At 44.2% G+C, this 72,089-nt stretch overlaps 1 protein-coding gene and 1 long non-coding RNA gene across 3 annotated transcripts; both read right to left on the bottom strand.

Moving 5' to 3' along the window:
• Nucleotides 1-25,836: 25,836 nt before the first annotated feature.
• LOC139999594 (uncharacterized) lies at nt 25,837-47,552 on the bottom strand. Of its 2 annotated transcripts, XR_011805039.1 has the most exons (5): nt 47,204-47,552; nt 46,572-46,683; nt 36,875-45,595; nt 30,735-34,870; nt 25,837-26,001 (listed from the first exon to the last, which is right to left on the bottom strand). It is a non-coding gene; the product is annotated as an uncharacterized lncRNA (long non-coding RNA). The 2 variants fall into 2 exon arrangements; XR_011805038.1 differs by lacking the exon at nt 47,204-47,552 and having other exon boundaries at nt 36,875-45,618; nt 46,572-46,734.
• A 725-nt stretch (nt 47,553-48,277) lies between these two features.
• On the bottom strand, nt 48,278-53,794 carry LOC139999593 (peptidyl-prolyl cis-trans isomerase-like). The gene is made up of 2 exons (XM_072028219.1): nt 53,553-53,794; nt 48,278-48,851 (listed from the first exon to the last, which is right to left on the bottom strand). Exons 1-2 carry the CDS (start codon nt 53,625-53,627, stop codon nt 48,531-48,533), a joined length of 396 nt encoding a protein of 131 aa, XP_071884320.1. The 5' UTR covers nt 53,628-53,794; the 3' UTR covers nt 48,278-48,530.
• Nucleotides 53,795-72,089: the final 18,295 nt, after the last annotated feature.

Below are 72,089 nucleotides of genomic sequence, written 5' to 3'. Positions count from 1 at the left end.
CTCCGCAATAGGACCTCAGCATTGTGACCTCCGCAACAGGACCTCTGCAACAGGACCTCCGCAACAGGACCTCCGCAATAGGACGTAAGCATTGTGACCTCAGCAATAGGACCTCAACAATAGGACCTCAGCATTGTGACCTCAGCATTTTGACCTCAGCATTGTGACCTCAGCAATAGGACCTCAGCAATAGGACCTCAGCAATAGGACCTCAGCTATAGGACCTCAGCATTGTGACGTTAGCATTGTGACCTCAGCAATAGGATATCAGTAATAGGACCTCAGCATTGTGACCTCAGCAATAGGACGTCAGCAATAGGACCTCAGCAATAGGACCACAGCAATAGGACATCAGCACTGTGACCTCAGCAGTAGGACCTCAGCATTGTGTCCTCAGCAATAGGACCTCAGCAATAGGACGTAAATATTGTTACCTCAGCAATAGGACCTTAGCAATAGGACCTCAGCATTGTGACCTCAGAAATAGGACCTCAACAGTAGGACCTCAGCATTGTGACCTCAGCATTGTGACCTCAGCAATAGGACCTCAGCAATAGGACCTCAGCAATAGGACCTCAGCATTCTGACCTCAGCAATAGGACATCAGCAGTAGGACCTCAGCATTGTGACCTCAACAGTGTGACCTCAGCAATAGGACCTCAGCAATAGGACCTCAGCATTGTGACCTCAGCATTGTGACCTCAGCAATAGGACCTAAGCATTGTGACCTCAGAATTGTGTCCTCAGCAATAAGACCTCAGCAATAGGATCTCAGCAATAGGACCTCAGCAATAGGACCTCAGCAATAGGACAAAAGCAATAGGACAAAAGCAATAGGACCTCAGCAATAGCACCTCAGCAATAGCACCTCAGCATTGTGACCTCAGCAATAGGACCTCAGAATTGTGACCTCTGCATTGTGACATCAGCAATAGTACCTCAGCAATAGGACCTCAGCATTGTGACCTCAGCAATAGGACCTCAGCTATAGGACTTCAGCATTGTGACCGCAGCAATAGGACCTCAGCATTGTGACCTCAGCAATAGGACCTCAGCAATAGGACCTCAGCATTGTGACCTCAGCAATAGGACCTCAGCAATAGGACCTCAGCAACACGACCTCAGCAACACGACCTCAGCAATAGGACCTCAGCATTGTGACCTCAGCAATAGGACCTAAGCAATAGGACCTCAGCAACAGGACTTCAGCATTGTGACCTCAGCAATAGGAACTCAGCATTGTGACCTCAGCAATAGGACCTCAGCAATAGGACCTCAGCATTGTGACCTCTGCATTGTGACCTCTGCATTGTGACCTCAGCAATAGGACCTCAGCAATAGGACCTCAGCAATAGGACCTCAGCATTGTGACCTCAGCAACAGGACCTCAGCAATAGGACCTCAACATTGTGACCTCAGCAATAGGACCTCAGCAATAGGACCTCAGCAATAGGACCTCTGCATTGTGACCTCAGCAATAGGACATCAGCAATAGGACCTCAGAATTGTGACCTCAGCATTGTGACCTCAACATTGTGACCTCAGCAATAGGACCTCCGCAAGAGGACCTCCGCAATAGGACCTCAGCAATAGGACCTCAGCAATAGGACCATAGCAACAGGACCTCAGCATTGTGATCTCAGCATTGTGACCTCAGCATTGTGACCTCAGCATTGTGACTTCAGCAATAGGACCTCAGCATTGTCACCTCCGCAATAGGACCTCCGCAAGAGGACCTCCGCAATAGGACCTCCGCAATAGGACCTCAGCATTGTGACCTCAACATTGTGACCTCAGCAATAGGACGTCAGCAATAGGACCTCAGCAATAGGACCTCAGCAATAGGACTTCAGCATTGTGACCTCAGCAATAGGACCTCAGCAATAGGACCTCAGCATTGTCACCTCCGCAATAGGACCTCCGCAAGAGGACCTCCGCAATAGGACCTCAGCATTGTGACCTCAACATTGTGACCTCAGCAATAGGACGTCAGCAATAGGACCTCAGCAGTAGGACCACAGCAATAGGACCTCAGCCCTGTGACCTCAGCAGTAGGACCTCAGCATTTTGACCTCAGCATTGTGACCTCAGCATTGTGACCTCAGCATTGTGACCTCAGCAATAGGACCTCAGCAATAGGACCTCAGCATTGTGACCTCAGCATTGTGACCTCAGCAATAGGACCTAAGCATTGTGACCTCAGAATTGTGTCCTCAGCAATAAGACGTCAGCAATAGGATCTCAGCAATAGGACCTCAGCAATAGGACCTCAGCAATAGGACAAAAGCAATAGGACAAAAGCAATAGGACCTCAGCAATAGCACCTCAGCAATAGCACCTCAGCAATAGCACCTCAGCAATAGCACCTCAGCATTGTGACCTCAGCAATAGGACCTCAGAATTGTGACCTCTGCATTGTGACATCAGCAATAGTACCTCAGCAATAGGACCTCAGCATTGTGACCTCAGCAATAGGTCCTAAGCAATAGGACCTCAGCTATAGGACTTCAGCATTGTGACCGCATCAATAGGACCTCAGCATTGTGACCTCAGCAATAGGACCTCAGCAATAGGACCTCAACAATAGGACCTCAGCATTGTGACCTCAGCATTGTGACCTCAGCAATAGGACCTCAGCAATAGGACCTCAGCATTGTGACCTCAGCATTGTGACCTCATCAATAGGACCTCAGCAATAGGACCTCAGCCTTGTGACCTCAGCAATAGGACCTCAGCATTGTGACCTCAGCAATAGGACCTCAGCATTGTGACCTCAGAATTGTGACCTTAGCAATAGGACCTAAGCAATTAGTCCTCAGCAATAGGACCTCAGCATTGTGACCTCAGCATTGTGACCTCAGCATTGTGACCTCAGCAATAGGACCTCAGCAAGGGGACCTTAGTAATAGGACCTCAGCAATAGGACCATAGCAATAGGACCTCAGCAATAGGACCTCAGCAATAGGACCTCAGCAATAGGACTTCAGCATTGTGACCTCAGCAATAGGACCTCAGCAATAGGATCTCAGTATTGTCACCTCCGCAATAGGACCTCCGCAAGAGGACCTCCGCAATAGGAGCTCCGCAATAGGAGCTCAGCATTGTGACCTCAACATTGTGACCTCAGCAGTAGGACGTCAGCAATAGGACCTCAGCAGTAGGACCACAGCAATAGGACCTCAGCACTGTGACCTCAGCAGTAGGACCTCAGCATTTTGACCTCAGCAATAGGACCTCAGTATTGTGTCCTCAGCAATAGGACCTCAGCAATAGGACGTAAACATTGTGACCTCAGCAATAGGACCTCAGCATTGTGACCTCAGCATTGTGACCTCAGCATTGTGACCTCAGCAATAGGACCTCAGCATTGTGACCTCAGCAATAGGACCTCAGCATTGTGACCTCAGCAATAGGACCTCAGCATTGTGACCTCAGCATTGTGTCCTCAGCAATAGGACCTCAGCAATAGGACCTCAGCAATAGGACCTCAGCAATAGGACCTCAGCAATAGGACCATAGCAACAGGACCTCAGCATTGTGATCTCAGCATTGTGACCTCAGCATTGTGACCTCAGCAATAGCACCTCAGCAATAGCACCTCAGCAATAGCACCTCAGCAATAGCACCTCAGCATTGTGACCTCAGCAATAACACCTCAGCATTGTGACCTCAGCAATAGTACCTCAGCATTGTGACCTCAGCAACAGGACGTCAGCATTGTGACCTCAGCAATAGGACCTAAGCAATAGGACCTCAGCAACAGGACTTCAGCATTGTGACCTCAGCAATAGGACCTCAGCAATAGGACCTCAGCATTGTGACCTCAGCAATAGGACCTCAGCATTGTGACCTCAGCAATAGGACCTCAGCAATAGGACCTCAGCATTGTGACCTCTGCATTGTGACCTCTGCATTGTGACCTCAGCAATAGGACCTCAGCAATAGGACCTCAGCAATAGGACCTCAGAATAGTGACCTCTGCATTGTGACCTCAGCAATAGGACCTCAGCATTGTGACATCAGGAATAGGACCTCAGCATTGTGACTTCAGCAATAGGACCTCAGCAACAGGACCTTAGCAATAGGACCTCAGCAATAGGACCATAGCAATAGGACCTCAGCAATAGGACCTCAGCAATAGGATTTCAGCATTGTGACCTCAGCAATAGGACCTCCGCAATAGGACCTCAGCATTGTGACCTCCGCAACAGGACCTCTGCAACAGGACCTCCGCAACAGGACCTCCGCAATAGGACGTAAGCATTGTGACCTCAGCAATAGGACCTCAACAATAGGACCTCAGCATTGTGACCTCAGCATTTTGACCTCAGCATTGTGACCTCAGCAATAGGACCTCAGCAATAGGACCTCAGCAATAGGACCTCAGCTATAGGACCTCAGCATTGTGACGTTAGCATTGTGACCTCAGCAATAGGATATCAGTAATAGGACCTCAGCATTGTGACCTCAGCAATAGGACGTCAGCAATAGGACCTCAGCAATAGGACCACAGCAATAGGACATCAGCACTGTGACCTCAGCAGTAGGACCTCAGCATTGTGTCCTCAGCAATAGGACCTCAGCAATAGGACGTAAATATTGTTACCTCAGCAATAGGACCTTAGCAATAGGACCTCAGCATTGTGACCTCAGAAATAGGACCTCAACAGTAGGACCTCAGCATTGTGACCTCAGCATTGTGACCTCAGCAATAGGACCTCAGCAATAGGACCTCAGCAATAGGACATCAGCATTCTGACCTCAGCAATAGGACATCAGCAGTAGGACCTCAGCATTGTGACCTCAACAGTGTGACCTCAGCAATAGGACCTCAGCAATAGGACCTCAGCATTGTGACCTCAGCATTGTGACCTCAGCAATAGGACCTAAGCATTGTGACCTCAGAATTGTGTCCTCAGCAATAAGACCTCAGCAATAGGATCTCAGCAATAGGACCTCAGCAATAGGACCTCAGCAATAGGACAAAAGCAATAGGACAAAAGCAATAGGACCTCAGCAATAGCACCTCAGCAATAGCACCTCAGCATTGTGACCTCAGCAATAGGACCTCAGAATTGTGACCTCTGCATTGTGACATCAGCAATAGTACCTCAGCAATAGGACCTCAGCATTGTGACCTCAGCAATAGGACCTCAGCTATAGGACTTCAGCATTGTGACCGCAGCAATAGGACCTCAGCATTGTGACCTCAGCAATAGGACCTCAGCAATAGGACCTCAGCATTGTGACCTCAGCAATAGGACCTCAGCAATAGGACCTCAGCAACACGACCTCAGCAACACGACCTCAGCAATAGGACCTCAGCATTGTGACCTCAGCAATAGGACCTAAGCAATAGGACCTCAGCAACAGGACTTCAGCATTGTGACCTCAGCAATAGGAACTCAGCATTGTGACCTCAGCAATAGGACCTCAGCAATAGGACCTCAGCATTGTGACCTCTGCATTGTGACCTCTGCATTGTGACCTCAGCAATAGGACCTCAGCAATAGGACCTCAGCAATAGGACCTCAGCATTGTGACCTCAGCAACAGGACCTCAGCAATAGGACCTCAACATTGTGACCTCAGCAATAGGACCTCAGCAATAGGACCTCAGCAATAGGACCTCTGCATTGTGACCTCAGCAATAGGACATCAGCAATAGGACCTCAGAATTGTGACCTCAGCATTGTGACCTCAACATTGTGACCTCAGCAATAGGACCTCCGCAAGAGGACCTCCGCAATAGGACCTCAGCAATAGGACCTCAGCAATAGGACCATAGCAACAGGACCTCAGCATTGTGATCTCAGCATTGTGACCTCAGCATTGTGACCTCAGCATTGTGACTTCAGCAATAGGACCTCAGCATTGTCACCTCCGCAATAGGACCTCCGCAAGAGGACCTCCGCAATAGGACCTCCGCAATAGGACCTCAGCATTGTGACCTCAACATTGTGACCTCAGCAATAGGACGTCAGCAATAGGACCTCAGCAATAGGACCTCAGCAATAGGACTTCAGCATTGTGACCTCAGCAATAGGACCTCAGCAATAGGACCTCAGCATTGTCACCTCCGCAATAGGACCTCCGCAAGAGGACCTCCGCAATAGGACCTCCGCAATAGGACCTCCGCAATAGGACCTCAGCATTGTGACCTCAACATTGTGACCTCAGCAATAGGACGTCAGCAATAGGACCTCAGCAGTAGGACCACAGCAATAGGACCTCAGCCCTGTGACCTCAGCAGTAGGACCTCAGCATTTTGACCTCAGCATTGTGACCTCAGCATTGTGACCTCAGCATTGTGACCTCAGCAATAGGACCTCAGCAATAGGACCTCAGCATTGTGACCTCAGCATTGTGACCTCAGCAATAGGACCTAAGCATTGTGACCTCAGAATTGTGTCCTCAGCAATAAGACGTCAGCAATAGGATCTCAGCAATAGGACCTCAGCAATAGGACCTCAGCAATAGGACAAAAGCAATAGGACAAAAGCAATAGGACCTCAGCAATAGCACCTCAGCAATAGCACCTCAGCAATAGCACCTCAGCAATAGCACCTCAGCAATAGCACCTCAGCAATAGCACCTCAGCATTGTGACCTCAGCAATAGGACCTCAGAATTGTGACCTCTGCATTGTGACATCAGCAATAGTACCTCAGCAATAGGACCTCAGCATTGTGACCTCAGCAATAGGTCCTAAGCAATAGGACCTCAGCTATAGGACTTCAGCATTGTGACCGCATCAATAGGACCTCAGCATTGTGACCTCAGCAATAGGACCTCAGCAATAGGACCTCAACAATAGGACCTCAGCATTGTGACCTCAGCATTGTGACCTCAGCAATAGGACCTCAGCAATAGGACCTCAGCATTGTGACCTCAGCATTGTGACCTCATCAATAGGACCTCAGCAATAGGACCTCAGCCTTGTGACCTCAGCAATAGGACCTCAGCATTGTGACCTCAGCAATAGGACCTCAGCATTGTGACCTCAGAATTGTGACCTTAGCAATAGGACCTAAGCAATTAGTCCTCAGCAATAGGACCTCAGCATTGTGATCTCAGCATTGTGACCTCAGCAATAGGACCTCAGCAATAGGACCTCAGCATTATGACCTCAGCAATAGGGCCTCAGCAATAGGGCCTCATCATTGTGACCTCAGCAATACGACTTCAGCAATAAGACCTCAGCAATAGGACATCAGCATTGTGACCTCAGCAATAGGCCCTCAGAAATAGGACCTCAGCATTCTGACCTCCGCAATAGGACCTCCGCAATAGGACCACCGCAATAGGACCTCCGCAATAGGACCTCCGCAATAGGACCACCGCAATAGGACCTCCGCAATAGGACCTCCGCAATAGGACCTCTGCATTGTGACCTCAGCAATAGAACCTCAGCAATAGGACATCAGCAATAGGACCTCAGCAATAGGACCTCAGCATTGTGACCTCAGCAATAGGACCTCAGCACTGTGACCTCAGCAATAGGAGCTCTGCAATAGGAACTCAGCTTTGTGACCTCAGCCTTGTGACTTCAGCAATAGGACCTCAGCAATAGGACCTCAGCATTGTGACCTCAGCAATAGGACCTCAGCATTGTGACCTCAGCAATAGGACCTCAGCATTGTGACCTCAGCATTAGGACCTCAGCATTGTGACCTCAGCAATAGGACCTCAGCATTGTGACCTCAGCATTGTGACCTCAGCAATAGGACCTCAGCAATAGGACCTCAGCAATAGGACCTCAGCAATAGGACCTCAGCAATAGGACCTCAGCATTGTGACATCAGCATTGTGACATCAGCAATAGGACCTCAGCAATAGGACCTCAGCAACAGGACCTCAGCAATTGGACCTCAGCATTGTGACCTCAGCAATAGGACCTCAGCATTGTGACCTCAGCATTTTGACCTCAGCAATAGGACCTCAGCAATAGGACCTCAGCATTGTGACCTGAGAATTGTGACCTCAGAATTGTGACCTCAGCATTGTAACCTCAGCATTGTGACCTCAAAAATAGGACCTCAGCAATTGGACCTCAGCAATAGGACCTCAGCATTGTGATCTCAGCATTGTGACCTCATCAATAGGACCTCATCAAGATGACCTCATCAATAGGACCTCAGCAACAGGACCTCAGCAACAGGACCTCAGCATTGTGACCTCAGCATTTTGACCTCAGCATTGTGACCTCAGCAATAGGACCTCAGCAATAGGACCTCAGCATTGTGACGTCAGCATTGTGACCTCAGCAATAGGACCTCAGCATTGTGACCTCAGCAATAGGACCTCAGCACTGTGACCTCAGCAATAGGAGCTCTGCAATAGGAACTCAGCTTTGTGACCTCAGCCTTGTGACTTCAGCAATAGGACCTCAGCATTGTGACCTCAGCAATAGGACCTCAGCATTGTGATCTCAACATTGTGACCTCAGCATTGTGACATCAGCATTGTGACCTCAGCAATAGGACCTCAGCATTGTGACCTCAGCAATAGGACATCAGCATTAGGACCTCAGCATTGTGACCTCAACAATAGGACCTCAGCATTGTGACCTCAGCAATAGGACCTCAGCAATAGGACCTCAGCAAAAGGACCTCAGCATTGTGACATCAGCATTGTGACCTCAGCAATAGGACCTCAGCAATAGGACCTTAGCAACAGGACCTCAGCAATTGGACCTCAGCATTGTGACCTCAGCAATAGGACCTCAGCATTGTGACCTCAGCATTTTGACCTCAGCAATAGGACCTCAGCAATAGGACCTCAGCAATAGGACCTCAGCAATAGGACCTCAGCAATAGCACCTCAGCATTGTGACATCAGCATTGTGACCTAAGCAATAGGACCTCAGCATTGTGACCTCCGCAATAGGACCTCAGCAATAGGACCTCAGCATTGTGATCTCAGCATTGTGACCTCAGCAATAGGACCTCAGCAATAGGACATCAGCAATTGGACCTCAGCATTGTGACCTCAGCAATAGGACCTCAGCATTGTGACCTCAGCAATAGGACCTCAGCACTGTGACCTCAGCAATAGGAGCTCTGCAATAGGAACTCAGCTTTGTGACCTCAGCCTTGTGACTTCAGCAATAGGACCTCAGCAATAGGACCTCAGCATTGTGACCTCAGCAATAGGACCTCAGCATTGTGATCTCAACATTGTGACCTCAGCATTGTGACATCAGCATTGTGACCTCAGCAATAGGACCTCAGCATTGTGACCTCAGCAATAGGACATCAGCATTAGGACCTCAGCATTGTGACCTCAGCAATAGGACCTCAGCATTGTGACCTCAGCAATAGGACCTCAGCAATAGGACCTCAGCAATAGGACCTCAGCAATAGGACCTCAGCAATAGGACCTCAGCAATAGGACCTCAGCAATAGGACCTCAGCATTGTGACATCAGCATTGTGACATCAGCAATAGGACCTCAGCAATAGGACCTCAGCAACAGGACCTCAGCAATTGGACCTCAGCATTGTGACCTCAGCAATAGGACCTCAGCATTGTGACCTCAGCATTTTGACCTCAGCAATAGGACCTCAGCAATAGGACCTCAGCATTGTGACCTGAGAATTGTGACCTCAGAATTGTGACCTCAGCATTGTAACCTCAGCATTGTGACCTCAGCATTGTGACCTCAAAAATAGGACCTCAGCAATTGGACCTCAGCAATAGGACCTCAGCATTGTGATCTCAGCATTGTGACCTCATCAATAGGACCTCATCAAGATGACCTCATCAATAGGACCTCAGCAACAGGACCTCAGCAACAGGACCTCAGCAATTGGACCTCAGCATTGTGACCTCAGCAATAGGACCTCAGCATTGTGACCTCAGCATTTTGACCTCAGCAATAGGACCTCAGCAATAGGACCTCAGCATTGTGACCTCAGCAATAGGACCTCAGCATTGTGACCTGAGAATTGTGACCTCAGCATTGTAACCTCAGCATTGTGACCTCAGCATTGTGACCTCAAAAACAGGACCTCAGCAATTGGACCTCAGGAATAGGACCTCAGCATTGTGATCTCAGCATTGTGACCTCATCAATAGGACCTCATCAAGATGACCTCATCAATAGGACCTCAGCAACAGGACCTCAGCAACAGGACCTCAGCATTGTGACCTCAGCATTTTGACCTCAGCATTGTGACCTCAGCAATAGGACCTCAGCAATAGGACCTCAGCATTGTGACGTCAGCATTGTGACCTCAGCAATAGGACCTCAGCATTGTGACCTCAGCAATAGGACCTCAGCACTGTGACCTCAGCAATAGGAGCTCTGCAATAGGAACTCAGCTTTGTGACCTCAGCCTTGTGACTTCAGCAATAGGACCTCAGCATTGTGACCTCAGCAATAGGACCTCAGCATTGTGATCTCAACATTGTGACCTCAGCATTGTGACATCAGCATTGTGACCTCAGCAATAGGACCTCAGCATTGTGACCTCAGCAATAGGACATCAGCATTAGGACCTCAGCATTGTGACCTCAACAATAGGACCTCAGCATTGTGACCTCAGCAATAGGACCTCAGCAATAGGACCTCAGCAATAGGACCTCAGCAAAAGGACCTCAGCATTGTGACATCAGCATTGTGACCTCAGCAATAGGACCTCAGCAATAGGACCTTAGCAACAGGACCTCAGCAATTGGACCTCAGCATTGTGACCTCAGCAATAGGACCTCAGCATTGTGACCTCAGCATTTTGACCTCAGCAATAGGACCTCAGCAATAGGACCTCAGCAATAGGACCACAGCATTGTGACCTCAGCATTGTGACCTGAGAATTGTGACCTCAGAATTGTGACCTCAGCATTGTAACCTCAGCATTGTGATCTCAGCATTGTGACCTCATCAATAGGACCTCAGCAACAGGACCTCAGCAACAGGACCTCAGCAACAGGACCTCAGCAACAGGACCTCAGCAACAGGACCTCAGCAACAGGACCTCAGCAACAGGACCTCAGCAACAGGACCTCAGCATTGTGACCTCAGCAATAGGACCTCCGCAACAGGACCTCCGCAACAGGACCTCCGCAACAGGACCTCCGCAATAGGACGTAAGCATTGTGACCTCAGAAATAGGACCTCAACAATAGGACCTCAGCATTGTGACCTTAGCATTTTGACCTCAGCATTGTGACCTCCGCATTGTGACCTCAGCAATAGGACCTCAGCATTGTGACCTCAGCAATAGGACCTCAGCACTGTGACCTCAGCAATAGGAGCTCTGCAATAGGAACTCAGCTTTGTGACCTCAGCCTTGTGACTTCAGCAACAGGACCTCAGCAATAGGACCTCAGCATTGTGACCTCAGCAATAGGACCTCAGCATTGTGATCTCAACATTGTGACCTCAGCATTGTGACATCAGCATTGTGACCTCAGCAATAGGACCTCAGCATTGTGACCTCAGTAATAGGACATCAGCATTAGGACCTCAGCATTGTGACCTCAGCAATAGGACCTCAGCATTGTGACCTCAGCATTGTGAACTCAGCAATAGGACCTCAGCAATAGGACCTCAGCAATAGGACCTCAGCAATAGGACCTCAGCATTGTGACATCAGCATTGTGACCTCAGCAATAGGACCACAGCAATAGGACCTCATCAATAGGACCTCAGCAACAGGACCTCAGCAACAGGACCTCAGCAATTGGACCTCAGCATTGTGACCTCAGCAATAGGACCTCAGCATTGTGACCTCAGCATTTTGACCTCAGCAATAGTACCTCAGCAATAGGACCTCAGCAATAGGACCTCAGCAATAGGACCTCAGCATTGTGACCTCAGCATTGTGACCTGAGAATTGTGACCTCAGAATTGTGACCTCAGCATTGTAACCTCAGCATTGTGACCTCAGCATTGTGACCTCAAAAATAGGACCTCAGCAATTGGACCTCAGCAATAGGACCTCAGCATTGTGATCTCAGCATTGTGACCTCATCAATAGGACCTCATCAATAGGACCTCAGCAACAGGACCTCAGCAACAGGACCTCAGCAACAGGACCTCAGCATTGTGTCATCAGCAATAGGACCTCAGCATTGTGACTTCAGCAATAGGACCTCAGCAACAGGACCTTAGCAATAGGACCTCAGCAATAGGACCATAGCAATAGGACCTCAGCAATAGGACCTCAGCAATAGGACTTCAGCAATAGGACCTCAGCAATAGGACCTCAGCATTGTGACCTCAGCAATAGGACCTCCGCAATAGGACCTCCGCAATAGGACCTCCGCAACAGGACCTCCGCAACAGGACGTAAGCATTGTGACCTCAGCAATAGGACCTTAGCAATAGGACCTCTGCATTGTGACCTCAGAAATAGGACCTCAACAATAGGACCTCAGCATTGTGACCTCAGCATTTTGACCTCAGCATTGTGACCTCAGCATTGTGACCTCAGCAATAGGACCTCAGCATTGTGACCTCAGCAATAGGACCTCAGCACTGTGACCTCAGCAATAGGAGCTCTGCAATAGGAACTCAGCTTTGTGACCTCAGCCTTGTGACTTCAGCAATAGGACCTCAGCAATAGGACCTCAGCATTGTGACCTCAGCAATAGGACCTCAGCATTGTGATCTCAACATTGTGACCTCAGCATTGTGACATCAGCATTGTGACCTCAGCAATAGGACCTCAGCATTGTGACCTCAGCAATAGGACATCAGCATTAGGACCTCAGCATTGTGACCTCAGCAATAGGACCTCAGCATTGTGACCTCAGCATTGTGAACTCAGCAATAGGACCTCAGCAATAGGACCTCAGCAATAGGACCTCAGCATTGTGAACTCAGCAATAGGACCTCAGCAATAGGACCTCAGCAATACGACCTCAGCATTGTGACATCAGCATTGTGACCTCAGCAATAGGACCTCAGAAATAGGACCTCAGCAATAGGACCTCAGCAACAGGACCTCAGCATTGTGACCTCAGCAATAGGACCTCAGCATTGTGACCTCAGCATTGTGACCTGAGAATTGTGACCTCAGAATTGTGACCTCAGCATTGTAACCTCAGCATTGTGACCTCAAAAATAGGACCTCATCAATAGGACCTCATCAATATGACCTCATCAATAGGACCTCAGCAACAGGACCTAAGCAACAGGACCTCAGCAACAGAACCTCAGCAATAGGACCTCAGCATTTTGACCTCAGCAACAGGGACTCAGCAATAGGACCTCATCATTGTGACCTCAGCAATACGACCTCTGAAATAGGACCTCAGCAATAGGACATCAGCATTGTGACCTCAGCAATAGGACCTCAGCAATAGGACCTCAGGAATAGGACCTCAGCAATAAGACCTCAGCCTTGTGACCTCAGCAATAGGACCTCAGCATTAGGACCTCAGCATTAGGACCTCAGCATTAGGACCTCAGCATTAGGACCTCAGCAATATGACCTCAGCAACAGGACCTCAGCAATAGGACCTCAGCATTGTGTCCTCAGAAATAGGACCTCAGCAATAGGACCTCAGCATTGTGACCTCAGCAATAGGACCTCAGCATTGCGACCTCAGCAACAGGACTTCAGTAGTAGGACATCAGCATTGTGACCTCAGCAATAGGACATCAGCAATGTGACCTAAACATTGTGACCTCAGCAATAGCACCTCAGCATTGTGACCTAAACATTGTGACCTCAGCAACAGGACCTCAGCAATAGGACCTCAGCATTGTGACCTCAGCAATAGGACCTCAGCAACACGACCTCAGCAACACGACCTCAGCAATAGGACCTCAGCAATAGGACCTCAGCATTTTGACCTCCGCAATAGTGCCTCAGCAATAGGACCTCAGAATTGTGACCTCAGCAATAGGACATCAGCAATAGGACCTCAACACTGTGACCTCAGCAATAGGACCTCAGCAATAGGACATCAGCAATAGGACCTCAGCATTGTGACCTCAGCATTGTGACCTCAGCAACAGGACCTCAGCAACAGGACCTCAGCAACAGGACCTCAGCAATAGGACCTCAGCATTGTGATCTCAGCATTGTGACCTCATCAATAGGACCTCATCAAGATGACCTCATCAATAGGACCTCAGCAACAGGACCTCAGCAACAGGACCTCAGCATTGTGACCTCAGCATTTTGACCTCAGCATTGTGACCTCAGCAATAGGACCTCAGCAATAGGACCTCAGCATTGTGACGTCAGCATTGTGACCTCAGCAATAGGACCTCAGCATTGTGACCTCAGCAATAGGACCTCAGCACTGTGACCTCAGCAATAGGAGCTCTGCAATAGGAACTCAGCTTTGTGACCTCAGCCTTGTGACTTCAGCAATAGGACCTCAGCATTGTGACCTCAGCAATAGGACCTCAGCATTGTGATCTCAACATTGTGACCTCAGCATTGTGACATCAGCATTGTGACCTCAGCAATAGGACCTCAGCATTGTGACCTCAGCAATAGGACATCAGCATTAGGACCTCAGCATTGTGACCTCAACAATAGGACCTCAGCATTGTGACCTCAGCAATAGGACCTCAGCAATAGGACCTCAGCAAAAGGACCTCAGCATTGTGACATCAGCATTGTGACCTCAGCAATAGGACCTCAGCAATAGGACCTTAGCAACAGGACCTCAGCAATTGGACCTCAGCATTGTGACCTCAGCAATAGGACCTCAGCATTGTGACCTCAGCATTTTGACCTCAGCAATAGGACCTCAGCAATAGCACCTCAGCATTGTGACATCAGCATTGTGACCTAAGCAATAGGACCTCAGCATTGTGACCTCCGCAATAGGACCTCAGCAATAGGACCTCAGCATTGTGATCTCAGCATTGTGACCTCAGCAATAGGACCTCAGCAATAGGACATCAGCAATTGGACCTCAGCATTGTGACCTCAGCATTGTGACCTCAGCATTGTGCCCTCAGCATTGTGACCTCAGCATTGTGACCTCAGCCATAGGACCTCAGAATTGTGACCTCTGCATTGTGACCTCAGCAAAGGGACCTAAGCATTGCGACCTCAGCAATAGGACCTAAGCATTGTGATTTCAGCAATAGCACCTCAGCATTGTGACATCAGCATTGTGACCTAAGCAATATGACCTCAGCATTGTGACCTCAGCAATAGGACCTCAGCATTGTGACCTCAGCAATAGCACATCAGCATTAGGACCTCAGCATTGTGACCTCAGCAATAGGACCTCAGCACTGTGACCTCAGCATTGTGACCTCAGTAATAGGACCTCAGCAATAGGACCTCGGCAATAAGACCTCAGCATTGTGACCTCAGCAATAGGACCTCAGCAATAGGACCTCAGCATTGTGACATCAGCAATAGGACCTCAGCATTGTGACCTCAGCATTGTTATCTCAGCATTGTGACCTCAGCAATAGGACCTCAGCAATAGGACCTCGGCAATAAGACCTCAGCACTGTGACCTCAGCAATAGGACCTCAGCATTGTGACCTCAGAAATAGGACCACAGCAATAGGACCTCAGCACTGTGACCACAGCAATAGGACCTCAGCATTGTGACCTCAGCATTGTGACCTCAGCAATAGGACCTTAGCAATAGGACCTCAGCATTGTGACCTCAGCAATAGGACCTCAGCATTGTGACCTCAGCAATAGGACCTCAGCACTGTGACCTCAGCAATAGGAGCTCTGCAATAGGAACTCAGCTTTGTGACCTCAGCCTTGTGACTTCAGCAATAGGACCTCAGCAATAGGACCTCAGCATTGTGACCTCAGCAATAGGACCTCAGCATTGTGATCTCAACATTGTGACCTCAGCATTGTGACATCAGCATTGTGACCTCAGCAATAGGACCTCAGCATTGTGACCTCAGCAATAGGACATCAGCATTAGGACCTCAGCATTGTGACCTCAGCAATAGGACCTCAGCATTGTGACCTCAGCAATAGGACCTCAGCAATAGGACCTCAGCAATAGGACCTCAGCAATAGGACCTCAGCAATAGGACCTCAGCATTGTGACATCAGCATTGTGACATCAGCAATAGGACCTCAGCAATAGGACCTCAGCAACAGGACCTCAGCAATTGGACCTCAGCAATAGGACCTCAGCATTGTGACCTCAGCATTTTGACCTCAGCAATAGGACCTCAGCAATAGGACCTCAGCATTGTGACCTGAGAATTGTGACCTCAGAATTGTGACCTCAGCATTGTAACCTCAGCATTGTGACCTCAGCATTGTGACCTCAAAAATAGGACCTCAGCAATTGGACCTCAGCAATAGGACCTCAGCATTGTGATCTCAGCATTGTGACCTCATCAATAGGACCTCATCAAGATGACCTCATCAATAGGACCTAAGCAACAGGACCTCAGCAACAGGACCTCAGCAATTGGACCTCAGCATTGTGACCTCAGCAATAGGACCTCAGCATTGTGACCTCAGCATTTTGACCTCAGCAATAGGACCTCAGCAATAGGACCTCAGCATTGTGACCTCAGCATTGTGACCTCAGCATTGTGACCTGAGAATTGTGACCTCAGCATTGTAACCTCAGCATTGTGACCTCAGCATTGTGACCTCAAAAACAGGACCTCAGCAATTGGACCTCAGCAATAGGACCTCAGCATTGTGATCTCAGCATTGTGACCTCATCAATAGGACCTCATCAAGATGACCTCATCAATAGGACCTCAGCAACAGGACCTCAGCAACAGGACCTCAGCATTGTGACCTCAGCATTTTGACCTCAGCATTGTGACCTCAGCAATAGGACCTCAGCAATAGGACCTCAGCAATAGGACCTCAGCAATAGGACCTCAGCATTGTGACGTCAGCATTGTGACCTCAGCAATAGGACCTCAGCATTGTGACCTCAGCAATAGGACCTCAGCACTGTGACCTCAGCAATAGGAGCTCTGCAATAGGAACTCAGCTTTGTGACCTCAGCCTTGTGACTTCAGCAATAGGACCTCAGCATTGTGACCTCAGCAATAGGACCTCAGCATTGTGATCTCAACATTGTGACCTCAGCATTGTGACATCAGCATTGTGACCTCAGCAATAGGACCTCAGCATTGTGACCTCAGCAATAGGACATCAGCATTAGGACCTCAGCATTGTGACCTCAACAATAGGACCTCAGCATTGTGACCTCAGCAATAGGACCTCAGCAATAGGACCTCAGCAAAAGGACCTCAGCATTGTGACATCAGCATTGTGACCTCAGCAATAGGACCTCAGCAATAGGACCTTAGCAACAGGACCTCAGCAATTGGACCTCAGCATTGTGACCTCAGCAATAGGACCTCAGCATTGTGACCTCAGCATTTTGACCTCAGCAATAGGACCTCAGCAATAGGACCTCAGCAATAGGACCTCAGCAATAGGACCACAGCATTGTGACCTCAGCATTGTGACCTGAGAATTGTGACCTCAGAATTGTGACCTCAGCATTGTAACCTCAGCATTGTGATCTCAGCATTGTGACCTCAGCAACAGGACCTCAGCAACAGGACCTCAGCAACAGGACCTCAGCAACAGGACCTCAGCAACAGGACCTCAGCATTGTGACCTCAGCAATAGGACCTCAGCAATAGGACCTCAGCAATAGGACCTCCGCAACAGGACCTCCGCAATAGGACGTAAGCATTGTGACCTCAGCAATAGGACCTTAGCAATAGGACCTCTGCATTGTGACCTCAGAAATAGGACCTCAACAATAGGACCTCAGCATTGTGACCTTAGCATTTTGACCTCAGCATTGTGACCTCCGCATTGTGACCTCAGCAATAGGACCTCAGCATTGTGACCTCAGCAATAGGACCTCAGCACTGTGACCTCAGCAATAGGAGCTCTGCAATAGGAACTCAGCTTTGTGACCTCAGCCTTGTGACTTCAGCAACAGGACCTCAGCAATAGGACCTCAGCATTGTGACCTCAGCAATAGGACCTCAGCATTGTGATCTCAACATTGTGACCTCAGCATTGTGACATCAGCATTGTGACCTCAGCAATAGGACCTCAGCATTGTGACCTCAGTAATAGGACATCAGCATTAGGACCTCAGCATTGTGACCTCAGCAATAGGACCTCAGCATTGTGACCTCAGCATTGTGAACTCAGCAATAGGACCTCAGCAATAGGACCTCAGCAATAGGACCTCAGCAATAGGACCTCAGCAATAGGACCTCAGCATTGTGACATCAGCATTGTGACCTCATCAATAGGACCTCAGCAATAGGACCTCATCAATAGGACCTCAGCAACAGGACCTCAGCAACAGGACCTCAGCAACAGGACCTCAGCAATTGGACCTCAGCATTGTGACCTCAGCAATAGGACCTCAGCATTGTGACCTCAGCATTTTGACCTCAGCAATAGTACCTCAGCAATAGGACCTCAGCAATAGGACCTCAGCATTGTGACCTCAGCATTGTGACCTGAGAATTGTGACCTCAGAATTGTGACCTCAGCATTGTAACCTCAGCATTGTGACCTCAGCATTGTGACCTCAAAAATAGGACCTCAGCAATTGGACCTCAGCAATAGGACCTCAGCATTGTGACCTCATCAATAGGACCTCATCAATAGGACCTCAGCAACAGGACCTCAGCAACAGGACCTCAGCAACAGGACCTCAGCATTGTGTCATCAGCAATAGGACCTCAGCATTGTGACTTCAGCAATAGGACCTCAGCAACAGGACCTTAGCAATAGGACCTCAGCAATAGGACCATAGCAATAGGACCTCAGCAATAGGACCTCAGCGATAGGACTTCAGCAATAGGACCTCAGCAATAGGACCTCAGCATTGTGACCTCAGCAATAGGACCTCCGCAATAGGACCTCCGCAATAGGACCTCCGCAACAGGACCTCCGCAACAGGACGTAAGCATTGTGACCTCAGCAATAGGACCTTAGCAATAGGACCTCTGCATTGTGACCTCAGAAATAGGACCTCAACAATAGGACCTCAGCATTGTGACCTCAGCATTTTGACCTCAGCATTGTGACCTCAGCATTGTGACCTCAGCAATAGGACCTCAGCATTGTGACCTCAGCAATAGGACCTCAGCATTGTGACCTCAGCAATAGGACCTCAGCACTGTGACCTCAGCAATAGGAGCTCTGCAATAGGAACTCAGCTTTGTGACCTCAGCCTTGTGACTTCAGCAATAGGACCTCAGCAATAGGACCTCAGCATTGTGACCTCAGCAATAGGACCTCAGCATTGTGATCTCAACATTGTGACCTCAGCATTGTGACATCAGCATTGTGACCTCAGCAATAGGACCTCAGCATTGTGACCTCAGCAATAGGACATCAGCATTAGGACCTCAGCATTGTGACCTCAGCAATAGGACCTCAGCATTGTGACCTCAGCATTGTGAACTCAGCAATAGGACCTCAGCAATAGGACCTCAGCAATAGGACCTCAGCATTGTGAACTCAGCAATAGGACCTCAGCAATAGGACCTCAGCAATAGGACCTCAGCATTGTGACATCAGCATTGTGACCTCAGCAATAGGACCTCAGAAATAGGACCTCAGCAATAGGACCTCAGCAACAGGACCTCAGCATTGTGACCTCAGCAATAGGACCTCAGCATTGTGACCTCAGCATTGTGACCTGAGAATTGTGACCTCAGAATTGTGACCTCAGCATTGTAACCTCAGCATTGTGACCTCTAAAATAGGACCTCATCAATAGGACCTCATCAATATGACCTCATCAATAGGACCTCAGCAACAGGACCTAAGCAACAGGACCTCAGCAACAGAACCTCAGCAATAGGACCTCAGCATTTTGACCTCAGCAACAGGGACTCAGCAATAGGACCTCATCATTGTGACCTCAGCAATAGGACCTCAGCAATAGGACCTCAGGAATAGGACCTCAGCAATAAGACCTCAGCCTTGTGACCTCAGCAATAGGACCTCAGCATTAGGACCTCAGCATTAGGACCTCAGCATTAGGACCTCAGCAATATGACCTCAGCAACAGGACCTCAGCAATAGGACCTCAGCATTGTGTCCTCAGAAATAGGACCTCAGCAATAGGACCTCAGCATTGTGACCTCAGCAATAGGACCTCAGCATTGCGACCTCAGCAACAGGACCTCAGTAGTAGGACATCAGCATTGTGACCTCAGCAATAGGACATCAGCAATGTGACCTAAACATTGTGACCTCAGCAATAGCACCTCAGCATTGTGACCTAAACATTGTGACCTCAGCAACAGGACCTCAGCAATAGGACCTCAGCATTGTGACCTCAGCAATAGGATCTCAGCAACACGACCTCAGCAACACGACCTCAGCAATAGGACCTCAGCAATAGGACCTCAGCATTTTGACCTCCGCAATAGTGCCTCAGCAATAGGACCTCAGAATTGTGACCTCAGCAATAGGACATCAGCAATAGGACCTCAACACTGTGACCTCAGCAATAGGACCTCAGCAATAGGACATCAGCAATAGGACCTCAGCATTGTGACCTCAGCATTGTGACCTCAGCAACAGGACCTCAGCAACAGGACCTCAGCAACAGGACCTCAGCATTGTGACCGCAGCAATAGGACCTCAGCAACAGGACCTCAGCAACAGGACCTCAGCATTGTGACCTCAGCAATAGGACCTCAGCATTGTTACCTCAGCAATAGGACCTCAGCATTGTGACCTCAGCAATAGGACCTCAGCATTGTGACCTCAGCAATAGGACCTCAGTATTGTGACCTCAGCAGTAGGACCTCAGCATTGCGACCTCAGCATTGTGACCTCAGCATTGTGACCTCAGCAATAGGACCTCAGCAATGTGACCTAAACATTGTGACCTCAGCAATAGGACCTCAGCAATAGGACCTCAGCAATACGACCTCAGCCATAGGACCTCAGCCATAGGACCTCAGCCATAGGACCTCAGCAACACGACCTCAGCAATAGGACCTCAGCCTTGTGACCTCAGCCTTGTGACCTCAGCCTTGTGACCTCAGCAATAGGACCTCAGCATTGTGATCTCAGCATTGTGACCTCAGCATTGTGACCTCAGCAATAGGACCTCAGCAATAGGATCTCAGCAATAGGACCTCAGCAATAGGACCTCAGCATTGTGACCTCAGCAATAGGACATCAGCAATACGACCTCAGCAATAGGACCTCAGCAATACGACCTCAGCAATAGGACCTCAGCAACAGGACCTGAGCATTGTGACCTCAGCAATAAGTCCTCAGCAATAGGACCTCAGCATTGTGACCTCAGAAATAGGACCTCAACAATAGGACCTCAGCAATAGGACCTCAGCAATAGGACCTCAGCAATACGACCTCAGCAATACGACCTCAGCAATAGGACCTCAGCAATAGGACCTCAGCAATAGGACCTGAGCATTGTGACCTCAGCAATAAGTCCTCAGCAATAGGACCTCAGCATTGTGACCTCAGAAATAGGACCTCAGCAATAGGACCTCAGCAATACGACCTCAGCAATAGGACCTCAGCAATAGGACCTCAGCAATAGGACCTCAGCATTGTGACCTCAGCATTGTGACCTCAGCAATAGGCCCTCAGCAATAGGCCCTCAGCAATAGGCCCTCAGCAATAGGCCCTCAGCAATAGGCCCTCAGCAATAGGCCCTCAGCAATAGGCCCTCAGCAATAGGCCCTCAGCAATAGGACGTCAGCAAGAGGACGTCAGCAAGAGGACGTCAGCAAGAGGACGTCAGCAAGAGGACCACAGCATTGTGACCTCAGCAATAGGACCTCAGCAATAGGACCTCAGCAATAGGACCTCAGCATTGTTACCTCAGCAATAGGACCTCAGCAATACGACCTCAGCAATAGGACCTCAGCAATAGGACCTCAGCAATAGGACCTCAGCAATAGGACCTCAGCAATAGGACCTCAGCGATAGGACCTCAGCGATAGGACCTAAGCATTGTGACCTCAGCAATAAGTCCTCAGCATTGTGACCTCAGCATTGTGACCTCAGCATTGTGACCTCAGCATTGTGACCTCAGCAATAGGACCTCAGCAATAGGACCTCAGCAATAGGACCTCAGCAATAGGACCTCAGCAATAGGACCTCAGCAATAGGACCTCAGCATTGTGACCTCAGCAATAAGACCTCAGCAATAGGACCTCAGCAATAGCACCTCAGCATTGTGACCTCAGCAATAGGACCTAAGCATTGTGACCTCAGCAATAAGTCCTCAGCATTGTGACCTCAGCATTGTGACCTCAGCATTGTGACCTCAGCAATAGGACCTCAGCATTGTGACCTCAGGATTTTGACCTCAGCATTGTGACCTCAGCATTGTGACCTCAGCAATAGGACCTCAGCAAGAGGACCTCAGCAAGAGGACCTCAACACTGTGACCTCAGCAATAGGACCTCAGCATTGTGACCTCAGCAATAGGACCTCAGCAATAGGACCTCAGCAATAGGACCTCAGCAATAGGACCTCAGCAATAGGACCTCAGCAATAGGACCTCAGCAATAGGACCTCAGCAATAGGACCTCAGCATTGTGACCCCAGCAATAGGTCCTCAGCAATAGGACTTCAGCAATAGGACCTCAGCATTGTGACCTCAGCAATAGGACCTCAGCAATAGGACCTCAGCATTTTGACCTCAGCATTAGGACCTCAGCATTGTGACCTCAGCATTAGGACCTCAGCATTAGGACCTCAGCATTAGGACCTCAGCAACAGCACCTCAGGAGTAGCACCTCAGCAATAGCACCTCAGCAATAGCACCTCAGCATTAGGACCTCAGCAGTAGGACCTCAGCAGTAGGACCTCAGCAATAGGACCTTAGTGTTTTAAATGTCTCAGGATTCAAATTAGGATTAAATAAAAAAATAGGATTTATTAAAATAATATAAAGGAATAGAGGTAAGCAAACAGCGCTTGGTGCACCGGGAGTCTCTGCTCCACCAGGACGCACACCAGTTACATCAAGCAGCTGATTTTTATGCACCTAGACTAATACATATTCATTACTACTTCTAAAAAAAAATAGATTATTATAATTAGGTTCCAGGGTCCAGTCCCTCCTACTGGAGCATGCGCATCAGTCTCCTCTGGGGGTCTCTAGGGGTCTTTCATGCTGAAGGCTTGTAGTCTTCCTCTCGCCCTTTGTACTTACTCGGCACTATTCCAAGTTTATGGAACACTCTCTGTACACTCTCCACAGGTCTTGTCTCCCAACCGTCCTTCAGCTTCTTTTTTCTTCCTCTTAATCTCTTGGACCCCCTGGCCAGATACCAAGGATCCTCATAGTATCCCATAACAGTCACTAGTTGTTATCAGTTGTTCTGAAACTCCCAGACATCAAACACAAACAGCTTTCTTATTTGACGCTTCACGAGTAATTAAAACTTTCTTCCCCAGCCATTCACAGACACATCTATAGCAGTGTTAAGTTAATCTCAAAGAAGACAGGAAAAAAAGGCTGTAACTGTTAGAACTAGAAGTCAGGAATAACAAAAGCAAACAGGTTCATAAATTTAGGGAGTGTTTTCTGAAGACGTGATAAATTGACTGGAATGAGGGGGAGACTGGGACACACTGCATCTGTGGTTCAAGAATTAAATTGCCAGTGCAGGGCCCAGAGGCAGACAGGATTCAAACAGAATTGTTCTTTATGGACACGAATTTATGGACACGAATTGGAATTGTTAAAACATTCCTCACAATCCCTTATCTTCTTTTTAATATCCCCAATTCGTGTCTCTTCTGTTATTAATAATTGGATTTCATCAGTTTGTTCTTGGAGGGTCCAATCCTTAAGCATCATAATTGACATATTCCCTTCCTTTTTTAATGAAGTTATTACCAATGTACTATTTATCACCCGGTGTATTGATAATGTAAAACAAGGTATCATACAAGGTACAAATAATAACGTCATTACACCACATAACAATAAAAATAACACTCTTTTAACCCATGGTCCACCAGGCAGCCATGAAAATAAATCCCATTCCATATCCTTCCAGGTTTGTGTTTGCTCGCTCACCTCCCCCCCTCTCCTTCTCTGGGATGGGAGAGAGAAATGGGAAAGTGAAGCCTGTGAGTTGAGATAACAAGAAAATAATAATAATAATAACAATAATAATGATGATAATATTACTACTAGTAATAATGTATACGAAACAAGTGTTGCACAATGCAATTGCTCACCACCTGCTGTCCGATGCCCAACCCAACCCCGAGCAGTCCGGCCCTCCTCCCAGCCTGCCTGCTGGCAGGACAGTGAGAAGCTGAATTTGGCTTGGTCCTTGGCTTGGTGGAAGCACTGCTCTGTAACAATTCAAAACAATTAAAACATCAGCATATTATTAACATTCTTCTCATCCTAAACCAGAACATAACATTCTATCAGCTACTAGGAAGAAACACCCTTTTTATCAATCTTTAAACAGCAATTACTAAAGCTAAATTTTCCACAGACTTCTCCTTCTTGTGCTAGTAAATAATCCAAAGCTAGGCAATTTTGATACAAAGCAGTTCTCATCATTTATAACTATTTCTATTACAGCTAATAACCTAATTATTCTATTAAGTATATATTCTGGGGTCCTATAGTCCCAGGATCTGTCTTCTGCCCACGTATCTGGATCATAATAGGCAAACACCTTCAGGGTTGATTCAGGCTTGTGTTACCGTTCGGCCTGTCAGGGTGATCCAGCTCCTGGAAAACGAATCACAAATTTATATAGGTTAAAATAAAGGTTCTTATGTTATTTTCTCAGGACAACCTGACCTTAGTGTGGGAGAAGTCCAGTCGAGGCCCTCTCACTCGGCAGTCAATACCCATAGGGGTTGCCTCCCTCGTGAGACCATACACACCACAGTGGAGGGTCCTGCCCTGGTCTTGCCTTCTCCCTTTCCTCACTTCAAGCTTGTCCCCTTTATTTGGCATCCTTAATTCATGCAGAGCCTCGTTGCCAGAATATTAGTTCTTCCTTAGCTTGAGTTTCAGTTTCCCAGGAGCGGACTCAGCCCTCCAAGTTTCAGTAGTTACTGGTCCTTTTATTCTGGATGCATGGGTCCCTTTCTGCGGTTCTCACAGCTGTTTCAGTAGTCAGTAAAACAAGGTACAGTCCCTCACACCGAGGGTTCAGTGATTCTTCCCTCCCGTGGCTGCTTGTTGAAACACTTTCTTTTTTATCTTCTGACAAGTTAAATAACAGTTATCTAATTTGCTTTGCCGTATGGCCCTTTCCAGGTTCCTGTAGCAGGATTCATCTGATAGCCTTTCAGGTTGATACAGATTTGACTACAGATACCAGGGTTTTGGCATTCATCACTAACTCCACAGTTTCCCAGCTGGACAGTCACATTCATTTATGTTGCATTCCTTCAGGGGCTTATCACTCCAGTCCTTGCAGTCTCTCTGCTGGTTACACACTTTATTGATATCTATGCATTCTCCACTTCTGCACTTGAATTTGCCAGGTCCAGAGCACTGAATAACATTGTTAGTTTGCTTCATCAGTGCCATCCAGACAGTCTCTCACACCATTGCACTGCCTACTCCCATGGACACAGTTCCCATCTTCACATCTGAACTGGTCTGGTCCACAGGTCCAAGAAGGGCAGTTAATTTCATCACTTCCATCCTTGCAATCAGGATCTCTGTCACATCACCACTTCTTGTGGATACATTCACCTGAGCCGCACTGCACCTCACTCACAGAACACTTCACCGGAGGTGCAGGCTGGCAGCCACACTGCTCCAAAGATTCATCCGAGGGGTCGGAGCAGTCACCTTGACCATTGCAGACAAAATTTTTTTGTCTGCATTGCTTTTGGAAATACATTGTCCACTACTGCATGTGAATTCTGCTGCACTACAAGTCACATTGCCACAATTCTCTTCATCCTCTCCACTGTCACAGTCTCTTTCACCATCACATTTCCATGACACTGTTCTCATATGACACAGCTCAGCACTTTTGTCAGACCCATCTTCACAATCCGGATCCCCATCACACTGCCATCTGTTTAGCACACACTGACCACTGTTGCACACAAAATCAGATTCAGCACACATCTTTTTCACATATCTTCTTCACACAAGCACTCTCATCACTGCCATCTGAGCAGTCTTCACATTTTACTCTAGCACCGTTGGCAGCAGTGCACAGTCAGGCGAAGGCGAGCAGCAGGCAGAGCACCCAGCACCCCGCACCGTCACCTGTGTCACTTATACTACTCCTATTACCCATGCTGTTAGTGTCAGTGGCATCCTCCTTTTCTTTTTGCCACTGACCATTCACCACAAATGGATGAGACACATGATTACTAGTTAGGAAAGAGAGTGTAACGTCTGCTATACGGCTGCAGGCAGTGCCAGCTGCAACCTTAGGTTTGTGAAAGAGCCTGCCGGTGGTCATTTGGCAGTGTGATCTGCGTCTCTGCACTCCTGCCCTGCAATAGAGCTAAGTCGTCATTAGCAATAGTTATAACACCGATCTGGGGACGAATAGTCTTTTTTGCATTGCAAGATAAACCTTTTATAAAAAGAATGCCAGAGTGAAGCAGCACAGCCGCTGCTGCCGCTGCCTCCATGGTTATGTCAGACAGGCTGCAGGGTCCTGATGTCCGCCCCTCTGCTCTGTGCCGACTCGCCACACGGTGAGGGTCAGCTACCGGTGTCCACTGACGCCTCTGGTCTCCCGTAGCAACTCGATCTCGGATGTTCCGCAATTACTTCAATTTCCCCGCGTTTTGCAGCTTCTGTCAGGTCTATTCTGTGTCTCTCAGAGCCGTCCGTGGCTCCGCAGCGTCTCTCAGGGCTCTCTCCGTCCAGCGGTAGTCCCTCCGTAGTGTCTCGGGTCTCCCAGCACTGCTCTGGTCTCGGCCTGTTCAGGTCTCAGCGAGTCCAGGTCTCGCCCTGTGTGGGCCTCATATGTTGCAGGAAGCATGTCATGTCATGCTCCTGCCTTTTTCTTGTCACAGTCAAAACATTTAAGAGCAAAAATAGGATACACAAGATACACCGGGCCCATATATTAGGCACCACCACTCAAAACTTGGATAAAACAGCACTTCTTTTCAGTCTGTCAAGCACTTCGTTCGTCTCTGCCCACTCCCCTTGCGGAGAGTACGGAACAACGGATCGGAACTCTGCACTCGCTTTGCAGCAACGCTGCGTCTCACTCACACAGCACCATCGCACACGGAGGCCTCCAGCACATCTCATTCATACCACAGGAATATAATTTAGAATGATAACCAACCAAACAAGTATTGTCTCTGACTGTGTTCTTCGTGAAGTGACTTGTAACACTTTGTTTCAAACCCTTACATTTACACAAATACTTTCAACACAAAATACATACATAAAAACACATACAATTATTAACACTCCAGTTAGTATCCCTCCAGCAGCCGAAAACATACCGTTTGTCTGCAGTTTCAGGAGTTTCTTTGCTCCTGCGGTGAGCAGCCGAGAGTGGAGTCCCCTCCGAGCAAAAACACTCAGGGTGCACCTAGGGGCGTCCACGCTGCAGCCGATCCCGCAGCCGAGCAGAGTGTCTCCTGCCTGGCTCACCAAAATGACTCACAGAAAGCTGACTCCACAATCAGTAGGATTGTAAAGTAGGTATGTTTACTCAGTGCCGTGCAGCACGGGGCGGGTAGTCCCCCCCAAAGTCGTGCAGGCCTAACGTTGCTTTAGTAAAAAGTTACATATACATAAACATTCCTATACACACACATAACCTGTCCCTTTGTGAACACTCCTCCTTATCTTAGACCCCTTGGTTAAAGTCTGAACCATGAGGTTGTTTTTGATCTGGTTCTCGGGGTCCGAGAGGCTCCTGTTATCTGGTGGTATAAGCGCAGCACAGGCACAAATGGAGCACATATTCATTCCTAATCAATTGCTCTCTAATTTCTAATTCCAATGTTTCAGCTTGCTCTTTTCTGGATCCACGGGTATTCTACTATTAGTGTTCAAAGCCTGACAGACCCCGTCCTCCATGGATCAAAATACAGGGGGTCTTAAGGGTTCTTTTGGTCATTCTGTCATAAAATACTGGATCATTTTTAATTTACTCTTTAATTTTCTGGGGCCCCTATTGTTCCAATTTCTAATCATTATTCATATTGGACTTTTTGGTCATATATCTGGTAATTTGCTCCCTTTCTGGTCCTTGGTCTTCGATTTTATCTGACCCATCCGGGAATTTTACTAGTGGCACAGCCCTTGGTTGCCCAGTGAGAGTGTCTTGCAGGGGGTTGAGGACCTATCACCCACCCACGTATCCCTCTTCTCACCAGTCCAGCCCCCCCGACAGGAGATTAGAACCAGTGAGAAAACAAAAAGACCTCCACGCTGACTTTAGAAGTCTCAGTTACACTCTCACACACAAAAACTGGCAACCGTACCCTTACCCAACCGGACGGTATCTTACGAATCAGTCGTCTTCGTCCAGACTCCAATCGGACGGTATCCACCAGCGTCTCTGCTGTCTTCGTCTGGGATCGAACCAGACGGTATCCAAACGACTGTCGTCTTCATCCGGTTCGATTCCGGGCACCGGAATCCAACCGAACGGTATCCAAACGACTCTGTCGTCTTCGTCCGGATCTTCGCGCGCAGAATTACGGGCAAAAAATAGCCGGCAACAAGGGAGCTCAAAAAAAATCAAATTCTTTGCTTACCTTTATTCAGGTTCAGGATGGCATTAGTCCCGATCTGACTCAAACAGGAGCCACCAAATGGTGGGGCACCTCTCCTAGATTAAATCAGAATTCAGGAACTATAACCATCCCGGACGAGCCCCCAAATTGTTATAAATGGCTCAGGATTCAAATTAGGATTAAATAAAAAAAATAGGATTTATTAAAAGAATATAAAGGAATAGAGGTAAGCAAACAGCGCTGGCTGCACCGGGAGTCTCTGCTCCACCAGGATGCACACCAGTTACATCAAGCAGCTGATTTTTATGCGCCTAGACTAATACATATTCATTACTACTTCTAAAAAAATAATTATTATAATTAGCTTCCGGGGTCCAGTTCCTCCTACTGGAGCATGCGCATCAGTCTCCTCTGGGGGTCTCTAGGGGTCTTTCATGCTGAAGGCTCGTAGTCTTCCTCTCACCCTTTGTACTTACTCGGCACTATTCCAAGTTTATGGAACACTCTCTGTACACTCTCCACAGGTCTTGTCTCCCAACCGTCCTTCAGCTTCTTTTTTCTTCCTCTTAATCTCTTGGCCCCCCCTGGCCAGATACCAAGGATCTCATAACAGTCACCAGCAGTCACCAGTTATTATCAGTTGTTCTGAAACTCCCAAACAGGTTGACGACTCACGAGCAATTAAAACATTCTTTCCCAGCTATTTACAGTCATCTACATAACATCTATAGCAGTGTTAAATCAATCTCGAAGAAGACAGAAAAAAAAACGTAACTGTTAGAACTAGAAGTCAGGAATAACAAAAGCAAACAGGTTCATAAATTTAAGGAGTGTTTCCTGAAGACGTGATAAATTGACTGGAATGAGGGGGAGACTGGGACACACTGCATCTGTGGTTCAAGAACTAAATTGCCAGTGCAGGGCCCAGAGGCAGACAGGATTCAAACAGAATTATTCTTTATGGACACGAATTTATGGACACGAATTGGAATTGTTAAAACATTCCTCACATCAAGAACTATGCTTTCTCTTGACTAAATGGTATTTACATGTAGTACAGTGGAAGATCAAGGAAAACCTGTAAAAAGATTTCCCCAGTGAGAAGCAAGATTTCAGAAACAGGATGTGTACAGAAAATCCACAATAACATCGAGGCAAATACAGTAATGAACTACTACAAAACCAAGGATAAAAAAATTAAAGAATATTTCAAGGTTCATTTCTTAAGATTTATGGCACCACCTGTGAGGTTGTCTTTTAATTAAACAAATTAAAAAATCTGGATTTCTGAGTACACCTTTAGTTTATTTCCGATGAAAAATATGATTTAAATTAGAGTATTTTACAGGAAGTTTTTTGTTGTTTTTTTTTTTTTTTTTCCCCCAGAGTTCAATTTTGTTCCTAAGAAAAATCAAACAAAACCCTCAGTTTTGTAAATAACTAACTCTAATGTAAGCAACAGTTTAGTGTAAATACCTGCTTTTATAAATGAAACAATCCCATTAAATAATGTACATCAACGGAACTCAGCAGCATTCTACCACTGACATGCTGAAGGTCTTTGTTATAATAAATTAGTAACCAGTAAGCAACAGAAACCTATTCTGTAAAGGTTAACATTCCCCCAAAGTCTTAAATGGCTCAAGACTTTAAACCGTGTGTTGTTTTTTTGTTTGTTTTGTTTGTTTGTTTTGATAGAGATGAAAATTGACAAAACTGAAATTTAAGTCACATACAAAACAATTTTCAGAGGACATTTTTACCAAGTAACTCAGTAAAACCGAAGGTCGGGGGAAGAAAAGAAGGGTTTTCTTCTAAGCATTCTCGTCATCTAAATAAATGAGGAATATATGTTCTTTAGGCTAGTTATTTTTTAGTTCATATTCTGAACTACACAGATATATAGGCAAATTGAGAGATTCATCTTACATATCTGTGACAAACATTTTAAACATAATTGCTAACAATGAAAGTCCAGCATTATTTGTATTGGAGCAAATGAACGTCAAAACAGAGATGCGCTTTTAAAAAAAGAGAAAGGTCCCCAAGTTCAGTGATCTAATGGCAATTAACAGAAAAACGGTACTAAAGGATTACTTTATTTCGGAGAGTTTCTGTAATATAAAACAAATCCTTTCCAAAATCGAAATGTCTAGCTCGCGATTCTGAAGCAATGCAGCCAAAGTATGGAAAAAGCGTTCATTACTGCAGTCTTCCAGGAAAATCTTTAAGTAAACTGTAAAAGAAAATAGTTAAAAAGTTTAATCACAGCACTTGGCTCATGGAAAACTAAATCATTGATTTATAGCTTTTGAGGGTTTTATATGCGCCTCATGCTGTGCAACCATGAGAACAATGTACTAACTGGGTATATTCTAGGCATGTGATGCAAAAATCAGGTAAAACCGCGAACAAAACTCACCCAAGTTCCTAAGAATTCTGATATTACCAGCACTTGTGGTATTAAAACAAGGCCTATTCCCTTGAGAACAAAGGAAAACAGGACACTGAGCAATTTTAAACTCAGATAAAAAAATCTCATCTTCAACATGTTTATTCAACGCTCCTTTTCTTATGATGACATGAGGAGAACACTAAGCTATGCTAAAAAAACTGACAAGGAAATATTTTAAGCTGCTGCAAAATGACGTACAGAAATAGTACATGTAGACACTGATGACTAGACAGCTTTTCATTATCAAAACTGTCACCGTACCGTTTCAAGACAGGCAGAATCGTAATTGAGAGGTCAGAGTTGGATAAGAACACCTGAATATCAAAACAATTCCTGTAAAATGCTGGATAATTTTTAAACATGGCCATATAGTATAATCTTTTCTATTTATCCTGCTCCCCAAAACTTAGTCAATTCAGAATAAAGTAAAATCTGTTCCCTTGTGTTATTTCACTCTTGATTCTAATAGTACAGACTGATTTAGAGCAACACCATAAAGAACATAAGTACCGATTTAATAGGTCACAGAACTGAACACATTTGTTAGGAATCCAACAAAACAAGTCACTATTCACTGCACTCTGCCCTTAGCGTATAAACACACTTGGTATGCCCCAGGATATAGTTACTTAGAATATGCCATTAAATTAATAGTTATTGTAATATTATTCTACTTTTACTGTAGAAGAAGGAGGTCCTACAATTTATTCCTATAAATATCCTTAAATATCTAAAAATGCCTTAAATTCCTTTTTGTAGGTGTAAACAAATACCATATTCTGCTTACTTGGGCATTTCTTTGCTGGCTTGTTCTTACTGGTCTCAATAATACTGTATTATTTTATTATTAAAAATACCGGTCTTAAGGTATCTGAAGAAAACTTTATTAATATATATACACACACATATACATACAGATACACTGTAAAATGTTTTAACTGTGAGGTTTATAAAACAATATAAAAAATACGCTGAGGGAATTTTACCATAAAGCAGAAGAGCCAAAGTGGAAATAATACCTCAAGTTTCACAAAGTTCAATCACATGAAAGCAAACTGATAAAGACATGCATTTAAAGAGATTTTTCCTACATTGTTTATCTATTCATTTTATATATTCATTTCAAATAAGCTTTTGCAGAATAGATTTTAAATCATCACAAATGTACAAAATAAGCATATAATTTAAATGCCTGTCTATCTGATGAACTAGAAGAATAAAAACTGTGTATTTTTACATATTTTTCTGCATCATCTCTGCACAGATTTTGTTTTTATTAACTACTGTAGAAAAACTAACTTGGAATCTATCCGGTCAGGATTTGACACAATTTTAAATAATCTGCAAAAGCCTCCCATAGGAGCCATAAAAAATTGCAGCATTTGGTAGTTACATTAACTTAACTTCATTGGTAGACTGTAATGAACAATGAGCAATTTATCACTGTTGACAGAACTCATCTGAAATTTACCCTCAAAGTGATCAGTCACTCACAGCATCAAGTCTCACCAGCTATTGTCATTCAGAAATTTCTGTTTTATAGCTAAAGCTCTGTCACCTCAGAAAATGAAGACTGTCAGGAACACCAGCTTGAAGTTCATGTTTTAACAAATTAACCATTACGGTTTTGCCTCGTTTCTAATTGCATGTGGATCTGCCAGGAGAGCGGACCAACCCAACAGAGTGATGGAGAGTTAGCTCGTGGAAAAGTTACATAAGGACCACAGAAAAAGAACCAGTAACTACACTGAACAGCTTGCTGATGAGCTGCTGTCTCTTACACAGTCACTGGCAAGATTGGAACCATTTGCTGAGTTTAACTGATTCTCGTCGTCAACAGCTGGGCCTGGTAAGAGCCAGTGGTTATAGCACAACGGAGGGCAGGCGAGGTAACAGTCAGTGCAAGGCCCCTCGAGTGTGGATGCCTTCGTGGGTGACCCCGAGTTAAGAGAGCCCAAGGACAGGTCCAGCCCATCACCCAGTACATGTTGACCTCAGGATGGTATCAATTGTTCTTCAGCTTCCTAGATGTGCAAGACCTTCACGCAGCTATGACACAGGATGTACGGGAGGCCACCCTCATTCTTAAATGACCATCACAAACACACACACACACAAAAAAGCAATAAAAAAGGTTAAAAATAGAACAGGATTCCTTATGTCACAGAAGTAAGTTGGACTGAACAGAAGTTTACAAAGATCAGAAAAGACCAGAACAAAAACCTACACCTTGGAGGCCAGGAACTACCTTTATAACAAGACAGACTGACAGGATTCTGGATGTGAAACACCTGAACCAAACAGGGATGGGGTACATGAAAAGCTGCGTGCCAGTAAAGATGAACAGCAATAAGACTATTAATTCTAATTTGTCATTAAGATACTACGTATAGATAGGAAACAGATGGTACCAATACCTGAACGGTTACATTTGACATGCAACAAGGTTACAAGCAACATGGCAAAATGTGAACTTGTCACAATTTATCTCCATTATTCTTCCAAATCTAGGCATCCAGCAGATCGAAATGACTACTACTAGATAACAGAACATGTACTGTTAGTGGAATTTTTCTTCAAAGTAATGTCAGATACCATCAACCCTGCTTAGGTTTTTCTTTCCCAGTTACTATACCGATCAAAATTATGATGATTAGAAATACTTTAGTGTAAAAAAAACAAATAGATAAACTAACCACACGGTCTGAAAGGATGAAAACAACATCAGGTAAATCTTTCTGCCACTTATCTCACTACAAAATGCCTTCTAACTCAACGTTGTTCCATCCCAAGTCAAACACGCTTTCTGTTTTTGCCCCTATAGTACATGGTAACAAAATACCCCAAGCCAACAATATACATTTCACAAATAGCAGCAGTCCCTTCTCCTTCCCTTTTCTGTTCCAAAAAACAATGAATACTTTTTATTTTAAGAAAATTAACAAGGATTGTTCCACATGACACTGGAATGGCTCACTACTTGTGTGTTCATCCAGATTGTTATCAACTGATTCTTTGCCTGTGTCACCTGGAAAACCACTGTGAAGGAGACTATTAACCCTTTTATAGGACCACACCACAGTACAACTCATTGAAACATAACCATCCCTTACAGATGTGCCATTTCCAATTACTTTAAAGTGAAAAATGGCTACGGGTGAGCTGTTCACATTAGGGGGGTAAAAAAAGATAAAAGTTTATTTATTTATTTATTTATTTTATCTCCACCTGCTAACAGGATTTCATGAAATGGCTGCCCTGGCACAGCCTTACTTCAAAAGAAAATTACTCATTGGCAAAACATCAGCAAGGTAAACCAGTGGAATAAACAGAAAAGCTAAACTAAACATCAAAAAAAATCACACCACTAAGAAAGCAACCAGGACAAGATGTAAAGCTTGGATGCTGACAGTGAGAAGAGACGGACAATTCAGAAACATACTTTATATCTCTAATGAATTTAAATGACACAAATGAATGCTAATGCTAGATCAGGTTATTTATAGAGAAGCAGCACGTTCTTTTTGATTTGGTATTTATGCTTACCTCACCTACTTTCATCATAACTTTGTATGTATTTTTTTCAATTACTCACTTTTATCGTTGTTCATGGCCATCTCAACTAATGCATTAAGTGCAATAAAAAGGAGACATTTTTTGGATATAGTTAAGTGGCTTAGTATGATAGGCACACATCGGTATTGCAAAAATAAGATCTTTCCTTCATCTGTCTTCAAGTCCACGCAAAGGGAACGAAATGCCTGAGTCAGGTAATTCACTGAAAGATAACAGAAAACAGGGAATAAAAATTATGTAATCACAGTTCCATTAGATGATCACAAATACATGAATATTTATCCTAAGAGTTACTGTTGCAGATATATACTAATTAAAAAAAAAAAAATTAAATGGCTGAAAATATTAATTTACTTATTTGTTTAAATGCATCTTCTGCCTATTTTTATTCCTTACAAAAATTGTTGTGAGTGGAAAAAAAGACAAGTTACAACTCACAAATTGAGCAAAATATATTTGCAAATATAACACCTTTCTAATCTCTTCCTTAAGAGAGAAAAGAAATCACAAGCTGCATAGTTTGGGACTATATTGGTTTCAACATCTGGGAAGCCTCTAATAAAGGAGTAAAAGGCTCATTCATCTGAATAACTGCAATTACTGTCATGACAGCAACTATTCACATTCCTTTCCATAAAAAGCTGTAGTTTAAGTTATATATGCATCCACGTTATATATGCATCCACGTTATATATGCATCCATTTTGGAGAACACTAAATTATTCAGAGAATTTAGATTAAGTGAATCAATTCAGTTTTCTTAATTTCATGATGTCAAATCTTCCTCAATATCTTGGAATAGCATTGATCATCTGGAGCACAGAAAATTAAGAGTAAGGGAAAAATTTATCACATAGCAAAAGTTTAATTACAGTGCCATCTGCTGGATATTAGCATCTTGAAGGGAACAGGATATATATGTTTAAACTGAATGTGCTGCTTTGTCATCGCTAGATCATTAGACATGTGGTCAGTGATGAAAATTCATACACGGTAAGTTTCAACATAAATTTAACAGGTAATTTTTTTCCATGTTCTATAGGCTCGCAGTAAAAACCAACCATGAGAAGCTAAACTGATTCATTCTGATCAACAGCTTTCATCTGCTTATAGTTAATCTCTGCAATAAGTACTTTTTTTGTATTGTAATTCATTTGCATCATTTTCAAACATTTCTAGAAATGTGAGTTTCAATTTCAGGGTAATCATGCTTCACCAAAATATTCTGACTGAAACTATATGATACTGAAATTGAAAATACACTGATTCTTCCCTCCAACAGCTGAAATACTGTATTTGTTTATTAATGGTGACAGGGTGGTCTTCCAGAATGTTTAAATCCTACTTATTCTAAGTACTACCAGTATAAATACTGCACAGGTCAGTATTTTTGTCATCACTTCAAAGAAAACGTTTTTTGTCTTTTCAGGCCCTGTTTGTTTTTAAAGAAACTGCTGCTGAGAAGAGATACTACGGCATCCTGGAAATTGCACAAGTGGAGTAACTCTCATGAACTGAAGCAAAAGTCACTAAGAACTGCGATATCTCCAGACAAGTACGACCTCGTTTGCTTTTGCCTGTTAACAAAATACATTACTATACTGCATCAGCATATGGTAGCATTCTTCAATGCTGATAATGTTTATGGGTAGCCACTTGCAGTGACAGACTTGGTAGGAGAAAAGGGGAGACAGCAGAGAGGTAAGAGCTAGATAGAGTATGAGCTTTACATTAAACTTTGACAAAGCAATGAAATTCTAGAACTGTTCTGAATTTGCTACTGATTTCAGTTTACTGAGGAGCAATTAGCTGTACCATTATATGCAGTGCAGATCTTGACAAACAAATCACTGCTACGGTGATTGCTTGAGAGAATTACCAACATCTCTTTTCCCCTTTGTCACAAAATACGTTGATCTCACTGACATAAATAAAGCATATTAAAATGACCACACAAATTATGACATGAATAATAGCAAGGTTCATACTTGCTTCCCTATATTATGCTTCATCAGGTGGTAAAATTCAAATAAAACATCCTTTACTACTAAAGCATTACAGATGCTACAGTATCATTGAACTGCTGCATTTTGTACATTTGTTTTTTTGTCTGGGCACATACCTGAAAATAAGATTTAAAAAAAAAAAAAAAAAAAGAAAAAGAAAAAGATAATTTAAAAAAGACATAATAAAAACCAGAACTTACTTCGTTTTGCTGTTCTAAGCACAACTAAAGTTGACAGAAACCTCAAAGGCATAGAGGAGCTTTTAAAGAAATGTGCAGCTTTTGGTTTACTCCGTGTAGACTTTTTAGTCCATTTTTGCATGCTTCCCTTTTGTACTGCGCCTTTGAGAATAACTTCTGCAAGTCTCTCCATTGTTGCTGTCATGCTTGCATCCTGTTTCAAACAACGTGCACATTTAGCGTAAACATTAAAATACATGAAAATCCTGTCTGCTAAGTACGTATGTTCCCCTAAGGATTAAATATTAAATAGCAGATGTCGTGACCGTGTATTGCAATATAGTCTGTACATGGGATACTACTTTGCGTTCCACAAGCAGTTGAACAACATTAGCACAGGGCCTAGTCAACACACACTTCACAAAGAAACAAGGTAGTCAGGGCCCCTGATATGCTGACATTATTTAATTTGCCTCTGGTTCCAGAATAAAGTCAGTTCAGACTCAGCTTTAATCAGTGCTGCCTACTACACTACCCTCTTTTGTGAAGATGCCTGAAGCTAGGTCCTACAAAAGCATTTACAGAACTAAGGTCTAAACATGACCCTTAAGAATACTGTACAGGTAAGATGTATTGGACTTTTCAAAAACCGGTGCAGAAATATTACTTCAGAATCAAACTTAATAACATGCTCATTTAAAATACGTTCTCATTAGCACTGGAACCACCAGCTTAGTTCTATTCAGTTAGACACTGAGTAGAGAACAAAGAAATCAAAATACCTTTGCTACTTTGCCACACGTTGCCATCAATTTCAACAAATCTCATGCATAAAGCGAACAAAAATATATTTCTTTTCCTAGTTCACACGTTTTGTAAGCACATATGGAAAATACCATTTCTGAGATGCTACACACTACTGCAACAAAGATCACATATGTGTGCAAAAATATGTTTACAGACACGGTGCAAAATATTACAACGAATGTGAGAAAGTTAATTTGGTGAGAATTAGTTTTTCATTTGCTATGTATCTGTGGTAGGCATGTATGCTTTGCAAAGACAGCAAAGTTTCTTTTATATATACTCCCTGAAAATATCTACTTTTCATACTCATTTATAATACAAAATATCTCTTGGGAATTTACCTGACTACCAGTGTCTATCTGCCTTAGAGACCAGTAGATAAATTGAATCACAGACATATGTAGTTTAGGATCCACAAATGGCATCCACTGGAGCTGTCCAGTGACCATAGGCAAAAGCTGTAAAAATACAGAATGGCAAAGTTACGTGCAGTATACGAACTTACAGTACAAGCTAACCACAAGTAAAAAGCAAACTAAGCAAAACTAAACCAAACTAAAATCAACGTATTCCCGGAGTTTAACAGACTACATGTACAAATACTCACTGGGCAGATCTGGTACAGGTAACAGAATTATATACTGAATTTACATTTTACACAGGTTTACACAAAAAGTGGAAAGACATTGTGTGAGCTCAAGCTCTGAAGTCTAATACCAAGGGCTACAAATTTTAGATAGAATAATAATTAAACAAACAAACAAACAAACAGAAAAAGCAGATTTCCTGAACGCTTCACTGATTTCCAAGCCTCGGTATCCCAAAAAAGCATTACAAGTATAGCACGGCATCATCTTTTATAAGACATAACTTGAACTTTTAATACCTAGTATCAGCACTAAAATACTTTAAATTAGACGTGTGTATCTCCTTAGGAAAAAGGAATTACATACAGTATTACAGATAAAACACGAGATAAATTATCAGCTGAGAAAAGTGACTTAAAATAGAAAGACAGGTGGAATCTCAAGGTCAGACTGCACACTACACATTTCCTTAAAAATGATCTGTATAAATATCTGTATGAAAAATTATCTATTACATCTCACTGTTGGAATTAATACTGAAGGATTAACTGCTGTTTTCTTTTAATTCATGTATTCAAAGCGTGTGTAAAACAGGCAGACCTGTTACACTCAGAAATAATACAAAGAATCTTAACATTTCAACCTAAACAAATTCAAATGCCTTTACCTTCATACAATTTTCTAGAGTGTAGTTTTCTTTAGCACACTGAGGTTTCTCACTGCCCTCTCTCTCTTCTTGTATTTCTATTTTGCTAAGGTGTTGGTCTGAGATCCAGTCCATAAGAATAGTTAAGGGGTCGTAAACTTTTGAAATCCGTAGTAACTGTAACACATCCACAACATCAGTTATTTCAGTTTTCAAGTCTATGATTTTCTAAACCACAATACCAATAGACTAAAATATACGAGTACATTAGTAATACGCACATGCTTTATTTTGTGCTTAAACAAATGTTTATGAAAGCCTTGGGAAGAGATTTTCACATACAAAATCACTCTATTTTATAATTCTAACTAAATGGATCATAGGAGAAAGAAAATATTTAATGATCTGTGCATGATCCTCATTTTAATACATTTAATACACTCCTTTGCTTTATTTCATACAATCTACTTAGGCTAAATTTTAACTGTGTAACTAGCATTGTTGGAAGAATAAAGATTTCGTGAAATTGTCATGCTGTCCCTCTGCTACAACTGTACAGAAAAGCTCTGTGAAAGGTATCCAGACGTTCCTGAAGACAAACTACACAAACATCTCTCTAAAACCTTCACAAGTTTTCTTGTATCTACCTTCAGACAACTGTTCTTCTCTTCACTCAGAATTCTAACTACTGATACTGCTCATATATCACTTGCGACTGTGAGAAAAGAATATGGGGCAAACTATAACCACCATTTAAATATAAGTAGCATACTCTATGGATACAACAAGCATCCTGATCATCATGTAAGTCCTCTATGAATACTTCAGTTTGCACAAAAGAGAAAGAGAAAGAAAGATTTTACTGAGACTAGGAAGCAGATGATTTTAATCATACTCAAGAGCATCAGAACTGCAATTCACTGAAGGAGCAACGGTCAAAAGAGTTTAGGCAGCAATTTGCTTGTCAGCATTTAGGTCAGATTTAAGTCAAGTGAGAAGAAAACTTTAACTTTGTATTCTTGTGAACCACTGTCTCAGCGTGCCTTTAAGAACAGAGAAAATACTCCTTTAATTAACACTTTCAAAAATAACTAACTCGAAAGTCTTTAATACTGCAAAAGCTCTGAGAGACTAAATTTCATGTACTAGAAAACGAAGCAGAAAGTATTTACAACCATTCACACAATTCTTGTCTTAAAGAAACAAAATCAGCAATTTTGCAAACAACTTGTTCAAACATTTAAAATTGTTGACTGTAACTTGCAAAGCTACTTACAAACTTGACTGTACTGCTTGACTACTTGACTGTAACTCGTAAAGCTAGTAACAGGAAATAATTAATCTTGCCTGGGTTTTTAGCAATTCGTTATTTTCCCTCAGAGAGTTAAGCGATGACCTCAGTTCGTTATTTTCATCAGTCATTTTTCTCAAGGTTTCTCTCAGTTGGCTCATTTTTGTCTCATGCTGCTAGAGAAATATCAAATTTTAAAACGTGATTAACAAGAGAGTCTTTTTAGAAATAATTCTCAACTAAGTTCCATTTCAGTGTTAAAAAATAGGACAAACTTTCAAAGATCAAATTTGTAATTCTTCATGGTCCAATCTGCACATACCACCAGTAGTGAAGAAAGCAACATCCACACCACATATTAAGAAGAAATATAAAGAAAATGGGAGCCATGGTGTACAGCCTATGGATCTTGTTTTTTTTTTCCAGAAAATACCTAGATCTTCTCATTGATCCTCTTGTACATTCCTCAGTTAAGTCAGGTGTGGGGAAGAATTGTGAATGAAAACAAATGTCAAAGCTTTTGTTTACACTTAGCTCTTTTTTCTTTTAGCATCCATTTTAACCACAAATATGCCCAATTCTCCCTTTTTTGAATCTTTCAAATATTCTAACTATTCACTGCTGATAGTTAAGACGCTTTAGTTCACCTGTACTTAAACACCTGTCCTGCAATGTCCAGGAATGTATCCAATACGTGCTACATTTCATCGAATTGGAAAAAAATAATTGTGAAACTCAAGATAGTAATCTTTTAATATTTGTTATTATTATTAGTCCACAATATAATTTAATACCAGTACATACCATTAAAATATAAGCAAAAACAGACAAAAGAAACTGCAACAAAGGAAAATTGAAGCGACAATTACTTGTAACAGTCAAAAACCTGCGTGCCTTGAAAAAGAAACCAAGGAATATGTCTTTTTTCCCCTTCACTGGAAATTTGAAATATAATTAAATATTTTCCAGCAGATTCTGGAAAAAAAAAAACCAACACTGAGGCTTTGAAGCCGAGTATAAAACAAATGTTTTCAGAAAATAACATTCCATTTCTCAGAAACCGTGAAAATCTTCTATGTGAAAATAGCTTTTTGTTCAGAAGTGTTGTCTTCTGTACTAGGAATTCAACCATCCACTACATTTTCTTAAGCCTCACTCTCAGACTGTTATCATGCTGCAAAAAGGACTTAAGCGGTAAATATAGAAATGATCTCATCAACAAAGAAAATGCTACAGATAGGCTCCAAACGGAGTGCTCAATTACTTCCATTGAAAAGGCCAAACCTTTAGAGTTAACCAAGCCTAGGAAAAGCTTGCCCAGCTTGGGATGGAACAGGAGCAAGGTGGCTTGAAATTGACCATAAACTTTCAAAACAGTCAGGGACAGCAGAATTATAAGTGAAAGGTTTTGAGAGGAAATAAAAAAGAATTAATATTCTCAATTTCTCCAAACCACATTACACAATGCTTTATAAGGCTTGCATATTTGGGGTTTTGACAATAATTTCACAGTTCTTCAGGGATTTGGCAATAATTTCACAGACCACAGGGCTGTTGTAGGTGGTGCCAGGATGTCTAAACCATCCAATTCCATTATCAAATCGGGTACCATCTGTATCATAATAAAGTGCATCACTTCATTCCTGCCAAATGTTTGTCTAGTCTGTTCCGAAGACCTGCAAATACTGGAAGCACCAGTCTTACTGACCTCTCTAACCCAGTGGTTAACTGCTTCATTTTAATCTAGTTTTCCCAAATTTCAACAGTAATCTGTACCTACACATCCCACAATTCATTGCACCATTCTGAACTGGAAACCACACCAAACTCACTAACAACAGTTTGGCACTTTTGATGCTAAATCTTTCATTTGGGGGTTTCAAACACTTTAAAGAAATAAGCATTATATCCAGCAAACATATGATGGCTTAAGAAAACTACAAGCAAGTTAAAATGTATGGGGAGCAATAAGAATCACTAAGTAAGTTATTGTACTTTTTTCATAGTTCCAAGTACTGCCTAAACGTCTTCATCAGCATCTTTTATTGCAGCGAAAGCTGCTTCACATCTGTGAAGCAATTCTTCTCGCTCAACTAGAGCACGTTCTCGTCTCTCAAGTTCCAGTGCATATTTCTCCTGTGCTGAACGCTCCCTCTATACCAAGGAAAAAAAATGTTGAAACGCCTTCGAAACACATGAAATTACCGATTTATAGTGAACTAGAATTCTTTCCTCTGCAGATATGCTTAGGTTTTGTTTTTAATTATAGTGTTACACAATAGCTGACTAATTAGAAGTATCCTAATGGCCATCTACATTCAATTGGATTTGCGGCAGGACTGCTTGGCCTTCCAAAATGCAGAATTCAACTCTGCATGGCTGTTCAAGTAACAGCATAGACAATTAAAAGTAGGATTTTGTTTCCAGAAGTTTTGGATAATGCTATTATCTGTAAGACAAAAGAGTCCAGTGCCCTAAACACTAGATTGCTGTATTGTTTCTTCAGTTAGTGGAAAGCACCTCTAGGAAAGTGGTGAGAAAAAAGATACGCACAATTCTTTTCATCTTGGATGGTGCAAAAGACAGTCCCAGCAGGAAATCTAGCAGAAGCACAGAAGCTGTTACAGAATAAAACCAATGCAGGTTTGGGAGCTCTTTAGTTAGTGGCCCAAGCCTGCTGGTGGATAAACTATTGGGAGTCACCAGCAGCAGAAAAGTAAAGGCAGAAGGGATGGTCTTCACAGAAGATCAAGTCAAGAGGGCAAGTGCTCTTGAATGCCCAGAGTGAAGAGCATAGTTTCAGGTGCTGTCAGGAAAAGCAGTGCTTGCAGGTGTTTCTCTCCATGCCAACACCGCATCACAAGACACAACTCTTGGAATAATAGCACTGTGTTCAAACTCCCTTCAGCAGAGCAAATATCTGATCTAACCACTACCCATGTCATTACCAAGTCAGTGAACTAATTTAGGGGAAGAGGTGGATGATGACAGTGATATAGTTAGTAATTTCTGAATTCTCTGTCAAAAGTGAGAATCTTTGTAACACTACTGATCATTACAAAATGTCTGAGGCCATTACAGTTCCTACCTGGAGATTCTGACGGGCGACTTGCAGTTCGCTATTACTCTGACTTTTACCCAAATGGGATGGTAAGGTGTTATCTGTGGAGAAAAAGAACACACTTTACATTAAAAATATAGTCTTAAATAAATAAAGACTGCTTATCCAAACCAGCGAAAGTGTATTTTAAGCGTTTACAGCGACCAGCATAAAGCAAGACATATTGAAATGAAAAAGTAATCTCCTAAAGAATTACGGAGAAATGCTCAAAGTTTTGTTCCATGACTTGTTTGAATCAATCTATGCACGGACTGAAACATGAGGTAGCCAAAGTTTCCTTTTTGTTATGGCTTCAGGAAAGTGATTAACTGCTGAATAGACCCGGACCTCTCCTATTTCCCGTTGAGTGAAACACTTCAGAACTGCAATTTAACAAATTGCTACTGAGTAAATTAAGAGGAATTTAGTTGTATACAATGAGAGTTGATGTACAATAGTCACAGTTTCTCTGTTAAGAATTTAGTTTAGAATAAAGAGAAGCCAGTCCACCATTTAGGGAACCTGAGCACTTTCATTTTTGATAAAGGCTGCCTCACACTCGACTCTAAAAATACTAATAGATACGCCTCTTGCTCGAATATTTAGTCCTACCTAACCGACTACATTAGCAATGAGCGTGAGCACCCATATAGCCCCAATGCAAATTCCTTTTTGTCATTCCTGGTCCTCCCTTGTTCTGTCTTGAAGACCCAAGTGTACATCTTTGGCACAAATGACGGTAACACAAACATTACTGCCCATTGTTCCAAACCAGTATTAGTCCGACACTGCCATTATTACAGAGCTGAATTCATTCTTAGGTGGTTAGAAACATATTCGGAGCCTATATTCATAGGTCACATAGGAAGACAGACCTGCCTTCCCATTGACGCTTACCGATGTCCAAACACAAAGAGCTAAACAGGCAGCAGCAAATGAAAATGGATCAGAACAGACTAGAGAACACAGAAAGGATAGAAGTAGGGAAGTATGTGACAGATTCTTAAGAACCAAGCATAACAATACTGCTTCTCAGCAACATGTTACAGCATAAATTGAAACTCCTTACATATTCACTCCTCTTTTGGAGTGATTAGGGCCATACTAGCTGTTCAGTGTTGCTATCTGTCTCTTACTGCAATACGAAGTATTTCTAGAAGAACCTCTGGTACAGACAGTCATGTTTATGCTGAGTTTCAGAGAGTAACGCCTCTTACCAACATCATATTTATGAAGTTCCGCTAGCGATGGTGCTTTACAATCCAGCAACTGCTCCTATTGAACATGAAGGCAACGCATTAATATTTCATCTTGCATGTGGGCCTTTTCAACAACTACATTAACAGACAACTCTTGCCTCCACCACACAAACTACATTACTTAAACTATTAAAGCTGAAAAGCTTCCAGTTATTACGAAGCTTAATGAAACACTCAAACATTTAAAATAGGGAAAAAAAATCAGAATTTGTCTCTTATGGATGGCATGTTCAGCTTGTGAAACCATTTGGTTCAAAGGCAGCATACCCTGCCACAGAATAGCCTGTCTAAAACAAACATCTTAAGACTAAGTGTCATTGCTGCTGTGTTACACAAAACTAATACCTGTGCAAAAGTCAGACTGTGCGACTGAAGGCTTTTACGCAGCCATCGAGAGTTAGAGCATTCCTTACTTTCTGCTCTATTTAATCCAAATTTAGAAAACAAACAAGCAGCATAGAGGGCAAGGAAGTCTGAGTTCTCAGGCCTGATACCTTCCTGCCAGTCACACAATAAATAGAGAACTGCCTACCTAGTCTTAACTTCTTGGATGTGACTACTAACATGATTTTCCTGCATTTTTGAAGACTGTCAACCCTGAAACCTTGACAAGTGTACGAAAGCCTGCAGTTGCAGTTTTCTTGAAAGCTAGACCGAAGTGTCAAATGGCAGAGAAATTAACATTTCTTTAAATAGAAGAATAGGAAATCTAGAAAAATAGAATACATTCTAGAAGAATTACATCTAAAGAATATTAATTCCATTAGATTTAATACTCAAGATTCTAAAATAATTTAGCCAGGAAGTTTTACAGAAGATGACACGGGAAAAGTGCTCCTCCAGTCAGACGCTAGAAGCTTCTGAACGTCACAGAACAGAGGTTGGAAATTGGCATTTACCTTCAACTTGTAAACAGCAGGGCTTCCAGGAAACAACTTAGCAGATTTTTCAACCCAGTATTTTGCTCTTTCATCAGTGACGGCATTATTGCACAGTAACTCCGCTATCTTCAGTACTAGATCTTTCTGCATTGGGTTCAACTCCACAGAACGCTAGTTTTCCCCATGCACGCACACTGGAAAAAAAGGCAGGAAAAAAAAGGTAACCTGATCTTGCAATCCACACAGAATGGGAAAGAAAATTATAACAGTCATTGAAAAGACACAGGTATTCAAATTAGACAGATCTATTAGTAAATACTTTTTGAATGAGTTAAGAAAGACCTCAGTTGCTAAATGCATCACTAGTCTACAGCACCCAGATACATCTGCTGCAACTCAAAAGAGCAAAAATTCAGAAAAGAAAGAATTTCAAAGGGAAAAAACGCAGAAGCCAGCTACTCTGCCCCCACCACCAGCTATACGCAGGCAGCTGGACTCTTACGTACCTTTAGTCTAACTCCATATAGACATTTTTGAAGAAATATATAATTAAGTCACACCCTACGACAAGCTGGGATATATTGGCAGCAAAACTTTTGAGCACATCCTCTCCCTCCCCAAAACCTGAACAAAGGCATTCTGATGGTGAATTTTTCATTGGGCAATCATACAAATAAATGTCAATTATGTTCGCCCTGCCCCATCTCACACCCCCCCAAACAAAACCCCCCAAAAAAGCAATAAATACGAACAACTAGAAAACACCCTAGGTCTAGTCTTCCAGTAGCAACTAGATTACTGCTGTCACCTGAGCCCTTGCTAAGAATCTGTCACTGCTGTCAAATTCCCTAATCCAAAGCGCAATGTAAGATATGGAAAGAATTTAGTAGCAGCTAGCACAAAGACCCAGTCTAGGTCACAAAAGAATCATCTTAAAAAAAAATACTGATGAAGCAAAACACATCAAATGAAGAATCCCCTCTGCAGTATGTCATATACACCTTTGGCAACAGAAAGCATACATATTACACTTTTTCCACAAACATGTTTTCTTCTATGCATTTAAGAAAAGTCCAGAACAGAATGATTTTAAAAGTCCCTTTACAATGGATTAAAGCAGGACATCGGAGGTCGGTGGAGTACTTACCCTGTAACATCCAAAAGCTTTTTCTATGTTGTCCTCAGCTTCATAAATTTGTCCAAGAAATCTGTGTGCTCTCCGATCTCTCTTTTGCACACTGAGGTATGTAGATATATACCTATGGAGCAGGAAAAAAAGGATCAATATTCCTCAATAATACGAGTCCCTCTGTCCTCCCCCGCCCCCCCCCCAGTGTCCACGGAAGCGGGGCAGGAATTTAACATGTGATACAGGAAATGCAGTCATGGTTGGTTCCAGATACCTGGTCTGGACCTTAAAGTACAGAACAACATTATTTTTACATGTACAGACGCTACTTATTTGCCACCAAGTATTGGTATTTACTAAAAAAAAAAAAAAAAAAAAAAAAAAAAAAAAGGAGAAAGAAACTGTAACTGTAATTACTTCATAATACAATGGAATAAAAGCCATTTCAAACAGCAAGTTTTTCAATATCACGCAACTAATTATCTAAGTTGCTGTTTTATAAAGATTTAAACAGCACTTGATACCCACATCTACTGCTACTGTAAAGCAGCATGATAGTGATCTTGATTTCTCCAGTCTACTTCATATTCACTTAGCTTTTCTAAAGTACTTTAGAGAACAGAATAGCAGAATACAGCAACGCGTATTACCTTTTAGCAAGTTCATACTCCTTTACTTCAAAATACAGCTTAGCGAACTGGAATCCTTTCAACGATTTCTGAACGGAAAACACACAACAAGCACATTTTAGATGTACAACACTTTCAAAGTAATTGCATAGGAAGACCCTTCTGATACTTTTTGAGAGACTGAATTTGATAACTAGTTATCAGCTCCAGTCCGCTCCTCATACCCAAAGTTTTGTTTCTGAAAGATGTGGGATTTGGAAAACAATGCTTTTCCAGTAACTGGCCAAGGCTACCAACGTGAAATCGAGGCGGCCGCTGCGCTGAGGGACCGGGGCGGGCGGAGGGGGTTAACGGGAACAACGGTGGGGCCTCGTCCCGGGGACAGGGACGAGAGGGGGAGAGGCTCGCTGTTGGGTTACAGCTCCGTGTAACGCAGGCACGGGTCGAATCTGTGCGCTAGGGGCGTGCAGGGTAATGCTTGTGTAAGCAGCGTTCCCTGGAGAGGCTGAGGGAAGGGTTGCTCTCGCTAGCCTCAGAAGTAAAGCATGATATGAAGATATAGCGCGTGACAGAAACATGTGATGTCTATAGTCATCTCTAACTGCATATATGAACAGCAAGTCGGCTGTTCTGAAAAAAATACTGATAGTCCTGGCGCCGAGCTGTAAGAGAGAAGTTAAAAAGAACTTACCCATGCACGTTCCCCCTCTGCACCACAGCTTCCCAGATAACACTCCAGGAGATGGTTGTCACGAAAAGTTACCAGCCACTTTAACATACCATGTACAAAAACAACGTGGGTCTGGAAGGTAATCTCCCGAGCAAGTATGAACTAAATCCTGTGGCAGACTGCACATAAGAACTGCTCTTTACCTTTCAAAGTACTCAAGTGCCCAAGAGCCTGCAGACAGCACAAAACAGCATCCACCTGACCAGCACCTGCCCAGCTGCCTCAGCTTCCTCACTGCTCATCAGAGGAAGAATGACATTTCAAAGGCCTTCCGTCTACTGACCATCAACATCAATTAGCACGTTCAAAATAAGTACACAACGCGATGCAAATTGCTCTTCAGCAAGCCAAAGTGAAGACAATAGTTATTTTGACAAGACTAAGATTTAATTTGTAAAATTTGACATTCCATACAAATATGTCATAACACAAATACACCCAAAATATGCCAGTGTCTGAACTTATTTAACATGCAAAAAAAATCAATTAGAACACATAAAAAACAACCATAAGCTGCAATTTTACATTTATACATCAGAAGTGTCCTTTTTAAGGAAGTGGAAATAATTAATCAATAACATCTAAATACTGATTTATACTGCTAGAACATCTGTATACTCAAAAGCCAGAATTCTCTATTTGCCCACAGTCTGTAATGACAACTCTTCCACTTACTAACCCGTTGGGAGAACCAAAGGATTCGAGCTTTTTCACAACATCCGTTCCATCTGTCACAAAACCAAACACCACGTGTTTAAAGTCCAAGGCTTCTACTGTTTTGAGTGTTGTGAAGAACTGAGAGTTATTCGTAGCCCGACCCCTATTTGCCATCGACAGCAATCCAGGACCCGTGTGCTTCACTTCAAAGCTCTCTTCTTCAAATGCATCTCCATAAATTGACCGTCCACCTGTTCCATCATGGTTAGTTACATCACCTCCCTTAAAAAAAAAGCACAGCGTTTACTTTCAAGTCCCAAAGAACAAGATCATCACGAACATCGTGATGTTCAAGAACATCGACCAATAGCACAGTTACATTCTTTCCAAAATAAGAGGTTTTGTTCAAAAAACACAGGTAAAACCTCATTCTTAGTTATCACAAGTACTATAGTTACTTGGATATAAGGCTTTCCACCTTCAGCAGATTTGCTCGTGGTAACAAAGCATTACTGGAATGTTCCTCGTTTATCCTGAACACAGCATTTTATCTTTGTTCCACATGGCAACTACTCTAAGCGGGTCATTCCCACTTTCTGCTTCCTGCTTCACTTGGCCCTTACAACTGGCAACCACGATTATCTCTATTCTCACTTAGTCCCTGCAGGCTCAAAACTGACCACCCAGAAAAAGTCATGGTACCACTGATCAGAACTTTCCTGCTTTTGTGCAGAAAGTTTAAAGAAAAGAACAACGAGAGTCATACTTCAGATTCACTTAATACCCAGTCAAGACTGGAGAGTTTTTCACTCTGATGACAAGCCATTTGTATATTGCTATCCATTTCTGAATTTGGAAACGATTGTGCCCTGCCTTGAGGGATGTAGCATTATGCAAAAGCATTCTTGTAGCATGTAAGGAATTCAGTTTATTTTACCTGTTTTAAGTCATTATACCTCCTACTGAATATTTGGAAGACTTTTAGGAACGAAGGGAAGGTATACGTGAGCAGATACCGATCTCCTATGCCTTCAGAAATTATGGGTGATACTTTTTGAGAGACTGAATTTGATAACTAGTTATCAGCTCCAGTCCGCTCCTCATAACCAAAGTTTTGTTTTTGAAAGATGTGGGATTTGGAAAACAATGCTTTTCCTGTAACTGGCCAAGGCTACAAACGTGAAATTGAGGTTACTGGTGAAGCAAGCAACAAGCCTTAATACTTGTGACATTTCACAACCACTTCTTACTGAAGAGTGTAGAAGAAGTAGAAGAAGAGAGTCTGCTACATTTAAAGTACAGCCTGTTTTTTTCCCCCAATGTAACAATGTTGCAAAAAGAACCCCTAAAATCTGACAGAGTAAACAAAAAAGATGGTACTTAGTCCTGGTCTAGTACATATCACTCACAACTGTTTCAATATAGGTAAAATGTTTTCTTCCCACCTAAGAAATCCCACCTACTCTCAGTTTAGAGCGTGGAAACACAGCAAAAACCATGGAGTTCGGGCCACAGGGTTACTGCGGAGCCTGGAGGAGGTGCAAACGAGGCTGCCACGTTCTGGGATATAACCACACAAGGCAGGCCATACCCCTTGGGGTCAGGGGCTGTTTCCACCCACAGTAGGGCTGCGCATACGGTCAGCGGAGCATGAAAAAACTAGAAGAACTGAATTACAATTTAAAGGAAGTATTGCTGAGAGTGGTCTCCCGAACCCATGGCACAGTCCGAAATCCCAACGGTGTTATCAGGCTAGTTATATAAACTTTTTTTGGGGGGGGAAGAGGGCTTCTCGTCATGAACACAGTAAGGACTGCATTCAGCTACTGAACTGTTACTGCACTGAATAACTACATACAATAATAACAAATAATAACAATCAAAAAGACCTTACCTAGCACTAAACTATAGGCTTGAGGTGAAAGCCGCATTACATTGAAAACAAGAGAGAAAGATGTGGTAGGAAGGTACGCATTTTAAACTCAGACAAGGTATTTTCTTTAGGAAAACCTCCTGACTGTGCCGATTCAGAAAACAGCCAGAAGAACCAAGTTGTTCATTACGAAGCAAACTGCAGTTTCTGTCTTAAACCTAATAACTAAAGTGCATACATAGGTTAGGTGTGTGTCTCCTTTAAATCAGGATAAGGAAGTATTTACATAGGCACAGGTAGAAGCATAGGGAAGAAAGGCTGCCTTGCTGCTTTTCCATCCATCTCAAACACTCATTGAAGAGAGCTGATACAAGTCTTAATAACATAGCCTTTATTGATGACACTGGAAAGATGTTTTGAAGCAACCAGTTTTCCATAAACAGGAAAGGAAATTTTGCTTGCTATGATGTAATTACATAAAATCTGTGTAAGTCACTAGTATAAAAAGGAAAAAACAAACACGTGTAGTTGGTAACACAGTACCATCAGGAATTCCTGAGCAACTGCATTTTCAATAGAAAAGGGAAAAATAAAACAGGTGTGCATGAACAGAACTCAACGGTATAAAACAATCAGGTGTATGTTATAAGGAATTCTGATGACTTGTGAACTCAGTTCTTGAGGATGACTAAAGAAATAGATCCTAGCAGGATCAAACCACATATATTTACACTCACAGTGTAAAAGTAATATTGCCAGTTAATTGAAATATGCATTTCCATTACTGTTCTAGACGTTAAAGAAGCTAAATTTAAACCTCAGGTGTTCACATTTGTAACAAAATTCCTCTTGCATCCTGAATAATTAAGGCAAAGTATGTTATCTTTTGAAAATACCTTGTATATAGTTTCTGCATAAAAATATGAAATAAAAATAAAACTATATATATATATTTAATGGAACACTGTTATGTATGGTCCAGCAGAACAAGGCACAAAAAGTGAATACAATGCAAAAGCATATATAAAAGTTAATGAGTTACTCTGAATGGAATATAGCAAAATTCAAGTAGTTCTGAGCATGCTCATTTCCTGCAGTAGGAATATAGACTTCATACAGATATTTCATGCTAAGTCCGATGTACAGATTCATCATGTAAGCACAAACGATCAGAAGCAGGTCATTTGTACAGTGACTGTATCTAGAAATAAGATACTTTTCAAACCATCTGAAACCAGGCTCCTTAATGAGACTATTTGACCTGAAATCTGGGCATGTTTGTTTTGTTTTGTTTTTCCATGAGGTGAGGTATGTTTGGTTTCTTGCCCTAGACACTTGAAGTTTTATATTCATGCTTAATCTGCACATCAATACTTTCATTAATATAAATGACACTCTGTGTCCGTAACATTGGACACATTTGCAAAGTGTGTCTTTGCCGGTATTCACAAGCATATTCTCCATCTAAAATTCCACAGAGATTACTGTGCACAGTGGCACACTTGTACCAATTCTACTGCATTATCAGGGTCTGAAACCTTTCAGGTGAGCTGATATTTAATTTAGTCTATAAGTGTGGTCTATTTATCAACAAATAAGTATACATGTACACGTACAGAGAATGGAAAATTTCAAAATATCTCAGTCTGATTGAAAGGCATGCATCATAATCTATTATCTCATTGCAGCCTCAAAGTCCCTCCCCACGAGTAAGATGTATAACATTTCCATAAAGAACAGGGAGAGCAGAAAAGTCTTCACTTCCTTCCCAAAGTTTCAGCTAGTTTCTTCAGTCTTTTCTTCAGCTCTAGAGGAAGCTTCTCATAGCAGGTTTTGCAGACAGGCTTCATATCAAATTCTCATATCAAACTAGAAGCTACTTTTAAATATGTATTTAAAATCCGAGCTCCCAACATCGGATCAAAAAGCAGGTTTTGTCTGTGAACTCCAAACTACTGGAGGTAGTTAGGCCCAACGACGCAAAACATGAATCAACGGTCTGCATTCGAAATACACTCAAATTGCTACTCCCCACCCCTCCCCCACCCCCAAGTGATCTATGTAAAACTTTAAGCGAATTTCAATGAAAACAGGCCTCCGCGTTTTCGGTCCATCTTTTCAGGTATCACTGACACGCCAGAGCGGACTCACGCTTGACACCTTGCGGACAGGGATGAAAAGCAACCTCAAAAGAAATGCTTGCAGCCTTGGCAGACCCTTCCCTCCGAAATCAACACAACAAGGAAACCAGTAACTATTCCCTCGGTGGACTGTGCTACACAGTCAGCTGTAAGCATCGCTCGAAAGTCAAAACTAAACGCGTCCGGTGGCCTTGAGCACAAGAAGAGGAGAGGAAATATTTTGTGTCGAGGCCACCGGGGAGTATCAACACTGTGGGAACGTATCTGTGCACCTGGCGGCGATGCACTTGACGCTGTCTAGCCCAAACAGTGCCCAAGTCGAACCCACAAAGTCACAGGACAGCTTTGCTGCTGCTGCTGCTGCTGCTGGGAAAGGCACCAACCAAAGGCACAGCCCCTGCACGCAGTCCCTACCGGATCACGCTTAGCTCGGGCACATTCACGCCGCTTCAAAGCAACTCCGAGCGGCAGGCCGGGATCTTTCAGGATTAGGGCCCGCTGAATCGCATCAGGCGGCTGAGCGTTTCCCAGCTAAAATGGGCACGGGTGGCGTTTGTCACCCCCGGGCCCGCTGGCTGACAGGGAGCGGAGCTGTGCGCCCCCAGCCCCCCTCGCTCGGCGCTGTCGCTTCAGCGAGCGGCCGGCCAGAAACCTCCACGGCGCCGCACGGAAAGGACACTGAAACTTGAAGGCGGCGCGGTGCTTCGTTTGTGAAGGAAAGTACCTCTCCCTCGCTCCGGCCCCGAGGAAAGCCCTGCTATAAAACCCCTCCTGTCCGTGAGGCGCCGCGGGGCAGGGGCAGGGGCAGGGGCAGGGGCAGGGGCAGCCCCAACCCTCCCCTCACGACGCCGGCCACCCCCCTAGCCCCCCACCCCACCCGGGACCCCACCGGGACCCCACCGGGACCCCACCGGGACCCCCTCCGCCTCCCCCCCCGCCGGCCAAGGGAAGCGGCGAGGCCTCGCTCACCTCTCTCCGAGAAGCCGCAGAGGCCTGCACGGAGGCGACACAGCGCTCCACCTCGGCCTTGCTGCGCCTCAACATGGCGACCGCAGCAGCGCCGAGCCCGGCCGGGCTCCGCTCCGCTCCGCTCCGCTCCCGTGCCGCGCCGCGCCGCCGCAGCGGCACAAACAAACAGCTCCAGGCGGGGCACCGGCCGCGCCCTAGGAACGCCGCGCACGCAGCGCGCTACGCACACTGCGCACGCCCCCGCTGAATGCGCAGGAGCCGTTGCCACAGTGCGGGGAGGGGAGGGGCGAGGCTGTGACGCATGCGCGGGGCGGCCGCTGGGGCTCCCTGACAGGGCTTTAGGAACTGAGTTTGCAAAGGGTCCCTCAGAAAGTAGCTGGGAGCAGCCCTGAAGACGCGCAGGCTGCAGAGTTTGAGACACGAGCTGTAACTTATTCTTTTGGATTGATTGATTTAATTTTGTAAGCCGTAAGGCGGTTGCCCCGCGGCTTGCTGGAGGTGTGCCCCTCTCGCTTTTCTGCAAGTTCCAGGCACTTTGCTCAAATGGAGGCCACTGGGCTGTCCCCAAATGGTGTGATATCTCTGTGGACAGGCTGCGTTAAAAATTCATCCCCTCCTCAGTCTCTAGCGTCCCACTGACATGCACAAGTTTCCTGCTGGACCTAAGCACTACCCACATCTCCACAACTCCTCCCGCCTTTATAAAAAAAAAATAATAATAAAGTATTGATTCAAAGATCGAAGCCGAAATTCCTTTAAGTGGTATATTCTTTATTGCAGCGCTGGATGCACGGGGGATCTCTCCACCTATCGTGCATACCCAAGGCGGAAAGCAGTCTTGAATTTATACAATCAATCTCTCAATATTCTACAAGCGCCTATACATATGCATTACCTATCCCCGCCTTCCCTCGCTTCTCATGCTAATTAGCCTTTTGGCACCTTGCGCCTGCGTAGAGCCTCCCAAGAATTGTGGGCAGGGGTCTTTGGGACGTGGGCAGGGGTCTTTGGGAGGAAGACCCCGAGTCTTCCTCACAGTGTACTTTCAGTCAGGAATCTGCTGAATTGGCACGTTTCTTAATTGCGAGAGCTGGTTGTTGCCAATTCTTCCGTTTGTTGTATCTTTATAATGAATTCCAATGCCCAATTTTGAGATTTATAGTCCTTACGTTTGTTTCTCTGTCCGTCTGCCGCTTCCTTATCATGAGTTCCAGTGTCTTCTTTCGAGATATACAGTCCTTGTCTGGGGATTGTCCTTGCCTCCCCAATGCCTCCCCAATACCTCCTTAATCAATCCCCCCTTTTCTTTTCCCATGCAAATTCTTTTGCATCAGATACTTTCATTATTTACAGTAACAAAACAAAGCAGGCATCTAAACAACATGCACACAAATATTCCTAACACTACTAATGTTATAGAGCAATGAACACTTGTTTCAAACATTGGAAATTGGGCAACCAGGAGGTTAACTTATTCCATATTTCACTAAAACTCCATGAAAGATCATCTTTACTGATCTCATGTAGGACCCTTGTCTGCTTCCATATTTCTTCCAGGTCGGTAGAGATCCTTCCACTCTGATCTACATACATACAACAACTTGTATTTATTACTGTACAGACTCCCCCTTGAGCGGCCAGTAACAAGTCTAGGGCCATCCGATTTTGTAATACTACCTGTGATAAACTAGATATCTCTTCTTGTTGAGCCTTTATAGCATCCAGAGTTTTGTTTTCTAACTTCTCTATAATTGCAGAAATATTAACTATCGCCTTTTCCAATTCACTCACTCCTAACCATGGGATAAACCATCGAACAAAACTATGAAAAGCAGTGTGTCTCTCTATCAATGGATTGTTAATTTTTTGTCTAATTCTCCGGATATGATTTCTCAAAGAACCTCGAGGCGCTACATCATGTATGGTCAAATTGGGGACTACTGCTCCAAGAGTGCAAGTTCCCTTCCAATTCTCGGGCAAGACCTTACGGGCTGTATCATTGCATAACCAATACCACCCTTTTCCTTCTGGAACCGTCCAGCTGGTTGAATTTGCCCAACTGCTAGTTGTACTAATATCAATCGTTTGATTACAAGATGTCTGATTTCCCACATAAGTAGTACCCGTATTTATACAATCCTGTTTTCCCATACCCTTAGGCGGGTTACACCTTTGTACACATACATAGTAAGATTCCAATGGCACGAAGCTACTAACTTCTAGTTCCAAAACTTCTTCATATTTTTGACCCCAAGATGTGTTTTCCCACAAATTAGTCCAAGGTAAGTTTGCAGGCAAGGGAATCCTGATTAACGATACACCCTTATTCCCATGCTGTGGCAGATGGGTGCATACCCAACAGTTCGTCTTATTAATCACTTGAGATACAGTTTGTATTAAGGTCAGGTGTAAGTTCTCGTCCCAAACTGCCCACCCCGAATCTGAGAACCACACCCCTGCAATCATTAGGATCTGGAAAACCATAATTTTGTTGGTCCAATTGGAGTGGTGGTCCATATCCTCGCCAGGGCCTTCTTCACCCTTGAATCGTGGATCCAAGCTGCTTGCTCCTTAATCTTAATGGCGGTGTGTGTTGTCAGTAATACCTGGTATGGTCCCGTCCACTTTCCTTCCGTTTTTCCTCTAGGGGTTGTCCTGAAAAAGTCTTTATATATATAATCCCTGAGCTTAAAAGGGTGGATTGGTTGATCCAACCGTCTAGCCCAGGTCCTGAGAACAAATTTATGTACTTTATTTAATTATTTCTGAAGTTCAGTTATATATGCATATAAATATTCTAATCCTAACTGCGTTCGATCCTCTCCACTAAATAGAAATGGATACGGCCTTCCATACAAGATTTCAAAGGGACTCAAATTCCCTTATATTCTAGGTTTAACTCAAATTCTAAGTAATGCTAAAGGGAGGGATTGAGGTCATGACAAATTAGATTCTTGTCCGATTTTAGTGTTTAATTAAATGTTTCATTTTTTCTACCTGTCCACTTGCCTGCGGTCTATAAAGAGTATGCAGTTGTCTTTAGAATATCTTTAGAATCTTACTTATCTGTTGTACCACTTGCACACAAAAATGTGAACCTCTCTCAGAAGACATTGCTACTAGAATCCCAAAGCATGGTATTATTTCATTTAACAAGACTTTAACCACTTCTTCTTGCTTTGTTTGTTCGACAGGGAAAGGCTTCAGGCCTTCCTGAAATCATGTCAGTCAGAACCAGTAAATAACAATACCCCCCTTTTCTAGGGAGTTCTGAAAAATCAATTTGCCACAGTTGCCCCGAATAATTTCCTTTACTGATTATTCCAAATTTTATTCTATTCTTGGTATTGGGGTTATTGTGTAAGCAAATGCTACATTGTTGAGTTACTTGTTTTATTGTTGTATATAAATTTTGTTCCACTAATGTCTGACTCAGGCTCTTATGCAATGTGTCAGCTCCCCGATGTGTTTTATTGTGTTCTGTAAGAAGTATGGGCCATATCAAATTAGAGGGTATTATTACACAGTTATCTTTTAAATATACTCATCTATCTGGTTTCATTTTACCTTTCAAATCTTCAATTAATTTTAAGTCTTCTTTTGTATAATTTGGCTTTTTGGTTCATATATATAGTTTGGATTTTACCGTCTGGTATTAAAGACAATGCCTTCACCTCAGTTATTTCAGCTGCCTGTTTAGCCTCCTGATCTGCCAATCGATTTCCAATTTCAAAATCAGCGTTTCCCTTTTGGTGTCCTTGATAATGCATCATAGCTACCTTTTCTGATTGTTTTACAGCCTGTAACAATTTTAAAATTTCTTCAGCATGTTTTCTTTTTGTTTTCCCTGAGCAGTCAGCAATCCACGTTCTTTCCATATCGCTCCATGAGCATGTACCACGCCGAATGCATATTTAGAGTCTGTCCAAATACTTATTTTCCTTCCTGCTGCTAGTTCCAGTGCTTGTGTAAGAGCAATTTATCTCTGCTTTCTGGGTGGACGTCCCAGGGGGTAATGGTTTGGACTTGATTACCTGTTGAGTGGTTGTAATGGCGTACCCTGCCTTACGTTGTCCTTGTTTCACAAAGCTGCTCCCATCAGTATACCAAGATTCGTCAGCATCTTCTAAAGGTTCTTCCTTAAGATCGGGTCGACTAGAATACACAGTCTCTATTGTTTCTATACAATCATGAGTTATAGGTTCATCCAGAGTTCCGCTAAGGAAAGAAGCTGGATTTACGACGTTAGTGACCACAATTTCCACATCATCTTGTTCTGCTAATATTGCTTGATATTTTAAAAATCTTTGTGGTGAAAGCCAATGATTTCCTTTTTGTTCCAAAACTGTTGAGACCGTATGGGAGACTAACACTGTCATTTTCTGTCCCATTGTAAACTTCCGAGCTTCTTGTATATTGATAACAACAGCTGCAACAGCTCGAAGGCATCCGGGCCATCCTTTACTTACTTCATCTAATTGTTTAGAGAAGTAAGCTACTGCTCGTTTATAGGGACCCAATCTTTGTGCTAGTACTCCCAAAGCTATCCCTTGTCTCTCATGAGAAAACAACCAAAAGGGTTTCGAGAGATCCGGTAATCCCAAAGCTGGAGCTTGCATCAATTCTTGTTTAAGTTTTTTTAAAGGCGTTTCGTGCTTCTCCAGTCCAGACTAACTTTGACTGATTACTCTTTATCAATTCATATAGAGGCTTTACCAATCGTCCATAATTATAAATCCAAAGGCGACACCAACCTGTCATTCCTAAAAAGGTTTGTAGCTCCTTTACCGTTTGAGGTTCTGGAGTCCGGCAAATGACTTCCTTATGTTCAGTTCCTAGTTCTCGTTGTCCTCCCGAAATTTCAAATCCCAGATAGGTCACACTTTGTTGAGCCAGCTGGACTTTCTGTCAAGAGACTTGATATCCATTTTAAACCCAGAAAATTAAGAAAACTTATAGTCCATTGAATACAGCTCCCTTTAGTCTCGGTAGCTATTAAGAGATCATCTACATATTGTAACAAAGCATCTTCAGTGTCCAGAGGCATCCATGTTTCGAGTTCCCTTGCTAATTGGTTTCCAAAAATAGTGGGGCTATTCTTGAATCCTTGATGTCCACGTAAGCTGTGTCTTTCTGCCTGAATTGGGATTTTCCCATTCAAAGGCAAATAGGTTTTGGCTTTCTGTGGCTAAGCCTAGGCAGAAGAAGGCGTCTTTTAAATCCAGTACGGTAAACCAGACTTGACTATTCTTTAATTTAGTCGGCAAAGTATAAGGGTTTGCCACTACTGGATGTATATCCTCAGTGATTTTACTTATGGCCCTCAAATCCTGAACTAACCTATAGCTTTTTTCATCTGCCTTTTTAATTGGCAATATGGGTGTATTGTATTCTGATTCACATTCAATCAATAATCCATACTGTAAAAATTTATCAATTATCTCTTTAATTCCTTTCCTATCTTCTATCCTCAAAGGATATTACTTAACCTTAACGGGTTTCTCTCCTGGCTTTAATTTAATAATTATTAAGGTCACATTTTTTTGCTCTTCCAGGGACTTCGGTAGCCCAAACTCCTGGACATATTGATCTGTGATCTCTAAAGGTATTTCACTTTTAGGGTCAGTTTGTATGAGTGCCAAGCTTAACACATTTGTTAGATGTTCTTCTCCTATTCTTAACTTCATTTTCCCTTTTTCAACGACAATTTCTGCTCCTAATTGCTCTAATAAATCTCTACCTAAGAGTGCCCATGAAGAGTTAGGCGTATATAAAAATCTGTGTATGCCCCATTGTTTCCCTAACTTGTACTTCAAAGGTTCACAAAAATAAGCCTTTTCGGTTACACCTTGTCCTGGTTTCAGTTAGAATAGAGTTAATTTTTTTCTTAGGATGAGAAGAGTGCTGATAACACCCCGATGTTTTAATTGTTGCAGAGCAGTGCTTATACCAAGCCAAGGACATCTCAGCTTCTTGCTCTGTCCTGCCAACAGGCAGGCTGGGGGTGCAGTAAGAGCTGGGAGGGGACAGACCCCGGACAGGTGACCCAAACTAGCCAAAGGGGTATTCCATACCATCTGACGTCATGCTAAACAATATATAGGGGCGGCTAGCCGGGGGGAGGGGGCCTGACTGCTCGGGGTTAGGCTGGGCATCGGTCAGCAGGTGGTAAGCAATTGCATTGTGCATCACTTGTTTGTACATATTATTAGTAGTGGTACTATTATCATCATTGTATTATTACTATTATTATTATTATTATTATTATTTTGTCTTATTAAACTGTCTTTATCTCAACTCACGGGCTTCACTTTCCATTTCTCTCCCCCGTCTCAGAGAGGGAGGGGGGAGGGTGAGCGAACGGCTGCGTGGTGTTTAGCTGCCAGCCGGGTTAAACCACAACACACCTTTTACCCTAATATAATAATTCTGTGAAGGCATTAATGCTTGATTTAGAACTGAATACGTTGCCCCATATCAATAAGAAATTTCACTTCCATTCCTCCCCTAGCTTCATTATAATCAGTGGAGGATCCGCTAGGGTAGATTCCCCAGGTCCCCGTTATTCCTGTTGAAATCAGGGACCAATGATTACCCTAGAAAAAGGCTAGTCAATTTGTCCTCCGAAGCCAGGTCCAAACCGTTTTGTTTTATTTATTTATTTATTTATTTTCATTACATTTCAGAGTTGGTCCAAAAATTCCATAGGGGTTTCTTTTAGACCTTGTTGGAAGCATATTCTCAATTCCCAATTCATCCAGATTTTAGTATTTACTTAGCCGTTCATAATTTTAGGGATGATTAGGGTCTCAGTGGGGTCGATCAGGGGAATGCAGTTGTCCACAGTTCCCTGAGCGGTCCCATCGGTAATCTGAGCTCGCACATGAACTCAGGTTGTTTTAAGAGTTAACTGTTTTTCTGTTTCCATAACAACTCTCTCTCGGACCCATCATGATCCATTTGCCCCGAAGGGCTAACACCCATGATTTTAAGATCTCTGCCTAGAGCAGAGGCAGAACTATTAACATTCCTACATCCTCTTTCCCTGCTCATTCAACTTCAAACACCTTTAACACTTTCAACAACCCTTTTAACACTTCCTTTATCTTTCTCCAGCCTCTACTTCTCTAATGCCAACATCAAAGGCTCAGTCAGGGGCCAACTTAATTCCGTACCTTTTCCCACCAAGATGCTGAAACAACATCAGTATACAACATTTCATCCTATTCTCCTTCTCAAAACCAACATTAACTGTAGCAAAACATTAGAGTTTAAAGTTCCATTTAGGGGCCACTTTTCTCCACATTCCAGCTTATAAAGCGGCCACCATTGATTACAATATTTTATCAATGTTTTCCTGTTCACACTTCCACCGGCAGATCCTCCAATATCCTTCCAGTGACTCAAAACACATCCTAACGCACTTTTCTTAGGAATTTCACTGCTTACTCGCCCCCCCATTTTCCAGTTTACACTTTCAGAATACACGTGTTACTTACAAAAGCGTATCACAAAAACGTATCACTCACAAAATTACAGGCACGCAATATCTTTCAGTAGCGATGTCACAAAGCTACTATTACCAGCAATATTGCTAAAATCACAATAACAATAGTCAGAGTCAAATTCCACATGCGATAAGTCAGAAAACCGAACTGTGTAACACCATAACGATATCTTTCTTATAACAATGCCACGAACCTACTATTACCACCAGAAAAATAGCCAAAATCACAGTAACAATAACCAGAGTTAAATACCATACTCCATGAGTCAGAAAACCGAAATAAACAACACAATTCCAGATGGACCTTAAAGCGAGCTCTTTCCTTAAGGTCCCCAAATATACTTATGGTGCTTACCACAAAGTATATACCAAACACTGCCTCGCAGAAGATCACCTTCCGACTTACAGACAGTTCCAGATACAGATGGACCTCAAGGTCCCCAGATATACTTGTGGTACTAACCACAAAGTATATACCAAATACTGTCCTGCAGAAGTCACCTTCCGACTTACTGGACAGTCCCAGATGACCGGTCTACCAGAAAACCAAACCAGAATAAAGAATATACTCACTTACAATGATGGGGTCCTTGTCTGCCTCCGCAGTGATCCGGTGAGTCGAGGAGTCCCTCCGGGAAATCCCGGGGGTACCCTAGGGAGTCCTGTCCCCAGCGGGTCCTGCGGTCCGGCAGAGAGGTAGTCCCATCTGGGGTGCCAGATTGATTCAAAGATCGAAGCTGAAATTCCTTTAAGTGGTATATTCTTTATTGCAGCGCTGGATGCACGGGGGATCTCTCCACCTATCGTGCATATCCAAAGCGGAAAGCAGTCTTGAATTTATACAATCAATCTCTCAATATTCTACAAGCGCCTATACATATGCATTACCTATCCCCGCCTTCCCTCGCTTCTCATGCTAATTAGCCTTTTGGCACCTTGCGCCTGCGTAGAGCCTCCCAAGAATTGTGGGCAGGGGTCTTTGGGACGTGGGCAGGGGTCTTTGGGAGGAAGACCCCGAGTCTTCCTCACAGTGTACTTTCAGTCAGGAATCTGCTGAATTGGCACGTTTCTTAATTGCGAGAGCTGGTTGTTGCCAATTCTTCCGTTTGTTGTATCTTTATAATGAATTCCAATGTCCAATTTTGAGATTTATAGTCCTTACGTTTGTTTCTCTGTCCGTCTGCCGCTTCCTTATCATGAGTTCCAGTGTCTTGTTTCGAGATATACAGTCCTTGTCTGGGGATTGTCCTTGCCTCCCCAATGCCTCCCCAATACCTCCTTAATCAGTATCCACCTTGTTTCTGTAAGCAGCAGCCACCTGACACCCTGCCGGAGTTAACCCTCTGTTTTATTATTTGCCCTATTAATGGGGATTTCTTTACACATTGGCTTTAATTCCATAAGAAGAAACAGCATTTTTTTCCCCTCTTCTTTTTAAATGACGAGGATTACAAAGTTTGTCAACACCTGCCAGGCTGAGGATTAAAAGTCTTAGCGCTGGTGCAGAGGAGAACCTGAGAGCTGGCTCGGGAGTCACTGGAGGAAATCTTTGCTTTTCGTGATGTGAAATTGCCTTCATGCAGACCAGGTCAAGCGCCTTGACGCTGGTCAGGATCTCTGTGGAACTGGCACCGTGTTGTCCCCAGTGGTTGCAGCACCAGGAGGGTAGCCCGCCCGGCAGGACAGCAGTTGACCATATTCATTGCTAACCTTACAACCAGACCACACTCAGCTTGGCTCACTACATGTTTTGATACCTTGGTGGGAACTGAGCTCAGGATTTGCCGCTGCTGGAGGCAGGAAGGCTTTAGGCTCAGCTCCTTCCCCCTACAGCTACATCCATTGGGCTTTCTGAAGCGCTGCCTACTGTTATTCTAAGCAGGAGCTTCAAAAGGAATCTCTCTTCCTCGTGCATGATTGATCCCATGCAGTAATGTCGTGGTTTAACCCGGCCGGCAGTTAAACACCACGCAGCCGTTCGCTCACCCTCCCCCCTCCCTCTCTGGGACGGGGGAGAGAAATGGAAAGTGAAGCCCGTGAGTTGAGATAAAGACAGTTTAATAAGACAGGAAAATAATAATAACAAAATAATAATAACAATAATAATACAATGGTGATAATAGGGAAATAATAATAATATGTACAAACAAGTGATGCACAATGCAATTGCTCACCACTCACTGACCGATGCCCAGCCTCACCCCGAGCAGTCAGGCCCCCTCCCCCGGCTAGCCGCCCCTATATATTGTTTAGCATGACGTCAGATGGTATGGAATACCCCTTTGGCTAGTTTGGGTCACCTGTCCGGGGTCTGTCCCCTCCCAGCTCTTACTGCACCCCCAGCCTGCCCGTTGGCAGGACAGAGCAAAAGGCTGAGATGTCCTTGGCTTAGTATAAGCACTGCTCTGCAACAATTAAAACATCGGGGTGTTATCAACACTCTTCTCATCCTAAGCCAAAACACAGCATTCCACCAGCTACTAGGAAGAAAATTAATTCTGTTCTAACTGAAACCAGGACATCTATCCACCCCTTATTCCATACCATTTATGTCATGCTCAGGTTACACTCTTTTCCATACATTCTAATTAGTCACCTATAGTAATCATGGTAGTGATAACATACAGTATAATATACTAATTAACATGGTACAATTCAGTTCATGGGCTATTCTCACCCAGTATTAAATCTCCTTGAGGTACACACCGGACCTCTCCGTTCTTTTGCATCACCCACCAAGTGTATCCAGGTCCCTGAGCGAAAACAATTCCACGAATAGGTTTGCCTTTTCCTGAGGCAGGAGTAGCCCAGACTGTTTTACCCAGCATATTTTTTACATGCACTACAGGAACTTTATCCCCATCTACAGTACGTAACAGGTTTGATTGGGCAGGTCCAGCTCGGTTGGTAGATCCCCTAGTATTGACTAACCAGGTGGCCTTTGCCAAATGCGTATCCCAGTTTTTGAACGTCCCAGCGCCCATTGCTTTCAAGGTAGTCTTTAACAGGCCATTGTATCGTTCAACTTTCCCGGAGGCTGGTGCATGATAGGGGATGTGATACACCCACTCAATACCATGTTCTTTGGCCCAAGTGTCTATAAGGTTGTTTCGGAAGTGAGTCCCATTGTCTGACTCTATTCTTTCTGGGGTGCCATGTCACCATAGGACTTGCTTTTCAAGGCCCAGGATGGTGTTCCGGGCGGTGGCATGAGGCACAGGATATGTTTCCAGCCATCCGGTGGTTGCTTCCACCATTGTAAGTACGTGGCGCTTGCCATTGCGAGTTTGAGGGAGTGTGATGTAATCAATCTGCCAGGCCTCTCCATATTTATATTTCAGCCACCGTCCTCCATACCAAAGAGGCTTTGACCGTTTGGCTTGCTTGATTGCAGCACATGTTTCACAGTCATGAATAACCTGTGCTATAGCGTCCATGGTCAAGTCCACCCCTCGATCACGAGCCCATCTGTATGTTGCGTCTCTACCTTGATGGCCTGAGGTGTCATGGGCCCATCGGGCTATAAATAATTCACCTTTATGCTGCCAATCCAGGTCCACCTGAGCTACTTCAATCTTAGCAGCCTGATCCACCTGCTGGTTGTTTTGATGTTCTTCAGTAGCCCGATTCTTGGGCACATGAGCATCTACGTGGCGTACTTTCACAGCCAGGTTCTCTACCCGAGCAGCAATATCTTGCCACAATGCAGCAGCCCAGATGGGTTTGCCCCTACGCTGCCAGTTGTTTTGCTTCCATTGCTGTAACCATCCCCACAGGGCATTTGCTACCATCCATGAATCGGTGTAGAGATAGAGAACTGGCCATTTTTCTCGTTCAGCAATGTCTAAAGCCAGCTGAATGGCTTTCACTTCTGCAAACTGACTCAATTCACCTTCTCCCTCAGCAGCTTCTGCAACTCGTCGCGTAGGACTCCATACAGCAGCCTTCCATCTCCGATGCTTCCCCACAATACGACAGGACCCATCAGTGAACAGGGCATATTTCTTTTCATTCTCTGGTAACTGGTTGTACAGCGGGGCTTCTTCAGCACGACCCACCTCCTCCTCTGATGATATCCCAAAGTATTTGCCTTCTGGCCAGTCCATGATCACTTCCAATATTCCTGGGCGACTGGGGTTTCCTATTCGAGCCCGCTGAGTAATCAGTGCAACCCACTTGCTCCATGTAGCATCAGTTGCATGATGCGTAGAGGGGACCCTTCCCTTGAACATCCAGCCTAGTACTGGCAATCGGGGTGCTAGGAGGAGCTGCGCTTCAGTACCGACCACCTCCGAAGCAGATCGAACTCCTTCATATGCTGCCAATATCTCCTTTTCAGTTGGAGTATAGCGGGCCTCAGATCCTCTGTATCCCCGACTCCAAAACCCCAGAGGCCGACCTCGAGTTTCCCCAGGTTCTTTCTGCCAGAGGCTCCAGGTGGGGCCATTCTCCCCGGCTGCAGTGTAGAGCACATTCTTTACATCTGGTCCTGTTCGAACTGGCCCAAGGGCTACTGCATGGACTATTTCCTGCTTGATTTGTTCAAAGGCTTGTCGTTGTTCAGGGCCCCATTCAAACTCATTCTTCTTACGGGTTACTTGGTAGAGTGGGTTTACAATCAGACTGTAATTTGGGATGTGCATTCTCCAAAACCCCACAACACCTAGAAAAGTCTGTGTTTCTTTTTTGTTAGTTGGTGGAGACATAGCTGTTCTTTTGTTGATCACATCCATTGGGATTTGACGACGTCCATCTTGCCATTTTATTCCTAAAAACTGGATCTCTCGTGCAGGTCCTTTGACTTTATTTTGTTTTATGGCAAAACCGGCTTTCAGAAGGATTTGGACTATTTTCTTCCCTTTCTCGAAAACTTCCTCTGCTGTGTCACCCCACACAATAATGTCATCGATGTACTGCAGGTGTTCAGGAGCTTCCCCCTGCTCTAGCGCAGACTGGATCAGCCCATGGCAAATGATAGGGCTGTGTTTCCACCCCTGGGGCAGCCGATTCCAAGTATATTGGACTCCCCTCCAAGTGAAGGCAAATTGTGGCCTGCACTCTGCTGCTAGAGGGATGGAGAAAAATGCATTAGCGATATCAATTGTGGCGTACCACTTGGCTGCCTTCGACTCAAGTTCGTACTGAAGTTCCAGCATGTCCGGCACTGCAGCACTCAGTGGTGGCGTGACTTCGTTCAGGCCACGATAGTCCACTGTTAGTCTCCACTCGCCATTAGACTTTCGCACTGGCCATATGGGACTATTGAAAGGTGAATGGGTCTTGCTGATCACTCCTTGGCTCTCCAATTGACGAATTAGCTTATGGATGGGAATCAGGGAGTCTCGGTTAGTGCGATATTGCCGCCGGTGCACAGTTGTGGTAGCGATTGGCATTTGCTGTTCTTCGACCCTCAGCAACCCCACAACAGAAGGGTCCTCTGAGAGACCAGGCAAGGTAGATAATTGTTTAATGCCCTCTGTCTCTAAGGCAGCTATACCAAAAGCCCACCGGAACCCTTTTGGGTCCTTGCAATATCCTCTTCTAAGATAGTCTATGCCAAGGATACATGGAGCCTCCGGGCCAGTCACAATGCGGTGCTTTTCCCACTCATTCCCAGTCAGACTCACTTCAGCCTCCAATACAGTCAACTGCTGAGATCCCCCTGTCACTCCACAAATATAGATGGGCTCTGGTCCTTTATAGCTCGATGGCATTATAGTACATTGTGCACCAGTGTCTACTAAAGCCTTATACTTCTGTGCGTGTGACGTGCCAGGCCATCGAATCCACACAGTCCAATAAACTCGATTGTCCCTTTCCTCCCCCTGGCTGGAGGCAGGGCCCCCCTAATCCTGGTCAGAATCTTCTTCGTTTCTGTGTTTGAAGGACTGTCTGCTGGAAGTTGGAGCAGCAAACTTTTCAGAGAATCCCTTTTTCCTGATTGTTTTCTTTTGCAACTCACGTACCCGTGCCTCTAGGGTCGCGGTAGAATTTCCATCCCATTTTCTCATGTCCTCTCCATGGTCTCGTAAGTAAAACCACAGGGTGGCACGGGGTGAGTACCCACCATACCGTCTTCCTTGTGTAGATGAACGCCTACCCCTGATAGCTGAGACACTGCTCTGTACAGGTACAGAGGAGAATAATCTCTCTTCAAGTTGGTGAACCTTTTCAGAAAGTGTTTTCTCCCAGGTGTTCTCTTTCGGTCGTTGGACACTGGTTGGTTCAGGTGGGGAGGAAGATAGATTCTCTTCAAGTTGGTGAACCTTTTCAGAAAGTTTCTCCACAGCTGAGACGCAGGCCTGTAAGGAAGAGGAGAGACTTTCTTCGTACTGCCGGAGTTGTTTAGCCACTTCATCCACTGTGGGTTCCTCATCCTCTTTCCAGGCCATTATTGCCAATGAGCTGGCATATGATGATGGTGCACTCCGTACAAACTTCCGCCACATGGGTCGTGTACACTTGACTTCATCTGGATCTTTGGATGTTTGTCTGAGGTCTGGATCCTCATAAATCACTTCCCGTACGGCTAATTCCCTCAGGTACTGGATTCCCTTCTCCATAGTGGTCCACTTGCCTGGTAGACATAAAAGTTCTTCCTTGAAGGGATACCTTTCCCTCACAGCTGAGAGGAGACGCCTCCAGAGGCTGGTGGATTGTGCTCCATCTGCAATTGCTTTGTCAATGCCGGCGTCTCGAGCAAGGGATCCCAGCCGCTTGGCTTCCCTGCCGTCTAATTCCACACAATTGGCTCCAGAGTCCCAGCACCGGAGCAGCCAGGTGACAAGCTGCTCACCTATACAGCGACCAAAATCTTTTCGCACATCTCGTAGCTCGCGCTCGTTTAGGCTTCGGGTAGTTACTGTTGATTTTTCGACATCCTCATCTTCCTCCTCCTGAATCCTTGATGGCCCAGCATCGTCGTCATCCTCGTCATCTCTATACCTAGTTTTGGCAGAAGCCTCACCTGGATTGGCAGAAGACTCTCTGCGTTCTAAACGACCTGACTCTCTATACCATTTTTTCACCTTCTCTACAGGGGCAGCTTGCACTGCTACTGCTCGTTTCTCTGACTTTGTTACAGGGTCTGCCACAGAGGTTGGAATACCCTCTGCAGGGTCAACTTGCACTGCTACTGCTCGTTTCTCTGACACAGCCACAGGAGCTGGAGCGGCTGCAGGAGCTGGAGCAGTTGCAGGAACCGGAGCTGTAGCGGCTTCAGGAGCTGGAGCTGGAGCAGTTGCAGGAACTGGGACTGGAGTAGCAGCCGGAGCTGGAACTGGAGCGGGTGCAGGAGCTGGGACTGGAGCGGCTGCAGGAACTGGGACTGGAGCGGCTGCAGGAGCTGGGACTGGAGCGGCTGCAGGAGCTGGAGCTGGAGCGGCTGCAGGAGCTGGAGCTGGAGCGGCTGCAGGAACTGGGACTGGAGCGGCTGCAGGAGCTGGGACTGGAGCGGCTGCAGGATCCACCGTAGGGGTCACAGTGGCCGTTGGATCTGTCACAGGGCTTGGAGTGGCCGCAGGGTCTGTCACTAAGTTGATAGCAGTATCAATGGCAGCTTGATAGGCATGAGCCAGGCCCCAGCACGTTACAATGATTTGTGTTACTTTGGAACTGCCAGAATCATGACACCTTTTTTTCAAGCATTCTGCCAGTTTTTGAGGATTTTGCCATTGTTCAGGGGTGAATTTCCAACACACTGGGGGTGCCAACTGCTCTAGATGCCTGCCCATATCCACCCATACTCCCTGCCACCCACAACTATACTGCCTCCGGGCAGATCTCCGGATGAGCTTCCTAAGTAATTGTTTAACTTTAAGCAGAACCTGAAGTGCATTCAGGAGGCAGAACAACAAGACTATGGTGGTCTGAGTATCCCAAGAATATTCAGTATCTTGGAGAGCTATTGTGACAAGCTCAGGGGATAAGAGGGTGGTGAAGGAGGAAGGCAGAGTGATCCAGGAGGATACAGGGGTGGTGAAGGAGAAAGGGAGAGTAAGCAAGTAAGGAAAAATATCCTCCCCTTTCCCCTCCACAGATTGACTCCCTAATGGAAAAAAACAATAGGAATAATTGCTAATAGTTTCCAAGATACAGTTTCCAAAGTACAGAGTCAACGATGTTACTGAATACAAATAAAGAGTTAGAGTCATGACCAGATATCTTATCGTCTCATAAGCCATTGCTACAACACACAGTACCATAATGATCTGAAACCAGGGCCCGGAGAGGATAAACAACACGACAGAGAGCAAATACGGAAAATAATGTACTATAATACTCAATTTGGAAAACAGGCGCAGCAGAGTTGAGATTAAAGCAATCAGCATTATGACAAGTGACTATTAAGCAGGTCTAATCCTTACACCAGTTTTAGTTTAAAACACTCTGGTCAGATCTGCCATTATCTCAACCTTTCGGGCCCCACGTTGGGCGCCAGAAAGACTGTCGTGGTTTAACCCGGCCGGCAGCTAAACACCACGCAGCCATTCGCTCACCCTCCCCCCTCCCTCTCTGGGACGGGGGAGAGAAATGGAAAGTGAAGCCCGTGAGTTGAGATAAAGACAGTTTAATAAGACAGAAAAATCATAATAATGATAATAATAATAATAATAATAATAATGATACAATAGTGATAATACGAAAGTAATAATAGTATGTACAAACAAGTGATGCACAATGCAATTGCTTACCACTCGCTGACCGATGCCCAGCCTCACCCCGAGCAGTCCGGCCCCCTCCCCCCGGCTAGCCGCCCCTATATATTGTTTAGCATGACGTCAGATGGTATGGAATACCCCTTTGGCTAGTTTGGGTCACCTGTCCGGGGTCTGTCCCCTCCAAGCTCTTACTGCACCCCCAGCCTGCCCGTTGGCAGGACAGAGCAAAAGGCTGAGATGTCCTTGGCTTAGTATAAGCACTGCTCTGCAAAATTAAAGCATTGGGGTGTGATCAGCACTCTTCTCATCCTAAGCCAAAACACAGCATTCCACCAGCTACTATGAAAAAAATTAATTCTGTTCTAACTGAAACCAGGACACCTTAGCAATAGGACCTCAGCAATAGGACCTCAGAAATAGGACCTCAGCATTCTGACCTCAGCAATAGGACCTCAGCACTGTGAACTCAGCAATAGGACCTCAGCAATAGGACCTCAGCATTGTGACCTCACCCTTGTGACCTCAGCATTGTGACCTCAGCAATAGGACCTCGACAAGAGGACCTCAGCAATAGGACCTCAGCAATAGGACATCAGCATTGTGACCTCAACAAAAGGACCTCAGCATTGTGACCTCAGCAATAGGACCTCAGCACTGTGACCTCAGCAATAGGACCTCAGCCTTGTGACCTCAGCAATAGGACCTCAGCAATTAGACCTCAGCAATAGGACCTCAGCATTTTGACCTCAGCAATAGGACCTCAGCAATAGGACATCAGCAATAGGACCTCAGCAATAGGACCTCAGCATTGTGACCTCACCATTGTGACCTCAGCAATAGGACCTCAGCAATAGGACCTCAGCGTTGTGACCTTAGCATTGTGACCTCAGCAATAGGACCTCAGCAATAGGACCTCAGCATTGTTACCTCAGCAATAGGACCTCAGCATTGTAACCACAGCAATAGGACCTCAGCATTGTGACCTCAGAAATGGGACCTCAGCAATAGGACCTCAGCAATAGGACCTAAGCATTGTTACCTCAGCATTGTGAACTCAGCATTGTGAACTCAGCATTGTGACCTCAGCAATAGGACCTAAGCAATAGGACCTCAGCAATAGGACCTCAGCAATAGGACCTCATCATTGTGACCTCAGCATTCTGACCTCAGCAATAGGACCTCAGCAATAGGACCTCAGCATTGTGACCTCAGCAATAGGACCTCAGCAATAGGACCTCAGCATTGTGACCTCAGCAATAGGACCACAGCAATAGGACCTCAGCAATAGGACCTCAGCAATAGGACCTCAGCATTGTGACCTAAGCATTGTGACCTCAGCAATAGGACCTCAGCAATAGGACCTCAGCATTGTGACCTCAGCAATAGGACCTCAGCAATAGGACCGCAGCAATAGGACCTCAGCAATAGGCCCTCAGAAGTAGGACCTCAGCAAGAGGATCTCAGCAATAGGACCTCAGCAATAGGACATCAGCAATAGGACCTCAGCAATAGGACCTCAGCATTGTGACCTCAGCAATAGGACCTCAGCATTGTGACCTCAGCATTGCGACTTCTGCAATAGGACCTCAGCAATAGGACCTCAGCAATAGGACCTCAGCATTGTGACCTCAGCAATAGGACCTGAGCATTTTGACCTCAGCAGTACGACCTCAGTATTGTGACCTCAGCAATTGGACCTCAGCAATAGGACCTCAGCAATAGGACTTCAGAAATGTGACCTCAGCATTGTGACCTCAGCAATAGGACCTCAGCAATAGGACCTCAGCATTGTGACCTCAGCAATAGGACCTCAGCAATAGGACCTCAGCAATAGGACCTCAGCAGTAGGACCTCAGCATTGTGACCTGAGCAATAGGACATCAGCAATAGGACCTCAGCATTGTGACTTCAGCAATAGGACCACAGCATTGTGACCTCAGCATTGTGACCTCAGCAATAGGACCTCAGCATTGTTACCTCAGGAATAGGACCTCAGGAATAGCACCTCAGCAATAGGACCTCAGCATTGTGACCTCAGCAATAGGACCTCAGCAATAGGACCTCAGCAATAGGACCTCAGCATTGTGACCTGAGCAATAGGACATCAGCAATAGGACCTCAGCATTGTGACTTCAGCAATAGGACCACAGCATTGTGACCTCAGCATTGTGACCTCAGTAATAGGACCTCAGCATTGTGACCTCAGCATTGTGACCTCAGCAATAGGACCTCAGCAATAGGACCTCAGCAATAGGACCTCAGCATTGTGACCTCAGCAATAGGACCTCAGCAATAGGACCTCAGCAATAGGACCTCAGCATTGTGAACTCAGCATTGTGACCTCAGCATTGTGTCCTCAGGAATAGGACC

Source organism: Anas platyrhynchos, chromosome 26, assembly GCF_047663525.1.
Source record: "Anas platyrhynchos isolate ZD024472 breed Pekin duck chromosome 26, IASCAAS_PekinDuck_T2T, whole genome shotgun sequence".
Classification (NCBI taxonomy): domain Eukaryota; kingdom Metazoa; phylum Chordata; class Aves; order Anseriformes; family Anatidae; genus Anas; species Anas platyrhynchos.
The sequence above is the reverse complement of the archived record's forward strand: the minus strand, read 5'-3'. Positions and strand labels throughout refer to the sequence as shown.

Coding starts and splice junctions, on each gene's coding strand:
- LOC139999593 (XM_072028219.1), bottom strand. CDS start 53,627: ATGTTGAGGCGCAGCAAGGCCGAGGTGGAGCGCTGTGTCGCCTCCGTG. Junction 48,852..53,552: donor CTGCGGCTTCTCGGAGAGAG/GTGAGCGAGGCC, acceptor TTTTTTTTTAAG/GGAGGTGATGTAACTAACCA.